At 37.5% G+C, this 72,089-nt stretch overlaps 4 protein-coding genes across 5 annotated transcripts; 1 reads left to right on the top strand and 3 right to left on the bottom strand.

The window, feature by feature from the left end:
- Window positions 1-15,469: 15,469 nt before the first annotated feature.
- Window positions 15,470-17,610, bottom strand: LOC142162611 (uncharacterized). Its single transcript, XM_075218860.1, has 2 exons — window positions 16,944-17,610; window positions 15,470-16,871 (listed from the first exon to the last, which is right to left on the bottom strand). Exons 1-2 carry the CDS (start codon window positions 17,434-17,436, stop codon window positions 16,711-16,713), a joined length of 654 nt encoding a protein of 217 aa, XP_075074961.1. The 5' UTR covers window positions 17,437-17,610; the 3' UTR covers window positions 15,470-16,710.
- A 5,764-nt stretch (window positions 17,611-23,374) lies between these two features.
- On the top strand, window positions 23,375-35,945 carry LOC107764818 (putative pectinesterase 53). Of its 2 annotated transcripts, XM_075220055.1 has the most exons (6): window positions 23,375-23,881; window positions 25,155-25,344; window positions 26,321-26,527; window positions 33,362-33,597; window positions 33,693-33,745; window positions 35,604-35,945. In XM_075220055.1, exons 1-6 carry the CDS (start codon window positions 23,520-23,522, stop codon window positions 35,681-35,683), a joined length of 1,128 nt encoding a protein of 375 aa, XP_075076156.1. In that variant the 5' UTR covers window positions 23,375-23,519; the 3' UTR covers window positions 35,684-35,945. The 2 variants fall into 2 exon arrangements, with proteins under 2 accessions (XP_075076156.1, XP_075076155.1); XM_075220054.1 differs by lacking the exon at window positions 33,693-33,745 and having other exon boundaries at window positions 23,379-23,881.
- A 13,838-nt stretch (window positions 35,946-49,783) lies between these two features.
- LOC142163496 (uncharacterized) lies at window positions 49,784-50,101 on the bottom strand. The gene has a single exon (XM_075220787.1). The coding sequence runs from the start codon at window positions 50,099-50,101 to the stop codon at window positions 49,784-49,786; it is 318 nt and encodes a 105-aa protein (XP_075076888.1).
- A 15,839-nt stretch (window positions 50,102-65,940) lies between these two features.
- LOC142163497 (uncharacterized) lies at window positions 65,941-66,258 on the bottom strand. The gene has a single exon (XM_075220788.1). The coding sequence runs from the start codon at window positions 66,256-66,258 to the stop codon at window positions 65,941-65,943; it is 318 nt and encodes a 105-aa protein (XP_075076889.1).
- Window positions 66,259-72,089: the final 5,831 nt, after the last annotated feature.

Consider the following 72,089-nt stretch of genomic DNA (forward strand, 5'->3'; position numbering starts at 1 on the left):
TAGTAATGAGTTCACTGGTAGGCCGATCTGGATATGCGTTTAGCTTGAGTTGGCTTAGTTGGCCCCAAATTGTATTGTTGAGGGATAGGTTGATTCGATCGTTATTGAGCTTGTTAGTGATATGAGGAGAGCTATGAATTGCTTTGGTTTCAGACATCAAATTGTGCGTGGCTGTCGGTTTTGAGCATAGTGACTTGAGTGGGTTTCATGTGTAACAGTGTTTGGATAGGATCGTGCATTGTGGCGAGGCCACGTGGAGATATGACCGTTCGGGGTAGATTCAGGTGTTCTATTTCTATGATGTGAGACGGGGTCTCAGCCTTTTATTGTGATGGTACAGATGAGCTTGAGGTACATCTCTTTTGTTTGAGTTATTTTTCATGATTTGAGTATGTTCAGACCGTTTCTTATTGGTGCGCGTATTATGAAAGTTGTGGCTTAGGCTCGTATTGATGTGTCATGTCACATAGATAGTGTGTTTGGCCAGAAGGGATCGTTGGGATCATCAATGAATGCAAACAGATTCGAATTCAGCATGTTTAAGGGGTTAATATCGAGGTTCGGTTCAAATTTGCTATGGTAATTACCAAAGGGGAAGTGGCCTCATGAATGGTTAACCTAAGAAATGGTTTCGGTTTATTGCGTGTTTTAGTATCGTTAGCAGTATATGAAAGTGTTGGAATGAGATTTCAGTCGATAAGAGTTTCTCTATCGGTAATTAGGTGTTGTGTGCAGCTGCTGCGAATAGAGGTTATGGTTGCGAGCATTAGAGCTAGGTGGTTTATCATGTAATGGCACCAAGGTTGCAGGTATGGGTTATTACAGCTGGTTCGGGCTTATTCTGAGTATAGATGTGAGGTTCTGATCATGTGTATGGTTTCGGAAAGTGCAATGTGGTTCTATGGTTTACGGACTAGATGGATTGTGAAATTTCAGCTATGTGGTGTTATCGGACCTATGAGAGATAGGGTGATGTGGGATCACCTCGGGTATATTCTTGGTAAGGTTATCCAGCTATTGGTTGGCTTCTAGGACAAACTTTGGGTACGCTCGAGGACGAGCGTTTGTTTAAGTTGGGGAGGATATGACGACCCGACCCGTCGTCTCGTGAGTTACCGCCCCGTTTCCCCCATTTTATGCTTCTTCATGTTTCGTTATTGGTATTCGGTGTCTTAGAGTTAAATCGGATTGGTTTTGATAGGAAATGAGACACTTAGTCTCTTTAAGGAAGGCTTGTTTTGGAAAGAGTCAACCGAATGTTGACTATTGAGTTAGAGGGATCGAATGTGATTTTCGGTGATTCGGTTAGCTTCGGGGGATGATATGTGGCTTAGGAGTGTGATCGGAATTAATTTTGGAGGTCCGGAGTAGAATTAGGCTTGAATTGGCAAAGTTAGTATTTTGGCGAATTCCGGTTGATAGGCGAGATTTTGATCCGAGGGTCGGAATGGAATTCCGAGAGTTGCTGTAGCTTCATTATGTCATTTGTGATGTGTGCACAAACTTTCAGGTCATTCGGACGTGTTTTGGTTGGAGTTTTGATCAAATGCGTGTTTTGGAAGTTTTAGAAGAACTTAGGCTTGAATTCGATGTAATTTGATGGTTTTGACGTTGTTTGAGGCGTTTTGATGGTTGGAACAAGTTTGTATGATGTTTTAGGAGGTGTTGGTATTTTTGGTTGAGGTCTCGGGGGCCTCGGGGTGATTCCGGATGGTTAACGGGGAGTTTGGAGTTGTAAAATGCAGCAGAAAAATTGCAGAGTATTTTTGTTCTATGCGACCGCAGAGGGTGCCATGTGATCGCATAGAAGGAATTCGAGGGGCTGTTTGGTTGTGCTATGCGATCGCGGTTGAAGGCATGCGATCGCACAGGGTAAAGACCTTGTGCTATGGGATCGCAGGGAGGCCTATGCGATCGCATAGGGTTAAATCTGGGGGGCAGAATATTTGTGCTATGCGATCGCATAGGCTCTAATGCGATCGCATAGAAGGAGCTACAGTGATCTGGGCAGAACGTTAAAATATTTCACCCGCGAACCCAACCCATTTTTCCACCATTTTTGGACATTGCTGACAGCTTTTGGACGGGGATCGAAGAGAGTTTTAACTGGGATCGATTGGAGGTAAGTCCTATGAACTAAAAACACGTTTTTATTGTGAAATTGATCTTGGAATCCATGAAAATTTAGCAAAAAGAGGAAGAACTAGGGCTTGAGTTTTAATATTTCAAATTTGGATTTGATGGGTCATTTGAGCTCGGATTTGAGAGTTCTTGGTATGTATGAACTCGTGAGAAGATGAGGAATCCATTGGTGTTAAATTTTCTAATTTCCGAGAAGTGGGGCCGGGGCTCGGGTTTTGCTAATTTCGAAATTTTTGATATTTTTCGATTGTTTTCGATTGTGTATTGTTCCCTTAGCATATTGTGATGTATTCGCTCTGATTTTGGTTAGATTCGACGCGCGTGGAGGCCGATTTGAGGGGCAGAGGCATCGCGAGTTAGCGATTTCACCGGTTCGAGGTGAGTAATGATTGTAAATTATATCGTGAGGGTTTGAAACCCCGAATTTGCACATCGTAGTGCTATATTGAGGTGAAACACGCATCCTATGACGAGTGCGGGGTCGTTTAATATTGGGGATTGTGACTTGGTCCGTCCCGAGAGATGTTTCTACTGTGTTTTCGACTAGACCTTACTTGATAATCATCCTACTTGGATTTATTTGTTATATTTGGGCTTCGCGCCAATTATTTGAATCCTTCAGGGATTGATATCACTGTTTTCGCATATTTTGCATATTATTTGATCTCAGTTCAAGGTTTTAAATACTGTTTTGCAACTCAACCATCTTTCTAAGATTTGAAAACTTAAATGATATTTTTAAATGATATTTTGGGGCTGAGATCTACTGTTTTACAAATGCCCAAGGGGCTTAAGATGATTTCTGGACTGAGCATGGATCGGGATGCGTGCCGCAGCAATGTTACATTGATATTGAGGCCGAGATCCTGGTTGATTACACTAATATTGAGGCAGAGAGCCTGGTTGATTACACTGATATTGAGGCCGAGAGCCTGGTTGATTACATTGATATTGAGACTGAGAGCCTGGGTGATTATATTGATTTTGACACGAGGCCGAGGGCCTAGATTTGATGCCACGAGATGGCTTGATATTGCGCTTGGGCTGTAGGAGCCACTCCGGAGTCTGTACACACCCCCAATGAGTGCCGTCGATGTTAAATGGATCGGGCTGCACGCCGCAGCGGGTACTAGAGTGTGCCGACATATGCATTGCATTACACTCATGCATTTATTCATTATCTGTTGTTGTGCTACTTCTTGAAAATCTTTACCTGCTGTCCTGGTATTATCTGATCATTGAGTGTGGGGCCCCAGGGGCGGATTTCTGTGCTTATTGCTAATGCATTCATTTGCTTAACTGTTGAAAAAGACATTTTTAAAAGAGTTTTTAAACTGAGCTAAAAGGTTTCTTTAAAGATTTCATATCTTCATTGCTTTTCTCAAAAATGATTTTTCTCTGCTTCTATACTGCATGATGATCTGCTATACGTGATTTCTTACCGCTCAGTTGTTATTTACTTTTATTACTCACTGAGTTGGAGTACTCACTTTACTCCCTGCACCTCGCGTGCAGTTGCAGGTATTTATTCACCCGGTAGCGGGTATTGGCTGTGTGGAGGCAGAGTTGTAGAGGTTTTAGCAAGGTGACTGCCAGCGTTCGCAGCACCACTGTCTTTCTATGTTATTCATTATTCTTGTTCAGTGTATTTCTAGATTGTAAAGTGAAAATTTCATTCTTATAGATGCTCGTGACTTGTGACGCCCCGGTTTGGGCTGTGTCGGGATGGTTCCTGTTGTTGTTAATGTTAAAATTTCCGCAATTTATGAGTATTATATTATATGTGTATTACTGTTATGAGGATTAATTGTTTAAAAGAGGTGTTCCATTTTGGTCTGGCTGGCGTTGTCTTCACGAGAGGCGCCATCACGACCGGAGTGGGATTATGGATCGTGACATTTGTACAAGGAGTTTTTGGAGAAAAATAGAGACATGAATTTGATTATTGAAACAGATCCAATTGTTGAGTACATACTTGGGTATTTTTTAAGATGTAATGTTCCTTGGTCTACTGGTGATGAAATCCTTTTCCCTATAAATCTGCCTGATAAGTGGCACTGGATATTGGCGAGATTGTCATTCAAAGATCTGCGCATTTATGTATATGATTCCATGAGTGGCGTGCGACAGAATAGTGCAGTTCGGAGATCAGTTGAGCCATACTCAGTGTTGCTATCATATTTCCTTCATCGTATTGGTTTTTGGGACACAAAGGAGAATCCTATGGGAATCCCCGCCAATGATCCTTTTGAGATTCATGTCGTTGATGGGTTGCCAACGCAAGATAACACGTAAATTATTATTTAATATTTCTGATTCTTGTTCATTTTTTGTATATGAATTCCTATTTGGGTATTATCATAACTCTTATTCAATGTTTATGTGCTACCTTGTATGTAGTGATTGTGGTGTTTATGTTGCTGCATTTGCTGAGTACATCATTCAAGGCAGCAGTATTCCTAAAGCTATTGATATTGACGGGATACAGAATCGATATGGTATATTGCTATGGGATTATGGAGTGAAGAAACAAAGAGGACATGCAGCTAGTGATGATGAGTCTACTGATAGATTGAAGGATCAGATAAAAAAGGATAACAAGAAAAAGAGCAAGTCACATTCCGTTGTTGATGACAAATCTTTGAAGGATAACAAGAAAAAAGGCAAGACGCATGTTGGTGATGACGAGACTTTGAAGGATATCAAGAAAAAGGGCAAGTTGAAGGGCAAGATGAAGTAGTTTGGGATAGTTTAATAGAAATTTCACATGTAGTTTTAAGATGGAAGTAGTTTGGTTCTTATATTGTCTATGATAGGATACAATTGCATACCTATATCACATTTTATGCTTTTTGTTTGGGATGTCTTTGAACAATATGTTTGAAATGCTAATGTTGAAACAGCTTTTGCATTTTCGACAGCTTTTGCAAATTGGAAAGGCATGCAAGAAATATATGTTGCTTGTAATGTAAAAGCTTTGTGTATTGCCAGGATCTCTATTTGTTTTCCCCTCTTAAGATCACTCATGGCACACACATGACCTTTTGCCTTAGAAAGAGTTCTACCCATTTCGAAGAAGTAATTGGAGTGGGTGGGGTACTGGAATGTACAGGTTTAGTGATGGCAGATGCTCAAATCTTTATATAGTTTCTTCTTGACCAGTGAATGTAATGATGTCAGTTACCATTATGACAGAGTTGAAGGTTTGAATAAATCAAAATGTAATACTAGACCTCCTGGATGTGTTATCGTCAAGTTTCATTTTCTTTGAGATATTACGGTTTTGTTGTTTTCATATTATGCCAGTGAATAGGTGATAAGAAAGTGTTTAAAAACTGTCCTGTTGCATTGGGCCAGTTAACTTTATAATCTTAAGCACCGTGGCATCATTAACTGTAGCATAAGTGTAAGATACTTTTAACTGCAGTTTTGTATATCTATCTGTATATTTTTTGGATAGTCAGAGTCTATTGTATGTAATTGTATATATATACAATTTCTATTTTGTATATTTAATTGGTAATCCCTCTTTTTTGTATAGTTTTTATATAGTGACATCTATTTAGTATATTTTTTGTATAGCTATAGTTTATTTTCTATTTTTTTGTATAGGAACAAAATATTACATATAAATTATATAGTGACAGTCTATTTTATATATTTTTGTATAGTAACCGTCTTTTTTGTATATTGTCATCTATTTTGTATATTATTTTGTATAGTGACATCCATAATAGTATTTGAAATAAAACTTCTACCAATGCTTTCATTATGACAAAAAGTAGCATCTTAATTCATACATCAGAGAGAATCTGATTGCAAATCTCATTATTTTTCCAATATTCTAATTGCAATATTCAGAAGAATTTTTTTTACAAAATACTAAATCACTGTAGCAACATCTACTAGTTGTCTTGAGCATTCCTGCATGTTCTTCTGTTATGTCCTTGTTTTCCACACAGTCCACATGTAACAGTTTCAGTATACAGATATTCATAAAGTCCCTTGCGTCGCGACTTCGTCGGTCTTCCTGGTTTGCCCTTCACTATCGGTGGTAGGACCACATTATCTAACACCTCTGTTGGAAGGTACCATGTAGTTTCATCAGGAAGTGGATTAACTGACACTTCATATGTCTTCTTGAAGTATTCCTTGGTGTAATAGGCAGAACAATATTTGGATGCGTCTATGTGTGTGTAGTCCAATACTGCCATAGCATGTGGACAAGGAATCTCATCCACTTGATATCGTTTGCACGAGCATTCTCTTTTTTGCATGTAGACTATGTTCCGCTTTGTTCAGCATCCATTACTACATATACATAATCGGTTGAAGGCTTCACCTAAATTTAAATATATATTATTAGTAAAACTATAACAGGGATATGACAAGTATTAATGCATTTTTGTCAAAGTATGTTACTCCGGCGTAAGAAGTAAGACATGATAAAAGAATATTTACCGTCATCTTCTGAGACAAATAGCTATTTTCCTTCGGTACTTCATGATATTTTTGTCCTATGCCAATAAATGTACTCATTGCAGTCATTCTATTTGTATTATTCCATTCCATAACCAAATTCATCATGTAATCTAGCAAACTCATGATTGGTATCTCTCTTGCCTCTCTGTTCCTTGCATTGAATGACTCAACAATATTTGAAGTCATTACCATGGATCTATTAACAGTGGAATGCACTATAGACTACTTTTCATAACCAACTTGGAATAGGTAACCCCTTACCCTCTTATCAATGCTGTCCATATCTTCCTTGAGGCGATTAAAATCTTCAATTTTGTATGCTCTGGCCATTGCAAAAAATACTTTCCTCAGCCGGTCATGGTTCTTCTTGAACTGCTTCTTTATGTTATTCCAAAGATGAAGGACGCATAAACAGTGAGATACCTCTGGATACACAATCGAAGCACCCCTCAATATGCTTGCATGACGATCCGATACGATGCACATCCTTTCCCTTTCCCCCAAAGCCTTCTAAACATTTCAAAAAACCATTCCCAGGAAGCATCATTTTCAGAATCTACAACAGCGTATGCTAGTGGAAAATTTTTACCTGCTTAAGCAAATAAGAAAGTATCCACATGTTATTTTTGTTATACACAAATAAGAACTATCTATACCATATATAATTATTATACGAGTCTACAACATATTCACCTGCTGCATCTTGTGCGTTAGCTGTTAACATTGTTCCTCTATGTGATGATTTGAGGAATGTCCCATCAACCACTACGATAGGGTAACAATATTTCCATCCTATGATTGATGCATTTAGTGCGATAAAAACATACATGAAGCGCTCGTCCTCTGATTTATGTAACCTTGTGACAGAACCAGGATTTGTCATATTTATCATATACAAGTGACCCGACAGTTTTCTATAAGATTCAAGTGGTATCCCTCTTAGTAGTTCAAGCGCCTTTTTCTTTTGTTCTATAAGCTTTTATGTAACTCATATTAATCCCATACTGTTGTTTCATATCGCTCATGATGTCTGTTGGAGTGTATATTGTTTTTGGATTGATATATTTGTTGCAAATTATTTTTGCAATGGCTGACAAAGTAGCATGACGTTGTGAAAACAGTCTACTCATCTCTGGGCAAGTGTGAACATCATTGAACCGTCTAACTTTGAAGACATTTGATTTGTGTAGACTTGAAGATCTAAGACTCCATTTACAACTTTCATCCACGCATGTAAGACAATACTTATTTAAAATATAGTGTTATGATAATGCATTTCTTCAAATTTTTACACTTGTGTCTCAAATAAACAAGCAGTATACATATGCAATCTCACTATACAATAATTAAACATTTTTTTTATACAAATCTGTATACAAAAAATTACAGAGAAGTGCAATCTCACTATACAATAATTATACATTTTTTATACAGATCTGTATACAAAAAATTACAGAGAAGTGCAATCTTATTATACAATAATTATACATTTTTATACAGATCTGTATACAAAAAATTACAGAGAAGTGGAATCTCATAAGTAGAAATCATACCTTGTTGTAGATGATCTATCCACTATAAATTGACATTTTTTTGCAATCTTATTATACAATAATTATACATTTTTTATATAGATCTGTATACAAAAAATTATAGAGAAGTGCAATCTCACTATACAATAATTATACATTTTTTATACAGATCTGTATATAAAAAATTACAAAGAAGTGCAATCTTATTATACAATAATTATACATTTTTATACAGATCTGTATACAAAAAATTACAGAGAAGTGCAATCTCACTATACAATAATTATACATTTTTTATACAAATTTGTATACAAAAAACTACAGAGAAGTGCAATCTCATAAGTAGAAATCATACCTTGTTGTAGATGATCTATGCACTATAAATTGACATTTTTTTCGTATTGCGTAGTGCTTCTTACACTAATTAGTGTATCTTTGTCCCAATACAACTGACCTTCCGCAATTTTTTCATGTTGTGGATTGTCTATTATACAATTTCCCTTCAATATCTCAATTTTGTCTTCCTTTACATGATTATCCATCATCTCAACAATATTAGTTCCATGTACTTCTCTACATTCTGACTTTGTAAACCAACTGAAGTTGTTGCGAGTAAGTTTCCAGCTGAAGTTGTTGCAAGTAAGTTGCCACCCAAGTATGAACTTGAATATGAGCATTCAGCACTTGAATATACAGTTTTCAATGTTATGTATAATGGATATTCAGTGATATCCGTTTTTTTTTCATCTCCATATATAAACGCACACTCATATCATTGTATATTGGAATTGCTACATAGCCATCCTTCACTGTATATTTTATCTCCATTGCACTCGTAATTGAATCTCTACCCAATTGCTTGTATATTTCATCAACAAAATAATCATAGCTACAGTCCGAATTGATCAACACGCCATTAACAAGGAAATAAACAAATTTACTCTCACTTACCCATTCACCATTGTGTTGAAGTAAAATCAGAATCAAAGTTGGAACTGTAGTTCCAATATTCACAATCTCCATAGACATTTGTTCATTTTGTCGATTTTGTATCAATTTCACAATTGAAGAACGAAATCTCCACTCTATTAAGCTGATTGTAGGCAACAATTGTGCAAAAAAAAATTGAATTTCAGTGTGAATTTTTGGGAGCTCTTCTCTGGGTTTAATCTTCAGAAACCCTAGAATTTCTTTCACAATGTGAATAATTAGGCGACTTTTATAGTGTTTGGAGGTTGAAGATTCCACACTGAATGCGTGAATTTAGGATACAAAATTGATTAGGATTGCTTTTCTTTTCGTTTGCGCTGAGCGTATAGTTTCAGCTTTTTCAGTTGCTAGCCTTTGTTATTGTTTTGAGGCTATTACCTGTAAGGGGTTATTTTGTGGCTATCAGGTGATATAAGTTTGGCCCTAGTGGCTACAAATGAAGTTTGCTCAAGATCTAACATATCCAAAGTCTGCTCTTTAATCAAAGATCGTAATCCCTTTCGGTTCTATGTTATGATTTTACCTATGGTGAAAATAATTTTAAAGATTTCTTAAAAAATGAAAATGATAGTCAATCATATATAATTTATTGATATTGAATAATAAAGGAAATGGGCAAAATTAAAATATTAGAGTAAAAGATTTGGTAATATCAATCAAATAAAAGGTAGCATAATATTAAAAAATAATAATTAAAAATATATTTAGGTTTTATAATAAATTCCTAAAATATTACATATTTATACCTTTGATGTTCTTTAAATTAAAACGTAAAATATATTTCGTTAATAAAATTAAAAATTCAAATACACACACACAATATGTATGTATGTATGTATGTATGTATGTATGTATGTATGTATGTATGTATGTATGTATGTATGTATGTATGTATGTATGTATGTATGTATGTATGTATGTATGTATGTATGTATGTATGTATGTATGTATGTGTGTGTGTGTGTATATATATATATATATATATATATATATAAAATAATAACGATAATAATAATAATAATAATAATAATAATAATAATAATAATAATAATAATAATAATAATAATAAAAGGGAAATTATGTATATATACATACACACACACTAATAAAAGGGAAAGTAAAACTTAAATATATAGTTAATATTAAAGTAACAATAAAAAGGAGTAACGATAAATATTGTTACAAATTCATAAAACTATTATTCTAGTTAAATTTTATTAAGATTTAATTATAAAATTAGTAATAAGATATTTAGCTAAGTATTTTACCAATTTAAATATAACAAAAAAATTATATGCATGGAGAAGGAATTGAAAATGCCAAGGGTGAAATAGACAATGCATATGATAAAAGGAGCAGAATATTTATTAATTAATGTTGGAGGAGGAGTTTGATTCTTGAGGCAAACTTGGGGATCAAAATGATTATCACCCAAATAAAAATAGTGTTTAAAGGAGAAACGCATTCTGGACAAAGAGAAAATGATATATAAACATTTACATACACACACATACACTAATGTTGGAGAAAATGTAAGGAAGTTGCCGCAGAAAATTTCTTCAGATTTTCTTTTGTTTCAACGAATTTGTAATGTCGAATTGTATGACCATCTTTTCAAAAAATAACTTTGTTTTATATCTACAACTAGTAAATTTATCCGCGCTTCTCGCGGTTTAAATATGAATAAATAACTATTTTTATAGTTTATATTAACAACAAAATAATATTTATTCTTTGATCAATTTTATCTTCTTCTTTTTTATATTTCCAATTATTTCTTGATATAATTGAATTCACTGTTGATTGTTCTTCTCTAATTAATCAAGCTTCTGTTTCTCTATATTTATATACATGGAAGCGTAGAACCTTCAATTTTACGACGTATACCCTTTCTCAGGAATATCAGTTATGAAGTTTTGGGTTGTCGTGCAAAATCTTTTTCCATTTATGAAAATAAATGTTAATAATTAATTAAGCTAATATATGTTTAATGAGCAACGACATATTAACAATTGGTATTGTTGTTTATGCTACTGAGAAAAAGTACTAATGTTTGGGAACACTTGTTATTGAATTAGCATATATAATTTGTTACTATTCCACTGGATGGAGACTAATAGATAATTGGGGAATTGCAAGTTCTGTTCGTGAAAATGAAATTTATTAAATTGATATTTCACCATGTTCTTGCTACATTTATAAAGTAAATAATGGTCTACTCATATTGCTCCAATTGCACATGCAATCTCCAGTCCACCTCTTTTATTCATGATCAACCATTTGGTTAATAGTTTCACCTCTATAAGGCAAATCTTTTGTAAGCAAAAATATTAAAGATATATGCTATTCATTCATATAAGACTAAACTATTACATTAAACAACCATCAGTGAAGAGAAAAAAGGAGTTATTAATTCCAATTCCTATTTGAACTCATTTTTAAATCCTTAATCAGGTCCTTTCTTTTTAAATATTCCTCTAGGGAAATATAAGAGAACAAACAATAGTAATATTAGTCAGAAAAGAACAAGAAGAAAATAAACCATTTGTCATGAAAAGAAAGAAATCAAATTCTCTAACGCAATATTTTTTTTTAATTTAAAAAAGACATCAATCATTTCCATGCTATGTACTGCTATGCTCTTAAAAGCATTGTATGCTGGGTAAGATAGAATTAAATATTAGAAGACTAGGCTTTCAAGGAAGATGGAAGCAGCAAAAATAGTGTCTAAAGTAGGAGCTACATGTCTTTAAGATTTACTATGCTACCTACACAATTATTATGATGTACTTTTCAATTCTCTATTCAGCATCTAAAACTATTACAGTTAGAGCATACAATTGTTGTTCCTCTGTACTTGTAAATAATGATTCTGGAAATTAGAACGTTAGCTTATAAACGTAAATATAAATAAAAAACAGAAATTAATTCGAGCCCACTGAATTCACAGTGTTTCCTTAAGGAATTTAATCCCCTCCTAGTACCCAAGGTTATAGATTATTTCCTCCCAGGATAGAACGAATTACACACTGGTGTAGCGGTACTTCAAACCCCAGTGTTTCAACGAACACAAAGTTCGGCAACAAATCACACTTATGGATGCTTTGTTTGTAGTTAAAAACAATGCAGAATAAGGAGGACAACTCAGAAGTCGAATGGAAATTCTGAGAGGAAGGAATGCAAAGTATAGCCAATGTTGAATTCTTACTGAAGAGAATATCAAATTGCAATTCGTTTTTCCAGTGTATACGCAGTGTATACAGAGTGTATATCCAGTATATGCAGAGTGTATATCCAGTGTATACAGAGTGTATATTAAGTGTATACAGAGTGTTTCAAGTGTTTTTTCCGATGTGTTCTTCTTTCTCTCCAACTTATGCTCTATTTATAGCAGTTATTTGAGAGAAATCTGCCCCTTCCATGGTGCAACAAGCACTAGATCATGGAGAAAGCACTTACATGGTGGTATATACACTTGCTTGGTGGGAGGAACACTTGCACCATTGTGGGAGGTGCACTAGGCTGCATTGTTGCTTAGTGTTGCAACACAATACACGGATTGGAAAATATCCGTTACAAACACGGATTATATCACGTTAATATTCACTATTAACAAATAAATTTGGTCCAAAAAATTAATCAATCGATCGATCATTTGACCAAATCCGAATCCAAATCCCATTTCCCATTCACTCTAATTTTAAGACTATTTCATTTTAAACAAAAACTCAACAATCCCCCACATGAATGGGGAATGGCTATATCATGGAAGTATGCATGAAAAACTTGTGTGATTTGCAAACAAGAATTAATTGCATCTGGATAAGTAGGTTTCCCTTTGAACTTTCCGTAGTGAACTTATGTCGGATATACTCGGTCAATCGGTAGATTTGATATCTTTGAACCGTCGAACTTTAGTGTATACCTAGACAACCATAAGTCACACAATCAATCCCTTAACCGTCTTTGGTTCTCATTGTTGTGTTCGTTTCAGCCATGAACACTGCCTGGTTTCATAAGTGCGTAGAGAATTGGCCTTGCAAAATTCTCCTTGAAGCGGCTAACACTTCACACATACATAGGTGATTCCTAAACGTGTCATCTCATAGATACACTATTTGATATACCCTGTATCAAATTTAGAAATCATTAAAAAGCCTTAATGATTTATCCTTGGTACTGAACATTGTCTCATCACGAGAATGGACTAAAACAAATTTTGTTGACAATGTTGAACCGTCATTAATGACTTTGTTTGATCTCCTTGAACCTAGATCTTGGGATCTCCAGTCTTCTAGGTAGAGTTACCGCCACAATGACTTGTTCTTGGCCATAGTCCCATTCCCCTCGATGATTTCTCAACTACCTCTCTAGTTAGGCCTTTTGTAAGTGGATCTGACACATTATCACTTGACTTTACATAGTCAATCGTGATAATTCCTCTAGAGAGAAGTTGCCTAACGGTTTTATGTCTTCGTCGTATATGACGAGATTTACCGTTATACATAACGCTCCCAGCCCTTCCAATTGCCGCTTGGCTATCACAGTGTATGCATATTGGTGCCAACGGTTTGGGCCAAAATGGAATATCTTCCAAGAAATTCCGGAGCCATTCAGCTTCTTCACCGGCTTTATCTAAGGCTATGAACTCAGCCTCCATTGTAGAGCGGGCAATACATGTTTGTTTGGACGACTTCCAAGATACCGCTCCTCCACCAATAGTGAATACATATCCACTTGTGGACTTCGAATCAGTTGAACCGGTGATCCAATTTGCATCACAATATCCTTCAATCACCGCAGGATATTTACTGTAGTGCAAATCAAAGTTTTGGGTATGTTCTAAGTATCCCAAAACTCGTTTCATTGCCATCCAGTGAGATTGGCCTGGATTGCTCGTGTATCGACTTAGTTTACTTATAGCACAAGCTATATCTGGTCGTGTACAATTCATGATGTACATTAAGCATCCCAACACACGAGCATAATCCAATTGTGATATGCTTTGGCCTTTGTTCTTTGCTAGTGCAAGATTCACGTCAATTGGAGTCTTTGCAACTTTAAAGCCCAAGTGCTTGAATTTTTCAAGTACTGTCTTAATATAATGAGATTGTGACAATGCCAGGCCTTGAGGAGTCTTTTGGATCTTAATCCCCAGAATTAAATCTGCAATTCCCAAGTCCTTCATATCAAACTTGCTAGTTAGCATACGCTTAGTAGCATTTATGTTGGCAATGTTATTACTCATTATCAGCATATCATCCACATATAGGCAAACAATGACTATGTGATTTGGAACATTTTTAATGTACACATATTTATCACATTCATTTATCTTAAAACCATTTGACAACATTGTTTGGTCAAATTTCGCATGCCATTGTTTGGGTGCTTGTTTTAGTCCGTAAAGGGACTTAACAAGTCTACATACCTTATTTTCTTTACCTGGAACCACAAACCCTTCAGGTTGTTCCATGTAAATTTCTTCCTCCAACTCTCCATTTAAGAAGGCCGTTTTAACATCCATTTGATGAATTTTAAGACCATACACTGCAGCTAATGCTACTAACATCCGTATGGACGTAATCCTTGTAACTGGGGAGTATGTATCAAAGTAGTCAAGACCTTCTCGTTGTCTATACCCTTTGACAACAAGTCTTGCCTTGAATTTATCAATAGTGCCATCATCTTTCATTTTTCTCTTAAAAATCCATTTAGAACCCAAAGGTTTATTTCCAGGAGGAAGATCAACCAATTCCCATGTATGGTTGTTCAATATGGATTCTATTTCACTATTGACTGCCTCTTTCCAGAACAATGATTCCGAAGAAGACATAACTTCTTTAAATGTTCGAGGCTCATTTTCCAATAAGAAAGTCACAAAATCTGGTCCAAACGAAGTAGACGTTCTTTGACGTTTACTACGTCTTGGATCCCCCTGATTAAATGTACTTTCTTTTGTTTCTTCCCGAGGTCGTTTAGATACTTCACCAATCGACTTGCATTCCTTTTTATACGGATATATATTTTCAAAGAACTCAGCATTATCTGATTCTATAACCGTATTATTATGAATGTCGGGATTTTCTGATTTATGAACCAGAAATCGATATGCTTTACTATTAGTTGCATATCCTATGAAAACACAATCAACTGTTTTCGGTCCTATTTTTACCCTTTTGGGTTTAGGAACTTGCACCTTTGCCAAACACCCCCACACTTTAAAATAATTCAAGTTGGGCTTCCTTCTTTTCCATTTTTCATATGGAATGGATTGTGTTTTACTATGGGGTACTCGATTTAGTATTCAGCTGGCCGTAAGAATGGCTTCCCCCCACAAGTTCTGTGGCAAACCAGAACTTATCAACAATGCGTTCATCATCTCCTTTAATGAACGATTCTTTCTTTCCGCAATCCCATTGGATTGGGGAGTGTAAGGGGCTGTTGTTTGATGAATAATTCCATATTCTAAACATATTTGTTCAAAAGGAGATTCATATTCACCACCCCTATCACTTCTTATCATTTTGATTTTCTTGTTAAGTTGCGTTTCAACTTCATTTTTGTATTGCTTGAATGCGTCTATTGCTTCATCTTTACTATTAAGTAAGTAAACATAGCAATATCGAGTACTATCGTCAATAAAAGTTATGAAATACTTCTTTCCACCGCGAGATGGTATTGACTTCATGTCACAAATATCTGTGTGAATTAAGTCTAAAGGATTTGAATTCCTTTCAACCGACTTATAAGGATGTTTAACATACTTAGATTCCACACATATTTGACATTTTGATTTTTCGCATTCAAACTTAGGCAATACTTCCAAGTTTATCATTTTTCGCAAGGTTTTATAATTGACATGACCTAAACGTACATGCCATAAATCATTTGACTCAAGTAAGTAAGAAGAAGCTGAAGTTTTATTATTAGTTTCAACAACTATTACATTCAGCTTGAAAAGGCCCTCAGTAAGGTAACCTTTTCCTACAAACATTTCATTCTTACTAATCACTACCTTGTCAGATACAAAAACGCACTTGAAACCGTGCTTTACAAGAAGTCCAGTAGAGACTAAGTTCTTCCTAATCTCGGGAACATGAAGGACGTTGTTCAAAGTCATGACCTTGCCAGAAGTCATCTTGAGAAATATCTTACCGTATCCTTCAATTTTTGCTGTAGCAGCATTTCCCATAGAGAGCGTCTCTTCGGGTCCAGCAGAAGCATATGTAGAAAATGCTTCCCTCATAGCACAAACATGGCGAGTGGCTCTAGAATCAATCCACCACTCCTTTGGGTTTCCTACCAGGTTGCATTCAGAAAGCATGGCGCACAAGTCATCAACATCATCATGCTTTTCTACCATGTTTGCTTGACCCCTTTGCTTGTCTTTCTTCCGAGCACGACACTCCGTAGATTTGTGTCCGGTTTTCCCACAGTTGTAGCAGTTTCCACTGAACCGCTTCTTGCTTGGGTTGTATTTCGGACCAGAAGCCTTCTTTCTCTTTTTGTTATCTTCAACAATATTTGCTCCCATTATTGTTGAATTTCCACGGCCTCTTCTCTAAGCAGCTTTGTTGTCCTCTTCGATTCTCAATCGAACAATGAGATCTTCAAGGGACATCTCCTTTCGTTTGTGTTTCAAATAATTTTTGAAGTCCTTCCACAATGGAGGCAACTTCTCAATTATTGCTGCTACTTGGAATGCTTCATTGATGACAAGACCTTCAATGAAAATTCCGTTAGTAAAATTACTAAAAAATTTACTTTCAATATCAGTATTTATTTGAAACATACCTTCAGCAAGTAGATCATGAATAATCACTTGCAATTCCTGGACTTGGGTAATAACAGACTTGCTATCTACCATTTTGTAGTCCAAAAATTTTGCGGCGACGAATTTCTTCATCCCGGCATCTTCAGTTTTGTACTTCTTTTCAAGTGCATTCCACAATTCTTTTGACGTCTCCACGCCACTGTATACATTATACAGATTATCCTCCAGCCCGCTAAGAATATAATTCCTGCACAAGAAGTCAGAATGCTTCCATGCCTCAATCACGAGAAAGCTATCATTCTCTGGAGTTTCATCAGGAAGATCAGGAACATCTTCCTTGATGAACTTCTGTAGACATAACGTAGTCAAGTAGAAGAACATCTTTTGCTGCCAGCGCTTGAAATCCATCCCGGAAAATTTTCCGGGTTTCTCTGCCGGTGCCAACGCCGGAGTTCGACTTGTCGATGCGTTGGCAGTCATCATCGGAACAGTTTGATTTCCGTCATTCGCCATTTTTACTGTAAAAATGACACAATCAAACGTTTAATAAACGTTTAAAACTGGAGTGAAAAATCACGTAGATTTTAATCTCCAACAAAATGCCACGAAGGTTTTAAAACTGGAGTAAAAATCACGTAGATTTTAATCTCCAACAAACCGCAACGAAGGCTTAACTCTCCAAACGGGAGTACACAAAAAACCACAAAGGTTGGAAACAAGGTTATAGTTTCCAGAATAATAAAAGTAACACAAATACAGAAATTAAATTATTAGATTATTAAATTATTAAATTATTAAATTCCTTAAGATTGTTGTTCCTCTGTACTTGTAAATAATGATTCTGGAAATTAGAACGTTAGCTTATAAACGTAAATATAAATAAAAAACAGAAATTAATTCGAGCCCACTGAATTCACAGTGTTTCCTTAAGGAATTTAATCCCCTCCTAGTACCCAAGGTTATAGATTATTTCCTCCCAGGATAGAACGAATTACACACTGGTGTAGCGGTACTTCAAACCCCAGTGTTTCAACGAACACAAAGTTCGGCAACAAATCACACTTATGGATGCTTTGTTTGTAGTTAAAAACAATGCAGAATAAGGAGGACAACTCAGAAGTCGAATGGAAATTCTGAGAGGAAGGAATGCAAAGTATAGCCAATGTTGAATTCTTACTGAAGAGAATATCAAATTGCAATTCGTTTTTCCAGTGTATACGCAGTGTATACAGAGTGTATATCCAGTATATGCAGAGTGTATATCCAGTGTATACAGAGTGTATATTAAGTGTATACAGAGTGTTTCAAGTGTTTTTTCCGATGTGTTCTTCTTTCTCTCCAACTTATGCTCTATTTATAGCAGTTATTTGAGAGAAATCTGCCCCTTCCATGGTGCAACAAGCACTAGATCATGGAGAAAGCACTTACATGGTGGTATATACACTTGCACCATTGTGGGAGGTGCACTAGGCTGCATTGTTGCTTAGTGTTGCAACACAATACACAGATTGGAAAATATCCGTTACAAACACGGATTATATCACGTTAATATTCACTATTAACAAATAAATTTGGTCCAAAAAATTAATCAATCGATCAATCATTTGACCAAATCCGAATCCAAATCCCATTTCCCATTCACTCTAATTTTAAGACTATTTCATCTTAAACAAAAACTCAACAACAATTAATTTCAATGTCAATTGTCGAATCACCTTCTCAATTCCAGTTGCTAAATGCTCATATTACCTGCAATTGTCGTACTTTGACTGCAAAAAAACAACATGCAGAATGCATAGCTAAACAAAATAGCAAGAAACTTATTTGCAACCATAGTATAACAATGATAGCTTCAAATTATAAAACTTGTCTGAACGCCTTGCTAACCGTCTGTCTCACATCTAGCAGAAGATGCTTGATCACTGGAGGGCATAATTCTGCGATTGCCACAACGAAAACTGTAAATATAATGCTACTCTTGTGTTGCAAGATGACTCCATACTATAACTCTTCATATTTCATTTGTGAAAGTTCTTCTATGTCGTCACCTCTTTATTTGTTGGGTAACGCTGCCCATGGTATGACTCTTCATTATTTTACTTGACTACAACATAGTTGATGAGAGAATTGACACATTTGATGGCCATAGAGAGTTGCCATATCACCTTGTCTATGCTCAGCTTTACTCGACATTGCAAACATATAACAAAGACATACCCGACCTCTTGTTCAGAATTTTCACATTATCCACAAGTAGATATCACCATATATACAAAGCATGTAGCTTAACCCCACTTCACGATTAACGTGGCCTGATGTAGCTTGTGAGGAATATTATTTTCATTCATTTATATTATGAGACAAATGAAAGGAAGAACTACACCGTTTTATATCAAATGAATTTAATCTTCTTTAATTATGCACCGTTTCGTCCAATGGAGTGACAACTTTTTTAATTGAGTAACGCACCGGTCCTTAATTAAGTAATGCACCGTTTCATACTTTCATACAATAAAATGGCATCGATCCCTTTTAATTGAGTAATAATGTATCGTTCCTTTAATAACTGAACCGTTTCATACAACGGAAATGTTGATGATGGCCTTTAATTGAGTAGTTTTATTCTTACAATATGAGGAAAAAATGAAAAAAAAAACACAAAAAAAGGAGAAAAAAGATAAATGGATTTCTTGGCCAAAGAGAGTTGCCAAGTCACCTCTTTCATTCCCTCTTTTATATATATAATATATATATATAGATACTCCTCGCCCGTGGACTTGACCTTTTTTTCTTCAGTCAAATACTTAAGAATTCTTTTGACAATTGCTGGAGATGAAAATTAAATTCAAAGCCTTTGTTTACTTCAATACTATATTGAATTGTGTAACCAATTTATTTAGAAGTTTTAAATGAGTTAATATCACTGATTATCATTAAGTTTACTTTTTGTAACGCTAAAGTCACAAAACTATTTTCTATGCCAGTAAAATCACTAAAATAACTATTTTTAACACTAATGTAACAAAATTATTTTTTTGTAATGATAATCACTGAACTAATCATTTGTAACACCAAAGTCATAAAACTTCTCTTTGTTATGTCTTAATTGTCCAGAAAATACAAATCACTAAAAAGTCAAATTTTCGGCACCGAAAAATAACATCTCATTGCCACATCATCACTTTGCCACGGCTTACATGCCACATGAGATTTTTCTTTTTTAAAATTCACATTGTCATAACTTATATTTTAAACATGGATAATTAACAAAATATTAAAACTAAAAAAAAAATAAAAAAAGAAAAAACGAGTTGCTGAGTAACATATTTATTTATTTCAGTAACAGTGTATATGTAATCTTTCTTTTCTGCAAGTGGGATGCGAGTATAATCCATTAACATACCTACTTATCACAAAATCCATCAAATATATTACTATATAGTACTAGTGGTATTTATTTTAACAGCTCTAATGCTGCATATGGTGGCAAATAAACAATGGTGAAAGGCTTTTTTTGTAAAAAAATAAAATAAATTAATAATTTACTTTTGCTCTTAAATTGTTTGATGAAAAACGCCAAAAAAGAAATCTTTTTTTATATCTCTGATTGATGGTTTTTCCACCCGTGAAAGCTGTTTGTAGATAATTCCAAAGAGCCAAGAGAGATCATAAAAGAAGTTGTCTACCAAAAATTCACAAAAAAGTAACCAATTCTTGGCTTTTTTCTCAATTTCATAAACTTAACAATGTATCTAATCAAAAAGTTCCTAACTTCATTTAGAATCTAAATCATTCCAATACTTTGTCTCCATTCTTCCTAAAATAGTTTTGCAATTAACATTAATTGAAGGCCAAGAAACTCTTTTTCTTAATTTCATATACACTATTGTATAATTTAGTGGCGAAATCAAGAATTTCGTGAGAGATAATTCAATATATATATATATATTTATATATATATATATATATATATATATATATATATATATATATATATATTTATAAAATATAATTTTTTTTATCATATGGTATAATTATTTGACAAAGAGTGTTCAATTGACCACCTTTATGTTCACGTGACTCCGGCTCTTAGCCATTGGTACAAGTTTAATATTTCTAAAATGAAATTCTCTAAGATTTTGTTCATTAATGGTCTTTCATGTAATTAATACCAATAATTTATCAACTAATTTTTGCTATTTGAAGTATAATAATGCTAAAACAAAAAATCATCTATAAAAGATTATACCTCTTTCGCTAAGAATTTTATTTTTCTAATCTAATACCAACATTAAAACTGGGAACTTCATCCTTTACCACCTCTTTAAATCATTTTATTATCCTACCTCCAATTTTCCAATTTTTTTTTTTTTGTTCTTTTCTGATCATCAATTAGCATTTACATTTCTCCTTTTGTGCATCATACTGAGGGATCTAACCTTTTAAATTCAGACATTGTCTTTTGAAAAGGAAAAAAATGGACAAAAGGTACCAAACATTAGATGGCTAAATTGGTTAGTGCTGAAGCTCAAAATGAAGCCAAAGTTTGGATTACTACCAGAAAATGAGTCTGACATATATGAATAATGTATTTAATTTTTATACACCTTAAATCGTGTAATAAAATTTTACACTGTTAGGTCATAAAAGTAATTAGGAAAATAGTAACCTAAAAGAGCAAACTAAAAAGTAATCTGTAACAAGTTAAATTACACTGATATGGTAAAAATTCCGTTACACTATCAAATGTATATAAGTTAACTCCATAATAATCATCTTCTCCAAAGTTCAAAACCTTAATATCTGCCTTTAACTTGCAGGCCTAATCAGTGGTGGAAGCAGGAATTGGGCTCGTTTGGCTGCAAGAAATTTTTTACTTTTTTTGAATTATTTTTTACTTTTTTGAATTTTTTCAGAATCAGTATTTGGCCATGAAAATTTCAAATTTAACTTGAAGTTGAATTTCGTAAATTTTCGAAAATTTGAAGAACTCCAAAAAACTGTTTTTCAAAATTTTTCACTTCAACTCACTCACAAAAATTAAAAAACAGCTCCAAATTGTATTCCTATCCAAACGCAACTCTAATTTTCAAATACCATTTTCACTTAAATTTTTCCCAGGAATTTCACAATTCTTATGTCCAAACACCCACTATATATACATCAGTCATTAAAAATTGACTTTATATACAATATACTTTTCCACAAAAGGTTCATCTAACCCCCCCCCCCTCCCTCTAGCTTAGCCCCGGACCTAAGAGCAATAAATGTAAAAGGTTTATACTGTTTGGACTGACTATACATCAGTCCTTAAATCTGGTATTTTAGTGCATAGTGGCTTTTAATTATGAAAGATAATCACTATTTGCTAAATAGTAAATACTAAATAAAGTACATAAAACCTAACTAATGTTAGTTACTGAATTATTTTTCTAATTCGAATATATTCACTTTCATACAGCAACAGAAAGAACATTCACGGGAGCTAACAAACAACAAAAAGACAACCTCAACAAAGTGCAAAAGCAAATACTTTTAGGAAAACAAAAAAAATTAAATAACCTAAAAAGTGCATTCCTATGAAGCTGTCTTTGTGGCCTAAATTCTTTCCTGTGAACACTCCTACCCCCCCCCCTCCACACCCCCACTCCCCACCCCTACCCCCACCCCCAAATGCCAACTTTTCTTGCATTCATTTCAGTGGAAGCACCCGTGACCTCTCAATCCTATGTCATGATTCTCCAATTTGTACCACTTTCTACCTAAAAGATGACTCATTATTCCGTGCACAATGCACACTAGAGTGTGGCCTAATAGTCAATAAAAAAAAAATTGCGGTTCTAATTTTAGTAGAAACAGAAAATATTAGGTGATTTTTCTAGCGGAAACAAGAATATGGTGGTGGATGAGTTATTCGGTACATATGTTGGTAGGAGATAGCAAGTATTTTGTAGAATTAGTCGAGGTGCGCATAAACTGGTCTGGACACCACTATTATAAACAAATATTTGGTGATTTTTTTTATCTGTTTAAATTCTAGTGGATAAAGTAACTCGATAATCATGGTTTGTAGAGATACAAAATTTAGATGATTTTTTTTCAACTGTCTAAATTTTTATGGACAAAGTAATCCATATCTACACTAGTAAAAATAACATATATGTGAAAGATCAATCGCGACGCACGCAAGCTAAACTTAACACTAGTATGATAAAGAAGGAAAAAAGAGAGAAAGAGACGAGTTAGTTAAATATTGTATTAACTTTTTTTATATATTTAAGTTTTGGTGGACATAATTACTCAATAGCTATATTAATAAAATATGACCGACATCTGAAAAGATAATCAAGATGCATGAAAGCTGAGTCGAACGCTACCGTTAAAAAAACAAAGAAGAGGAAGGAGATGACTCATTACTTAATATCGCTTGAACTTTCCAACCCAACCCCAAAACCACAGAGACATACATGTAATTATGTATATATAGCCAACTTTGCAATGCATTTCAACATCTCTCTTTATAAGTTCTTGACACTTTTTGTTTTTTCTCCTTTTTATTCTCATTTGATAGTACTATTACTACTACTCAAATAAGAATGCCAAATTTTAGACCATTTCTTCACTTTACTATTCTCATTCTTCTCATCAATTCTGGCCTAATTCTTTGCCACACCAAAGGGCTTAGACCAAAGAGAATTGCCAAAGGAAAACAACTAACAGTGAATATGACACAAGTTCAACAATCAGAACAACAATTTATGAAATGGGTTCAATTTGTTGGAAGCCTAAAACATTCCCTTTTCAAAACAGCCAAAAATAAAATCTTCCCTTCTTTTACTCTTACTGTTGATAAAAATCCTTCTCATGGAGATTTTACTTCAATTCAAGATGCCATTGATTCTCTCCCTTTTGTTAATCTTATCAGAGTTGTTATCAAGATCCATGCAGGAGTTTACACGTAAGTAGTCTCATTAATTTTTATCGATCATAATGGTGTTCCAGCCAGTTTGCGCGTACCTCATTTATTCTACAGGGACTCGTAGTTGAGATGCACGAAAACTGACTCCTTTTTTTCAATTTATAAAATTGAATATTACCCCTTTCTTTGGATGAGTGATTGTCATTTAACTGTGTTCAAGTCAGTTTACGCATATTTCAAGTGCTCTAGTGAATAGTTATAGTCGAGATGCGGGAAAGCTGACACTCCTGTTTTTTCAATTTATAAAATTGAATATTTCCCTTTTCTTTGGATGAGTGATTGTCATTGAACTTTTTCAAGATCGGTTTACATGTACTTCAACTACTCTACTGGATAGTTGTAGTCGAGAATCGAGATACACGAAAGCTGACACTACTGTTTTTTTAATTTATAAAATTGAATATTTCCCCTTCCGTCATTGAACATCTACATTCTACATTTTGTGATTTTTATTGAAATTTTGCTTTTTGAGTTGATCATTTGATGAAGACATGTGTACTAACCATCCATTTCATAAATTTATTGAATTTAAGTTTTTCTCCTTAAAAAGTGTTTGTCTTGGTGTAGTATCATGTGTGTGTAACTCTCCTTTTCTTTTGTTCATTCATCTGTCTTTTCTTAGCCTTCACATGCTGTAATGTTTTGCAGTTGTAGTCAATTGTCAATTCTTGGAATTGTGATGAAAAGAATTTCCTTTTTGTTTTCTGTCCTTTGCTTTTGTCGTTTACAGTCTTGTGATCAGATAGAAAATGTTAAAAACATATGAGTAGTTAAGAGTTATGTTCTTTTCAATTAGGACTATGAAATTGTCAAGTGGTTCATACATTATCTTTTATTTTGTTCCATATAGTTGTTCAAGATTGAAGGGATTCTCAGTGTAATTTTAAAAGTTGCTGCCGTATAATCAGAATGGTTACAGATTCAAATTGCAAAAATAGCTATTTGCAGAAATGCAAGATTAGGCTGCATACATATGAGCCAATGTGATTCGATCCTTCTCTAGACCTGCGCATAAAGGGACACCATATAATCAGAAAGGTGACGGGTTCAAATTGCAAAAAATAGCCTTTTGCAGAAATGCAAGATTAGACTGTATACATATGACCCAATCTAATTCGAACCTTCTTTAGACCTTGTGCATAATGGGAACTTAGTGCACTGAGTTGCCATTTATTTATATTTGTTCAAGATTATGTCTTCAACTCTAAAATTTTATCTCAATTTTTAACTGAAATTATGAATTATTTTGTAGGGAGAAAGTAAATATACCACCATTTAAATCATTTGTAACAATAGAAGGAGCAGGAGCAGATAAAACAATAATTCAGTGGGGAGATACAGCACAAACTCCTGGACCAAATGGAAAACCTCTTGGCACCTTTGGTTCTGCAACTTTTGCTGTGAATTCCCCTTATTTCCAGGCCAAGAATATTACTTTCAAGGTACAAACATTCTTTTTTTGCCTTTTCACTTGCTTGGCCTTTTTTTTTTTTTTTGAAAAAGAAAAAGTTGGAATCCAACAAATTAAACATTGTCTCTTTCTCATGTGCACTCTAACATCCAAATAGCCGACCACTTACTCTAAAGCCACTAAACGTATAATATATACATAATTTATGTATTATATATGTATAATTGTGTATAATCAATATATATGACTCGAAAAAATAAACAGTAAATATGATCGGCTATTTTTGTAAAAATCCCTTATTTATTTCATGCTTAGAAAAAAGTATCAATATGTATGAGTCTAATTCCTTTTGTTGAATCAGTGAATTTTAATATGTGGTAGTAGGCTAGTTACTATTTTATCAAGTTACCAATCAAAGATTATCTTAAAAATTTACATGAACTACAACAACAATAACATACCCAATATTATCCCACAGCGTGGGGTCTGGGGAAGGTAGTGCGTACACTGACCTTATCCCTACCTTGTGAGGATAGAGAGGTTGTTTCCAATAAACCCTCGACTCAAAATTTACATGAACTGACCTTACAAATAACCTGATTGTGTAACTAATATATGCATTTAGTACATAGAACTTAAACTCGTTTATTATTTTGGTGGCGGCCTCTGCTTGGATACCATGTTAGAATGGGTTAACGACCTAATTTAAAAATGTACTCCTAAACATGTCATGACATTTCAATAGCAATAAAGTCATGTCAATAAAGGTAAAATTTAAGTTTAAAGTTAAATTATTTCTTAACATGAAGCAATATATATATTGATCCTTTGTAGAACAGAATAAAAAGAAAAGTGTGTTGCATAAACCGGACAGAGGTAGTATTTAAAATCTGCAAGACTATATTATTACCTTTTCTTTTTATCCAATGTTGTGTATATTGGAAATTCTTGGGTTTCACTCTAATTTGTGAAAGCTAAAAAGAATTATGATAATAATTAAAATGCAGAATACAACACCAGTGCCAGCAGCAGGAGCAATAGGAAAACAAGCAGTAGCATTTAGAATATCAGCAGATACAGCAGCTTTTGTAGGGTGTAAATTTTTGGGAGCTCAAGATACACTCTATGATCATTTGGGTAGACATTATTACAAAGATTGCTACATTGAAGGTTCTGTGGACTTCATCTTTGGCAATGGCCTCTCTTTCTTTGAGGTAATCACTTACTTTATATTAAAACGTTGATGTTCGTTTTAATTCTACGTTGTTTTGATCATCTAAAATCTTAATCGCTTAATGCTTGAAAGGATTTAAGTTATAAACCTTTCTGATGTAGAAGATCAGACTAAGCTGCAACCACAGAGCATACTTAGACAGTACCTTGGCTCTGATACCAATTGTTGCGGAAGCCAAATGTATATAGTGTGAATAAGTCACAACTACTATACCAAAAATTATGACAGCCACCAAATAATAAATAAGACAATAAAATAACAATAAAGGAAACACCAGAATTTACGAGGTTCGGCTAATTTTGCCTACTCCTCGAACACAACCAATATTTTATTCCACTCCAAAAATACAAGTGAAATAATACTAAAGAGAGAAGATACAAATGCCTTAAACAGATGAGAAGGCAAATGAGAGGTGTGTTTAAATCCTAAACATTAAGCCTTATTTTATAGGGGAAAAGTTTCCCACCAACTCCTTAACCCACCGATGTGGGATGGAAATTTGACATAATTCAACAAATCTCCACCTTGGCAAAATTCCACATCTTCAATTTTCTCTCGGTAACAAATTTTGGTTGTGTCTTCATCTTCAATCTTCAGTGTTCAACAATGTTGATCAAATCCAAACAATGTTGAAACTTGACCGCAGTCACCACCTTTGTCAGCATATCAGCAGGATTCTCCGTAGTATGAATTTTCTTCACCGTGACTCCACCTTCTTCTATGATTTCTCGTACAAAATGATACCGAACATCAATGTGCTTCGTCCTTGCATGATAAACTTGGTTCTTCGCTAATTGAATAGCACTTTGACTATCACAAAAAATTGTGATACCTTTTTGTTCAACACCAAGCTCCTTTAGCAATCCTTGAAGCCAAATTGCCTCCTTCACAGCCTCTGTAATAGCCATGTACTCTGCCTCTGTTGTAGACAAAGCAACTGTTGACTACAAAGTAGACTTCCAACTAACTGGTGCCTTTGCAAAAGTAAACACATAACCAGTAGTTGATCTTCGTTTGTCCAGATCACCCGCAAAATCTGAGTCACAATATCCAACTACAGACTGATTGTCTTCCTGCTCAAAAACTAACCCGACATCTACAGTATTATGAATATACCGTAGAATCCACTTCACAGCTTGCCAATGCTCCTTCCCTAGATTGTGCATATATCTGCTAATAACTCCAACAGCTTGTGAAATGTCAGGCCTTGTGCAAACCATTGCATACATCAAGCTACCAACAACATTTGCGTATGGTACCTTTGACATATACTTTCGTTCAACTTCATCCATTGGCGACATAGTAGTACTTAGCTTAAAATGGGAAGCAAGTGGAGTACTAACTGGCTTAGTCTTGTCATCTATGCCAAAACGTTGAAGTACTCTCTTCAAATATTCCTTTTGAGATAAACAGAGTTTCTTTGAACGTCTATCTCTAATTATCTCCATGCCAAGAATTTTCTTTGCCTCACCCAAATCCTTCATCTCGAACTCCTTCTTCAGTTGAATCTTCAACTTATCAATTTCTTCCAAATTCTTGGAAGCTATCAACATATCATCAACATATAGGAGAAGATATACAAAGGAACCATCTTTAAGCTTGTGCAAATACACACAATGATCGTATTTGCTTCTCTTGTACCCTTGCCGCAACATAAACTCGTCATATCGCTTGTACCATTGTCTAGAAGATTGTTTCAATCCGTACAACAATTTTTCAAGTTTGCACACCATATTTTCTTTTCCAGCAACTTTGAATCCTTCTGGCTGAGTCATGTAGATTTCCTCCTCCAAGTTTCCATGTAAAAACGCAGTTTTTACATCCATCTGAACTAGTTCCAAATCCAATTGTGCTACCAAAGCCAACATAATTCTAATGGAGGAATGTTTTACAACTGGAGAAAACACTTCATTGTAATCAATTCCCTCCTTTTGAGCATATCCTTTGGCCACCAATCTTGCTTTGTAGCGAACATCTACTTGGTTAGGAAATCCTTCCTTCTTTGCAAATACTCATTTGCACCCAATTGCTTTCTTTCCCTTCGGAAGATTGGCCAATCTCCATGTATGATTCTGATGAAGGGACTGTATTTCATCATTCATGGCAATCCTCCACTTATCTTCTTCTGAAATTTGGACAGCGTCTTTATAAGTAGTAGGAACATCATCAGCTACAATTGAGGTTGCACAAGCAACCGTCTCTATGAGACGAACAGGTTTCGTTATTGTTCTTTTTGGCCTGCTGGTTGCTATTGATTCAAGTTGTTGTTGAGGTTCCTGAGTTGGAATCTCCTCTACTGGCTCTCCTTCCAGAGGGTAATCTTCATTTGTTTCCTCATCTGCTTCTTGTGTAGGAAAAATAAATTTTCCCTTAAACTCCGCCTGCTTAGAAGCACCTTTATTTTGTTTGGTGTCTTCTGTTACCTTATTTACCATAGCAGATTCATCAAAGGTAACATCTCTGCTGAATATTACTTTCTTTGTCATAGGACACCATAAGCGATATCCTTTGACTCCAGAAGTAATTCCCATAAAAATAGTCTTCTTTGCCCTTGGATCCAATTTTGACTCCGTCACATGATAATATGCAGTTGAGCCAAACACGTGCAAAGAGTTATAATCTACAGCAGGTTTTCCGTACCATTTTTCAAATGGTATCTTGCCATCAATAGCAACAGATGGTAGATGATTAATGAGGTGGCATGCATATGTAATTGCCTCAGCCCAAAATTCTTTGCCCAAGCCAGCATTGGACAACATACATCGTACCTTCTCCAGCAAGGTTCGGTTCATACGTTCTGCCACTCCATTCTGTTGTGGTGTATGTCTAACAGAGTGTCGGACGATGCCATCATTTTCACAGACCTTATTGAAATGATCATTTTTGTATTCACCTCCATTGTCTGTGCGAATACACTTGATTCTCCTGCCTGTCTGATTCTCCACCATCGTCTTCCATTTGAGAAAAATTCCCAACACTTCATCTTTGCTCTTCATTGTATACACCCATACTCTTCGGGAAAAATCATCAACAAAGGTTACAAAATAGTGCTTCCCACCCAATGAATGTGTTTTGGAAGGACCCCAAACATCAGAGTGTACATAATCCAAAATGCCTTTAGTATTATGGATCGCTGTACCAAATTTAACCCTTGTCTGTTTCCCTTTAACACAATGCTCACAAAACTCCAAGTTGCAAGCCTTGACTCCTTTTAACAATCCTTGATCTGATAGAGTTTTCAAGGATTTTCCTCCAGCATGTCCCAAGCGCATGTGCCATAGCTTGGTTGCTTCTGCCTCTTTGTCGTCACTGGATGTTACTGTCGCTGTCCCAATAACTGTACTGCCACAATAGCGGTACATATTATTATTCTTCCGATTAGCCTTCATTACCACTAGTGCACCGGAACATACTCTCATCACTCCATTTTCTGCAATGATTTTAAACCCTTTTGATTCCAGGGCTCCCACAGAGATGAGATTCTTCTTCAAATCCGGTACATATCGAACATCTGTTAATGTTCTGATCATTCCATCATGGTTCCTTAATCGTATTGAACCAATTCCATATGAGGTAAGAGGGCTGTTATCCGCTGTGTGGACGACTCCATATTCTCCTTCTTGAAATTCCACGAACCAGTCCCTGTTGGGACACATATGATAGCTACAAGCCGAGTCCATCAACCATATGTCTGATGATATTGATGACTCTGTTGTAACTAATGAGAAATCTGAATCATCACAATCAGCTACATTTGAATCCATAATGGCCTTTCCATTGTTATGTTTGGCCGTATTCTTCAACTTCGGACAGTCTTTCTTCCAGTGCCCTTTTCTCGACAAAAGGCACATTCATCTTTGCTGGGTCTAGATCTTGACTTGGATCTTCCCTTCTTTGTCCTCGTTTGACTTTGAGGACGACCCCTCACAAATAGTGCTTCTCCTTCTCCGCCCTTCTGTTTTTCTCGCTTTCTTTGTTCATAGCTGTACAAAGCCGAACAAACTTCTCTAAGAGAAACTTCGTCATTTCCATGGAGTAGAGTAGTTTCAAGGTGCTCGTACTCATCATGAAGTGACGCCAACAACATCAAGGCCAAGTCACCATCATCATAAGTTGTATCCATATTTTGCAAATCTGTGACCAACTTATTGAAACTGGTGATATGTTCATTTATCGTGGTACCAGGAACATAGGTGAAGTGAAACAGTCTCTTCTTCATGTACAATTTATTTTGACTATTTTTTCTTCAAAAATTTATCCTCCAGTGCTTTCCATAATTTACTTGCAGAAGTTTCCTTTGTGTATGGATATTTCTGCTCTCTAGCAAGGTAGGATCGAATGGTACCGCTAGCAACACGGTTGATAATTCTCCAATCTTCTTCTCCAATAACATCTGGTTTCTTTTCTTCAATGGCCAGATCTAGCCCTTGTTGAAAAAGGACATCTAGAACCTCGCCTTGCCACATCCCAAAATGTCCGGACCCGTCAAAAATTTCTTCCGCAAATTTCGCATTTGACACAATTCTTGTCATAAGCGAAGATGCCAATGATGACGTATTGTTGACACTTGATGTAGATTCTTCTTGTTTATTGTCTCCCATATTTGACACAAATATTATTTAATAGCTGACGACACAAATCAAGATTATTTCCTTTCTGATGTAGAAGATCAGACTAAGCTGCAACTACAGAGCATACTCAGACAGAACCTTGACTCAGTTACCAAGATAAATCTTTTCTGATGTGGAAGATCAGACTATGCTGCAACCACAGAGCATACTTAGACAGTACCTTGGTTCTGATACCAATTGTTGCGGAAGCCAAATGTATATAGTGTGAATAAGTCACAACTACTATACCAAAAATTATGACAGCCACCAAATAATAAATAAGACAATAAAACAACAATAAAGGAAACACCAGAATTTACGAGGCTCGGCTAATTTTGCCTACTCCTCGGACACAACCAATATTTTATTCCACTCCAAAAATACAAGTGAAATAATACTAAAGAGAGAAGATACAAATGCCTTAAACAGATGAGAAGGCAAATGAGAGGTGTGTTTAAATCCTAAACATTAAGCCTTCTTTTATAGAGGAAAAGTTTCCCACCAACTCCTTAACCCACCGATGTGGGATGGAAATTTGACATAATTCAACAAGTTTAGTGCACCGGCTTGCCCTTTAGTGATAAAAGGTGTGATTGACTTTATATAAAACATGGAAATGGAAGTGGAGGATTGCTGATTAACATTTCCACCAACAACTTGAGAATTGAGAGTTTTGATAAAGCTTTCCCTTATTGCTACTATCTTTCTATTGAATGAGATACTTGCTCTATATGGTCTCTCTTCTTTTTTGGGATGTATAGCAATTATCTGAAGGCATTTTTCATCTACATTTTTAAATTGGGAAAAGAAAAAAAAAAAAGAATCCACCTATGTGTTATGGAATATTCTATAGGCTCTATGTATCAGTATATGCTCCCTCCATTTCAATTTGTTTGGCATTGTTTGTTTATCAAGAGCATTTGATTTGAAGTTATATTGGACTAAATTAATTTTGATGTTGGAGTTAACCTTTAGATATTCATAGACTATACGAAAAATATTACGGTACAAAGAAAAAAAAATAGAAGCTGAAATAATTGTAGACATAATAATGTCAGATTCCTCATAAGAGAAATAGTTTCAGAATCAATTTCTTTATATGTTCACATCTATACTCTTATCTGTATATCTAGGGAATCAGTTGTCTCCTCTATGGTGATTTTTTCTGTAAATAGAACCATGAAAAACTTAGGAATAATAGACAACTAAAGTCTAATATAGGATAACTTGCAAAAAAAATAGAGTAATAATAATCAATTAAATTGCATTACTAATATAAAAAATAATTTACACCTAAACTCAATGTTGTCCGACAGAGGACCTACATTGAACTTAATGGGTGCTTGAGCACCCATTATATTTTACTCAAAACATTATATTTTTATGTTTGAAGCTAGAAATAATACACAAAGATATCGACTGGGCATCCAATCTCAGAATAGAAAGTCCAGTTAAAGACAGTTGAACCCCCACGACCAGGGGGAATCTATATACAAAGCTAGATAGAGGCGAGGCTAGAGTTTTAAGTTTATGAGTTCAGGATTCTAATCATTTTAAGTTACTGAATTCTAAATTGATAATTTATATATATTCAATGAATTTTTTAAGACGAATATATGGTTCGAACTAAAGCTATTAGTATCGACCGAAACCCACTCCCGATACTTTAGCTCCGCCCCTGAGGGTACTGTTGTCAGCAAAGGCGGAGCCAATATTTGAAGTTTATGGGTTCGGGGTTCTAATCCTTTTAAGTTAATGAGTTCTAAATTAATAATTTGTACATATTGAATGAATTTGGTAAGATAAATATATGGATTGGACCAAAATGATTGGGTTCGATCAAACCCGTACTCGATGGGCTAGCTCCACCCTTGGGTGCCACACCAACCGGCCGCCTTGGCTGAGTTGAAACTTTGCATATAAGCTTGATCAGTTGATGCACTGATCTATGAACGAATTTTTTTTATATAATAATTGGAATATTATTTGTGCATTTAATTTGAAAAGAATAACTCGAACCGAAGCCAAAGTTGATCAAATCGATTAGATGTAAGTCTATTTGAATAGTGTAAATAGCAACACTTGTACTTTCAAAACAGTACCCGAAACCTACAAATCCTGGATCCGTCTTGTCTCTGTCCATGACTTAAAGATCCTGAGTCTGCCAGTACCGATTTGATGGTGTGTGTTGTTAAATCATTCAGGGATGTCATTTGCACGCAATAGCACCAGTGACAGGGGCAGTAACAGCACAAGGAAGAAGCAGTATGTTGGAGGACACTGGCTTTAGCTTTGTCAACTGTAAAGTCACGGGTTCTGGTGCTTTGTACCTTGGAAGAGCTTGGGGTCCCTTCTCTAGGGTTGTCTTTGCTTACACTTATATGGACAATATTATCATCCCTAAAGGTTGGCATAATTGGGGTGACCCCCTTCGTGAAATGTAAGTTCCTTCTACTATTAGCTATTTCGTCCTCTGTTTCATTTTATATGTCGGTGTTTAACTGCGTACAAATTCTTTTTTTGATGCATATCAAGAGCTAGCACACTTAAAACTTGTAGTCCTAGACAGAGACGGACCTGCCCTTTAGGTAAGGGGTCATGGACCCTGGTAATTTCAGAAAAAATATATGTACATATGTGTATATATCTTAAATAACATGTATATATTTTGATTGGTATCCTAAGATTCAAATCTTAGTCAGCTATATTAGTCGATTTAGGGAGAGGGGCACAACTTAACTTTTAGTATATGCTACCTAAGTTCGATTCCGACTCCAGCATTTCCTCAAATACTTATTCGAAAGCGGTTTTCCTGCCACTTTCAAATCATGACTTTGCCTCTGGTCCTAGATGACATTTCTATGGCTATATCAATATGTCATTTAGGTTAAAATGCAAGTTTTAAAGCTATAAAGACCGGGCTACAGTTAGTGGGCAGAAGAGGGTTCGTCCGAACCCCCTTCGTCGCATGAACCATTTTCCGCCAGAAAATTACATTAAGGTTAATTTTTTTTATGTGTGTATATTAGATATTGAATCCGCTTGGTATCTTTGTATTTTTTACTATTTTACTTTTTAAATTCTCTTGATGAAAATTATGCTTCCGCTATTGACTAAAGAGTACTAAAATGTAGAAATATATCAATTTTTGGATATACTAAACAGGAAAAAGCGTTTTAACTTATTCCTCAATTTGCTAATCCAAATAAACTTTAAACAGGTTGACTCATGACATATTCATTGATCTAAACTTTTTTTTTTCTTCAAAAAATTGCCCTTTTAATACCACTCAATAGATGGTGCAAGTCCTACCTTATTTTAAAAAAATATATATTTAACCTTTTGATCTAAAATGTGGACGGCCTTACACTTTTTCATTAAATAATAGAGTCTAGACTCTAGATAAGTTTTTTTTTTCTTGCCAAAAAAAAAAAAAACCAAATTTAACATATCTACATGCTAATGTGTGGCTAAGCTTATAAAGCGCAAAATTAATTATAGAATTACCTTTTTGCTATAATATATACTAGTTGGCGTGGGACGGTGACTGTCCCTTTTATCTGTTCTTTCTGTTACCTATCTACACAAATGGTATTGGAAATTTGTCATATTAACCTTTTCCAGAGTAGCACTAGCTTCACTATTCCACTATCTCCATACAAATTTGTTCATCATCCTTTAATAATATACACATTGTCATCAATCATCATTTTTTAGTGGGGCCATCAGTTCGAACTGGATAAAGAAAAGTTATTGATAATGCAACTTCGGATTAATTCGACAAGTAAATTTCGAATATCAAATGATTAGGTAATAATTTGTGACATATTTTGAAGAAAAATTAAACATGAAAATACAGATGCAGATCTAAAATTTGCAGTCAGTATACATTTTAAAATATTGCCTAACATATAGTTCGAGCAGAAAGCCGTGAGAATGCTCACATCCATGGTTGAGAGTTGCATATATGATCATGTGCAGTGGCGGAGCCAGGATTTTAACGAAAAGGAGGTCAAAATTTAAAGTAGACCCAAGAAGAAGCCAAAGGGTATTAATATATAGTATATATACATATATAAAATAAAAAAAAACTATACAATATAATTTCCGACAAGTGTTGAATACACGTGGCTCCGCTACTAAATGCAAGTCTATTGTAAATTATCAACTGTAATCCACATGTAGCGCACAACATGTAAAGGGGTATGCTAAAAAGCCACTATATACCAAAAAAAAATAAAGTTGTTCTTTTAGGATATGTTTAGCTTAATTGGGAGAAATTAATGACCTTTTGCATGCAGATAATGTATCATATACATACAACTAATTGGTTATGCTTAAGTAGTAATCGTTGACTAATTCAGATCTTCATACAGATAATATTATTTTTTATTTAATTCCATTTGTCTTTTTATTATTGATAATTAATGTTACTTTTCTGGACAGGACTGTATTTTTTGGGCAATACAAATGTAGTGGACCAGGGGCAAGTTTTGCAGGAAGAGTTTCGTGGTGCAGAGAACTAACTGATCAAGAAGCTAAGCCTTTTATTTCACTTAGCTTTATTGATGGCTCTGAATGGATTAATTTTTAAAGAAATAAATTATCTGCACTACAAATTTTTCTCTTTCTTATTTGTTTATTTTGGCTTACTTTGTAAAATCCATGTATCTTGTAGTTGTTCAGAGAGGCATAGAGTAGAGAAGTTGTGAGAATAATGAAAATTCAAAGACTATATATAACACGAGTGTTGGAAAAGAAAAAGAAAAGAATTTTTCAGCCTCTATATATTCATCAAATTCAAGACCTATAAATGGAGAAACCCCTGGTACGAAGCTTTCCTATTTAATGGATTATTATATTCAACGTTAAATTTAAATTAATCGGGCTATATATAAAGGGTGATTGGATTATATATTTTAGTGGTTCTTTCTTTCTATTATATAGAAGAGAAAGAGTTTCGACATGTCTGTTTCATGTCATTTTAAAAAAGCTCCAGGGTATATTAGTCATTTCGCACCAATTCTTACCATATCATACACAAAAAGGATAAAATTGTAATTCAGCAAGCAACCGTGGGTAGTACTTCTCATTAAAGATCTTATTCAAATGCTTGTATTAAACCAAATCTTCTAAGAAAATTTTGACTAATTCATACATAAAACTGAATAACTTTCTTAAGATGTACACTTTAAAATATGTTGTGTTGGTGAACTTCTACGCAATAAGTTATGGCGATCACCAGGATTTGACCAGAAATTCGAACGATCATCATAATGTGTCGTTAAGGCTAGTGTAGAGGTTATTTTTTCAAAATATTTCTTAATGATGTCAAATTTAAATGCTGGCATCAAAAAATTCTATTTTTGCAAATCACCCTTGCTGAAGGCAGATTAGGCCATTCCAGAAATGGGCTCAGTACTTACTGAAGGCCTTTAGTCCATCTCATGGTCCACCACTTGCAGAACTAGGAAATATAGGGGAGAAATTCAAAAATAGCCAGATTTATAACTGGTCGTTCAAAAATAGCCCAATTTCAAAAGTAATCGAAATTTAGTCACTTTTCATGTAAAGATAAATCTGAGCGAAAATACTGTTCAAAACCCGGAAAATACGCCAGTATATTATACTGGAGTTCAGGATAAGTACACTAAAACTCCAGCATAATATACTGGAGTTCCAGCAAGTATAATTGTCCAATATAATATACTGGAGTTTGGAGCACCGGTGCTCCAGTCTTCAGTATATTATACTGGAAACAACAAAGTATACTGGTCCAGCATAATATGTTGGAGTTCATACACAGGTGCACCGAACTCCAGTATATTATGTTGGACCGGTCTCGTTGCAGCAAAATAGTGGCTATTTTTCATTGACTTCGTAAACGCTGGCTATTTTTGAATGACCAGTCCGAAAACTGGCTATACCGTGCTATTTTTACGAAATATGCGTAGTCCTTCAATTTCCTTTTAAGGAGAATGACATTGTATAGCTGTTTCGATAATATATATATATATATATATATATATATATATATATATATATATATATATATATATATATATATATTATTTATGTTATATATAAAAATTATACAAATTTTATGTATATTTTTTCAGCTACAAAATGTAAATAGTTTATGATGCGGGCTAAAAGTAAAAAAAAATAAAAAATCTTCCATTTACGTCTTTGCACTCAAAGTCTTTGGGCTTTATTACTGCTACATCTTTTTGTCACAATCTATTTGCTATTTGTAGCTTTCAATATGCAGACTATAGCAGAATAAAGTTACATAATATACACATTATTCATCCGGAAATAATTGATTCATAGAATTTACAGCTTAGGCCGATTATGGTTAAGGCAATAAGGCGCAGAGTATCAGTAAACTCACTACTCTAAATCAATAATGCACAAACTTTGCATATTTCTTAATATCATTTAATATTCCTATATAGCAATAGTGTGTAAAATAAGCAAATCTTTTAAAATCAATCAATTGGATAGAGTTAGAACTTTAAGGCGCTGTAGGTGCAGAAACAATACATTGTGTTCGAGTCGAAAGCAATTGTTATGTAGGAGTCGTTTGATTCATAATTGTATGGTGGTATAACTAACCCCAATTTAAATTCATGTATAAAATAATATAACAATTGTTTGGTCACAGAAGAAAAAATAACTGTCCCATTATTAATCAAGCGTTCGGTTAGCGGTATCAAATGATACTCTTATTCACTTTATGTATTACTTTATAATAGATAAATATGGAATAAGAATACGTATATTAACATTACGGGGATTATAAGACTATTTAAAGACGATAAATGACTTTACAGTAAGTAATTCTTGTATAACAATAATTATTTCATTATTAGATACCATGTAAACGATTCATGCATTATAATTCCGCGTAAGTCGTAACAAGTAAGACATTCAAACACCAGTAGACCTAATTTAACCTTCGACACGATGACAGTGTGGCATTGGGAGTTATGTGTTATTTTATGGCCGTGAATGTACGCGAAAAAGTACGTTAAAGTTATGGCCAAGAATTGTGGTGGAATGGATAAAATCCTTCCACCCTTAATTAAAAGTTTTAGATTTGAGCATGTATATGGTAAAATCGGAGGTAACGAGCAGCCTGATTTGCCGGTGGGGCGAACGAAGAGAGGACATAATTGCGTGTAGTCGAGATCGAAGCCGGGATCCGCCCGTATTAAAGCTCAAACAAAACACCGTACGTGGCGCTAAGGATAATAGTGGTAGTTTGATACAAATTTCCATAACACACTATAATTTATGCTTGTTCCTTAAGATTTTAATTTCAGATCTACCTAAGGGTGCCGAACTCTCAATCTGCTCACTTCAACGTTGATATTGAGTTTGGCCATCATGGCGAAGACAACAATATAGCACCTAGCAACGAGGTGCCTCCTGCTGATCCCAACAGAGCCCCGGTCACAGACCCAATCGATGCAACTCGCATGTGGCCATCGACGCCAACCTACCGACCGACCCTGAGAACAATGTTCGCGGGGGAGCCCGACCAACGACTCGAGCTACGCCCGAAGGTGAAGGCGACGAGATTAATCTGCGGGTGATCTTCAAAATGTTACAAGCTCAACAGGAGGTGATAACGCAGCTGCAGAACCAAAGTCGCGCCCCCAGCAGGGTTCAACCCGAACAATCCTAGAAAAACACCTAAAGGACTGAGCAAGTCATGGAGAGGCCGAGTGAAGCTGAGCCCGGGACCAACCCTTAAACCATTAAGATTTTTGAGGAACTGACGAAGCGTCTGGAATCGGGGGAAAAGAGAATCAATAGCTCCAGAGTTGATCCTACACATGTGCCATCAAGGAAAACAACTTAGAAGATGACGAAATCGAGTTGGTTTTGCTGAAAAAGTTCGGAAACCTTGTCAAAAAGAGCAACGATATGGTATCACAACTTATCTCCTAATTCTATTGATTCGTTTACTATGCTTGTAGATGCCTTTGTAAAAGCGCATGCCAGGACCATCAAGGTCGAGACCAGGAAATCAGACCTTTTCAAAGTAAAACAAAAACATAACAAAATCTCAGGGAATTCGTGTCGAGGTTTCAAATGGAACGAATAGATCTGCCTCCGGTCGCGGATGATTGGGTCGTTCAGGCGTTCATCCAAGGGCTCAACCCCCAAAACTTTTTGGCTTCACAACAGTTGAAACAAATTTTGATAGAATACCCGGCGGTAACTTGGGTTGATGTCTATAACAGGTACCAATCAAAAATCAGAGTCGAGCTACATGTAGTATACAGGATCTTGAGGTACCTCAAAGGTTATCTTGGCAAAGGTATGATCTGGGGATACGACAGATAAGAAGAGCGACCCAAAAATGGAAAGAAGAGTATGAGGGGCACGATCATCTTGGCCTCCCTTTGGGTCCGTCTATCCCATTAGAACTAACGATAAGTCTAAGAGAATCGTCGATCATGAACCGAGACCGAACAGAGACCGATATAAACCGTATAATGGGGACCAAAGGGTAACGGATCTAGGCGTAACCCTGTGAGAAACGAAAAAAGGAATGATCGAAGCCACAAAAGTCAGGGACTCATGAGCAAAACAGTTTCGATAGGCCACTCGGGTCCAGGGAGGCACAGAGGTTATCGGAATACAACTTCAGTGTCGATGCTGCTAGCATCGCATCTTCCATCGGGCGCATCAAAGATACCAAATGCCCTCGACCATTGCAGTTCGGCCCTACCTAGAGAGACCCTAACTTGATGTGTAAGTACCATGGCACTCACGGCCATAGAATCGAGGATTGTCGGCAATTGAGAGAAGAAGTGGCCCGGTTGTTCAATAACGGGCATCTCCGAGAATTTATGAGTGATCGATTCAAAAATCACTTCAGGAATAGGGACTCCAACAAACAGACCGAACATGAGGAACCTCAGCACGTCATCAACATGATTATTGGTGGAGTCAGCGTCTCTAGGGACCAATGCTAAAGCTCACCATGTGTCTATCACGAGGGAAACCGAATCCGAGATTATTTCCCAGAGGGGACCATTTCATTCATCGACGAGTGTCACGTCTCCTTTTTACCACACCCCCGTAAGGGGTATAGGGGAATTATTTTTCAATTTAAGTGACGATCGAAACGGGATTATTTATTTTAAAAAATCAGAGTCGCCACTTGGGATATTTTATGGTGTCCCAAGTCACCGGTTCGAATCCCAAATCGAGGAAAATATTGACTCTGTATTATAGTCTGCGAACACAGAAATTCGGGTAAGGAATTCTGTTAACCGAGAAGGTATTAGGCATTCCCGAGTTTCGTGGTTCTAGTACGGTCGCTCAACTATTATATTCGGCTTAACTCTCTGATTTTAAAACATTTCGAACCTATGTGTAATTTTAACTTTATAACTGCTTTTATTCATTTTTTAAAGAAAATTGCAATGTTATTAAAACACGTCTCGAACCACGTCACATAAATGCACCCGTGGTTTTTGACATATTTGAACATCGTTGAGATTTGGATTTGGGTCACATAAATGTGCACCCGAGTTTAGGAAAGTAGATTATTAAAACACGCGCTTAAAGCAACTATGCTTTTGCACTTTGCGAGGGCCATGGAATTTCGCTAAATGGCACGCCTCGATTTCTAAGGATAAACAAAATTAATTGAGTGAGGGCCGTGCATTTGAAATTTGTTTGGCTTGTCGCGCCCTAATTTATTTTAACTTAAAGGTTTCTAAAATAATTTGTGAGGGCCATTCATTATAAGTTATCTAATTATGGCTCACCTCCTAATCATTTGAAATGATCTAACTTAAATAAAGAAGAAGCCCAAAAGAACTCAAAAAAAGGTATGTTAAAACTGAAGCCTAAAACGAAATAAATAAACAATGGTCCGTTTCCCTTTGAGTCTAAACCCTATGACATACTGCAATTACAGAAACTCACGAATTGAAATAATTTGGGCCAAACTCGATAACAGGCCCAGTTTGTACACATGGGGCGGAGAAATGGAGATTCAGGATCAAGATTTAACGCCTTATTCCCATTCCAGGCCAGCTCCTTTGCGTTCACGCTTAATAGGGCCCAAATTGAAACATGGTAGCATCAACAAGAAATGAGACGCAAGTTCGAATCCATAGACTAAACAGGAGATTAACCTTTAGCATTTCACATTCCCAATCATCAAACAAATGGACAAAAATATGGATCATGACTGTTGAAGCACTAAATAAATATGCACTTTACTGTTTTATCTTTCAAAAAGGCAAACTCATTTCCCCAACTTGCCGAATAACCCCCTAGGGCTAGTTCAAACAGTTCGAGCAAAAAGCACTTGGGATTAACTGGCCATTATAAAGCCATAGTCCCAAAGATGACCCTGTCGAGCCTTGACATTACGAACAAACACTAAACACATGAAATGACCAAGTAAAACACCACTGAACCGAATTTCACAAACTATAGATACCAATCATCATCCCTTAAACACCCATTTTTTCAATAGCCTACATGTTTAACTTATCACAATCAACTTGAGATTAACCTTTAATTTGCAAAGAAGAAACAATGAGATAGCAGATGCAACAAAACTCATACCCAAAAACACAAAAAATGTATAACTGTTTGATTAACACAATCCAACTGAATGTCCTTCCCAGTCCAATTAAACTACTATAACAAACTCTAAATCCCGCAACTAATCAAGTAGTAATTGTTACATCTAACTTCCTGTTAGCAACCTATTAGTTACAACCATCATATTAACCAGTCACTATATTAAACAAATACAAAATCATGGGATATGGAAACAATAGCACTAAACTAAAGAGCCAAGACATATTGAAGCTATTTCATTTTCATTCTGCAAGTCAAAACTTCATATGGCTTTAAATTCGGAAATGTGTACCTGGAGAGCAAAAATAAGAGAAAAGATGGGGATCGGCACAACATAATAGTATCAGCAGATAACAGCAACACCAGCTAGAACACAACCCCAACCAAGGAAGTTAAACCCACAGAATCGATCCTAAGTCCAATAGAATAGTAATTTTAACCCAGCTTGGCCCAAAACTTTCCAGAAATCAACCTTAAACCATGTTAAATCTATGTGAATCAGAAAACTGCTTCAGAAATCCTAGGAGACCTCAAAGTTCAAGTTAAAACTTAATGAAACAGTAAAATCAGCCGTTGGTATTTTCTAGAATTTTTTCCATAAATCTCTCTCTATATGTCTATTTCAGTATTTTCAGAATCTCTCCTCCTATTCAGAGTATGTTTTTCAGTGTGTCCCCTAGTGTCTATAAATAATTGTTCAACTTAGTGCATTCATCACTATCAATTCAACTTTTCATTTATTAATTGTCCACTTAACCTAGTTAGTGTAATTCTAACCCTACCACTATTTGAGAAGCTTCTTAATTAGGTGAACACTTTAAACTTATACTAACCAATTCTTATCAGCATCATTAAACCAAATTATTGAACTTAATCCTAATTATTCTGACTAAGTGATTAAACGAGATACGATTTCAAAGTCTTAAAACAAACTGATATCCCTATTATACGAAACGAATCCACAAAGTCAATCTAAAGAAACAAACAGTGGACAGAAATAATTTATACTAGAGGACTGATCGAATTTCAATTGAAATTGACCAGAAAAAAGAAAAAGAGACGAGAAAGACGAACATCAGAATAATACTAAAAAATATAAACATAGAAGCAGGACAGAAAACTCACCGGTCAGTATTAATTGAAGAAAACCTTGAATCTTCAATTTTTAAACTAAATTTTGACTTTAACTGTGTGTTCTTGATTGTGTTCTTATCAAGAACACACAGATAAAGTCAAAATTAGCTTAAAGTATCAACGAATCTTGCCTCTACAGTTTTAGGTTTAAACTTAGATTCATTATTCGACAAGTTCTGGTTTGATTCGAGGGCAACGGATCGTGGATTAGGGAAGAGGGGAGTGATGTGGCTTCAGGGTGTTAATTTGGGGGTGCTTGGGTAAGTTAAGGTTCGAGGTCGGATCTTCGATCTGAAATTCGAAGGATTCTAGGGATGTTCGAGGGAAACTAGTCTAGGATTTGGAAAGAGGAGACGGAGGGGATTGTATGGTGTAATTTTGGGGTTGTTTGTTGGTTGTCCGCCGCCGTGGACGATTTCCGGCCGGCGGAAAGCGGCGGAGTAAGGCAGTGATTTGTTGGTCTCTAAAGATTGACGAGAGAGAGAGGAGGGTAGGGGGGTTCTAAGGGTAGGGTCTAATGGGTTAGGGTATATTAGGGCCGTTGGATGATGAGAATCCAACGACCATGATTGATCTTTTAACGAAACGGGGTCGTTTGGTGTAGCAACTAGGGCAGACCGGGTTGGGGAAGACGGGTCTGGGCTTGGGTCATGGGCGAGGTTAGGGACCGTTCGATCAAGTGAGATCGACGGTCCTGATCAAACTATACCAAACGACATCGTTTGATATGGCCTGAGGATGGACCGGATTTTGACACGGGTTTGGGCTGGATCGGGCAGGTTTGGCTGGGTAATTGTTTGGGCTTCTTAAATTAAATTGAGTTTGGCCCAATTCCGATTTCCTTCTCTTTAATTCTTTTTCTTTTCTTTTCTTCCCCTTTTTTCGAAAAATTAGAACTAAAATCCTAAATTAAATTGTAAAACCAAATCATCCTATCAAAAATACTAATTAATTCTAAATAATAATTATCCCAAATATTATTTACCAAATCAAAAAAAAATCACGAAATTTCGACATTAAACACTAAAAATGCAAAATACGTTATTTTTCTTTGAATATTTCATTTTTGTAAAACAACAATTCACTTAATTAATCTAAAAAATGTAAAATTAAATCCTGAATGCAGATACTATATTTTTGTATTTTTAATGCATTAAACATGTACACAAACATATGCAAACAATTAGAAAAATAGCATAATAATTCCTCAAAATAACACATAATTAAAGAAAATACCTAATTTTGGGAATTCTTTTGGAGTAATTCGTATGAGGCAAAAATCATGTGCTCACAGCTGTCCCTCTTTGCCCGGAAACACGAAGAGTTTTCGTGCAAAGATAAAGTGAGCGGATATGAGCGATTTTTGCCGATTTGAAGATTCCGTGGGAAGCATTTTTTGAAAGAATTTGACTGAACCTCTGCTTCAAAGGTTTCCTACATATCCTTGGCTATAAAGGAATCAAGTCAATGTAGTTCGGGAAGTTTCGGTAGCTGGGAGTACCATGAAGCTGTGGTTTTACTGTTACTGTTACTGTTGCTGATACTGCTTACTGACCTCCTTATTATACCATGACAAAATGAAGAAGCTAGACTGAGCTATAATCTATGCTTTACAAAGATTTATTTTCAAACTTGGTCTTGTGACTGTTGTTTCCTTGTTGACTTGTATTTTCTTCAGAAATTCCTTTGTGGCTGACTTGAATGGTATTTTTTGAAATGATTTCCCCTTTTTCTCCATACGGGTACCTGATTGCTGAACCTTTTAAATGTCTTCCTTTGACTATTGTTTCCTTTCCTCTGTTCTCCGGGCGGGCTCCTGATTATTTGAAATTTGAATTGTATTCCCTTGCTCTCCAGGTGGGCGCCTGATTGCCGAAACTTGAAGTGTATTCTCTTGCTCTCCAGGTGGGCATCTGATTGCTGAAGATTGAATTGCATTCCCTTATTCTTCAGGTAGGCTCCTAACTACTGAAACTAGAAATGTATTCCCTTGTTCTCCAGGTGTGCTCCTGATTGCCGAAACTTGAAGTATATTCCCTTGCTCGCCAGGTGGGCGCCTGATTATCGAAACTTGAAGTATATTCCCTTGCTCTCCAGGTGGGCGCCTGATTGCTGAAGCTTGAATTGCATTCCCTTGTTCTTCAGGCGGGCTCCTGACTGCTGAAACTTGAAATGTATTCCTTTGTTCTCCAGGTGGGCTCCTGATTTCAAAAAAAAAATAGACATAACAAAGAAAATTTTCTGCCCCAGTTTGGTGGCTGGGCACATATGTGAGTGTGAACTAAATCATGTTACCAAATATCAGTAAGAACTTGAAAGCTGAAACTTGAACTGTACTCCCTTGCTCTCCAGGTGGGCGCCTGATTGCTGAAACTTGAACTGTTGTTCCTTGTTCTCCAGGTGGACGCCTGACTACTGAATCTTCAACTGCTTTTCCTTGTTCTCCAGGTGGATGCCTGATTGCTGATACTTAAACTGTTGTTTCTTGTTCTCCAGGTTGTCGCCTGATTGCTGATATTTCAACTGTCTTTCCTCGTTCTCCAGGTGGATGCCTGATTACTGATATTTCAACTGTCTTTCCTTGTTCTCCAGGTGGATGCCTGATTGTAGAATCTTTAATTGCTTTTCCTTGTTCTCCAGGTGGGTGCCTGATTGCTGAATCTTTAACTGCTACTCCTTGTTCTCCAGGTGGATACCTGGTTGCTGAAACTTGGTCCATCTTCTTTTCACAACTGCCTTCCTTTGGCTTGTTCTCCCTCGTTCCTCCAGGTGGGTGCCTGATTTTCAACAAAATAGATAAAACAAAAGAAAATTTTCTGCCCCAGTTTGGTAACTGGACGCATCTGTAAGTGTTGATTGTTACCAAATATCTCTAACAATCTGTAAGCTAGATCCCATTATCCAGGAGGGTCCTGAAAATCTCTAGCAAGTTTCCAAAGCTACATTATATTTTTTAGAGGTATGATTTCCGTCGAATCTTGTTATCTAAGACAGTCTAAAAACTACCTCCCGTTATCCAGGAGGGTCTTGAAATTTCAATTTAAAGCTTATCTTACGAATGACAATTTCAACGCTAAATTGTACTCTCTTATAACAACACTTACTTATCTAATGGAATGCTTAAAGTTACGTCCCATTATTCAGGTGGGTCCTGAAGTTTCGAATTGAGTCTTGTCTTAAAAATTGAAAAATTCAAACCAACTTATATTTTCACAAACTAGGGCTTATGCTAGATATTGTACTCATGAATATTTCGAATTAAAGCTAAGTCCCATTATCCAGGAGGGTCCTGAAAATTTCCAATTAAATCGAGGAAAAGGTGGGAAAAGATGGTATTTCTTCTTGGGGGAAAAAGTTGAGGAAGCAGAAAATCATAACCACCAGGCTGGGAAAGAAGAGAAGTCAGAATCTTTGTTCTCATGGGGTAAAAAGGTGGAAAAAGATGGTGTTTCTTCTTTCTTGAGGAAGTAAAGCGAAAACGGGTTCTTTTCGATCCCTCTGTTGGCCAACCCAAGAGATAGAGGCTATGAGAGTCTCCCCAAATTACATTGAAATCCGAGGCCTTTGGGTAATGTCCAAAGTGTATCTTAAACATGCAAACTTCGAAGCTCCACTTATAATCCTCTGGGGTGTATTTATGCCAAATTCCGCTACTCATGATTATTTTGAATTTTAAACTAAGTCCCATTTTCCAGGAGGGTCCTGAGAATTCTGCGATCAAACCTGCATGGTACTTGCTTTCCTTATAGGGTGCTTCCTGAAACAAATGCCTTCTTTGCCCCTGTTTTAAATATAAGAAAATCTTGTCAGTTTAAAACGTGGTGGTTAGTTGTGGCATTCTTGCTGGGGATGATTTTCTCTTTGCCATGCTTTGCTTCGACCGACTGCCTTGAACTGGTCGAGAATTGTTTTGACCTCTTGACTGATCCTTAACTGCAGGATCCCCAACTGTTATTTTTCACTTCTGAACCTTTTATTCGTAACCATACATCTCCCATGACATTACTGAACCATTCCATCGATTTAACCTTTGCTTACACCCTATGTCCCACTTTTCATCATACTATCTCCAGCATGTTCTAATTGCATTTTGCTTTGTGCAATTTTGACTCTGGTAGTACACTTTGACATTCCTTCTTATTTGTTGAAACAAGGCTAACCTTGGGAGAGCTTTAGAGGAGTAAAAATTAACAATAATGAAATGCAACGATTTTGAGAATTAAGAATAAAGAAGAAAATCCAAATTTGGATGACTGTTGGAGATAGGAAAAGGAACTTATCTGAATGGAGTCACTGACACCAACGATCATGGTATGCATTTTGGATTAATCAGCCCAGTCTATTTAACCACTCTCTTTTCCAATTGTTTTACTTCGTGCTCCAAGATCTCCACAACCCAAATTTTACTTTCCGCCAACTTTCAGACCTTGTTTGGCTTGCAGTGTCCTGAAGGGTTTTCATCGAAAAACCTCTCTCATCTGTTCATTCCTTAATTCCTTGTTGCCTTATGGTGCCCGCGAAGGTTTTCACCAATAAGACTCTCTCATTTTTATTTTCTCTCGGCTTTCGTCGCCTTATGGTGCCCTTGAGGGTTTTCACCAATAAGACTCTCTCATTTTTTGATTTCTCTTGCTTAAACCGGAGTGTTGCCCCTGATATGAGTTCTCTTTACATTGCTTGACTTGGCATCTCTCGAAGACTGATCGGGCGGTCTTTCTTTGGACAGCAATGTGGGTTCTTGGATATGTTTGGGAAGAAAAGGGTATAAAACGGGTTCAAAACAACTTCAAATGGGTTAGAATTACAACTTTTGGAATCACATTTCTTATTACAATCACAACTTCTGCCCCAATTTCTTGCTTGGGGATCTTTTGACTTTTTATTTTACTATGACCGAGCCGTGAGACTGCCTACGTATCCTTAATAGGAATCAGGTCAAACGTAGTTCATGCCTGAATTTCTTTTTTTCTTTTCTCTTTTCGCTTTTTTTTTTCTTTTTCGTTATTGATTCCAAAAGAGGGGTATGAAATAAAATAAATAAGGATCAAAAGGGGAAACAAAGGGTAGAGTGTTTAGATAGCAGAACAAATTGCCTTCGTCATTCCAATCTTCAAAACAATGCCAAGTACAAACAATCAACAATTGAACCAAAGAAATCATACATAATATCTCTTGACTGTATCAGAATTGATAACCATGTCTATGCATTTTCCTTCGATATTTGTTAAACATAAAGCACCATTGGACAGTACTCTGGTCACAATGAATGGCTCTTGCCAATTCGGGGCGAACTTGCCTTTTGCTTCTGCCTGATGTGGAAGGATACGTTTCAGCACTTGCTGGCCCACTTCAAACTTCCGGGGACACACCTTTTTGTTGTATGCTCTTGCCATTCTCTTTTGATACAACTGGCCATGACACACAACTGCCAATCTTTTTTCATCAATCAAGCTCAATTGCTCCAAACGGGTTTTGATCTACTCATCATCATCAATCTCATCCTCAACGACAATCTGAAGGGACATGATTTCAACTTCCGCAGGTATCACTGCTTCAGTGCCATATACCAGCAAATAAGGAGTTGCACCTACCGAAGTACGGACAGTAGTGCGATAACCCAATAACGCAAATGGTAATTTTTTGTTCCATTGCCTCGAACCTTCTACCATTTTCCGAAGTATCTTCTTTATGTTTTTGTTGGCTGCCTTGACTGCTCCATTCACCTTGGGACGATATGAGGTAGAATTTCGATGTGTAATCTTAAACTATTGACATACCTCTTCTATCAAATTACTGTTAAGATTAGCACCATTATCCGTGATGATTATCTTTGGGATTCCGAATCGACAGATGATATTTGAGTGAACAAAATCGACCACTGCTTTCTTGGTCACTGATTTGAAAGTTTTGGCCTCAACCCACTTGGTGAAATAATCAATGGCTACCAGAATGAACCTGTGCCCATTGGATGTTGCTGGCTTAATTGGTCCAATGACATCCATGCCCCAAGCAACAAAGGGCCATGGTGCTGACATTGTGTGCAATTCCGATGGTGGAGAATGAATCAAATCTCCATGTACTTGGCACTGATGATATTTGCGCACAAAACTGATACAATCTCGCTCCATGGTGAGCCAATAATAACCTGCTTGGAGAATTTTCTTTGCCAGCACATATCCGCTCATATGTGGTCCGCAGACTCCCGAAAGTACTTCGGACATGACAGCCGTAGCTTGTCTAGCATCTATGCATCTTAATAATCCAAGGTTTGGTGTTCTTTTATACAAAACTCCTCCACTTAAGAAAAATCCACTTGCCAACCGTCGAATTGTTCTCTTTTGATCCCCCGTGGCTTGCACTAGATATATCCCCATTCTGATGTATTCCTTGATATCGTGGAACCATGGTTCGCCATCAAGTTTTTCTTCTATCTTGTTACAGTAAGCATGCTGATCTCAGACTTTCATCGCAGTTCGAGTTACATAGATGATGTCAAACTCTGTGAGCAAAATCTGCCACTTCGCAAGTCTTCCTGTCGGCATAGGCTTTTGAAAGATATACTTCAACGGATCCAAGCGCGAAATAAGGTAAGTAGTGCAAGATGACAAATAATGTTTCAATTTCTGAGCCACCCAAGTTAGGGCGCAACATGTCCTTTCCAGATGAGTGTACTTAACCTCATAAACCACCATGACTGACGTGGCTATTACTTTAGGAACTGGAATATTTCTCCCCTCTGGGATCTTTTCAACTGATACTGCGTCAAAAACCTGATATACCCATGGCCCTTTGTCGTCTTCAACTTCGATGAAAGGTATGATGGCATCACTTTGGGCACACATATTATCCTCACTGTGCACCACAATTTCCTATCTGTCACCTTCAAATTTAACCATCTGATGCAATTTAGACGGTACTGCCTTGGCGGCATGAATCCAGGGTCGCCCTAGCAACAAATTGTAAGAAACTGCCATGTCCAACACTTGGAATTCCATAGTGAACTCAATGGGCCCTATTGTCAATTCCAATATTATATCACCTACTGAATCTTTTCCCCCGTCGTCGAACCCCCGAACATAAATGCTATTCCTGTGAATTCTATCATTGTCCACTTTCAGCTTGTTCAACGTGGAGAGAGGGAAAATGTTCGCACTAGACCCATTGTCGACCAGAACTCTGGTAACCATAAAATCTTCGCACTTTACCGTCAGATAAAGTGCCCTATTATGCTCGGTACCCTCCACGGGCAACTCATCATCGGAGAAAGTAACTCTATTTACCTCAAATATTTTGCTTGCTATCTTCTCCAGATGGTTTACCGAGATCTTGTCGGGAACATGGGCCTTATTCAAGATTTTCATCAGTGACTGACGGTGCTCATCTAAATGGATTAGCAATGAGAGCAATGAGATCTGAGAAAGCGTTTTCCTCAACTGCCCTACAACTGAATAGTCCTGCACTTTCATTTTTTCTCAAAAACTCTTTTGCTTCCTCTTCAGTTATGGCTTTCTTTACCAGTGCTAGATTATCTTTTGCTCTTCTTAACTCCTCGGGAGTAAAATACCTTCCCGAGCGAGTTAAACCCTGTGCTTCACAGACTTCTTCTTTGACTTCCTTCCCTTTGTACATCACTACCACTCGTTCATAATTCCAAGGAACGACCTTGCTGTTGATTATTGGTAACTGGGTTACTGGCTTGATAATAACCCGATCTGCGCGGGCACCTTCCACGATTATGACAGGTTGGCTGACTGCTCCTAGTACAATCACCTTTATCCCTTCTTGTTTCGTTGCAACCTTGCTCGAAGACCCTTTCTCAACTGTCACAGCTGGCTCAACACTCTTTTTTCTCGGCTTGAGCACCAACTTCTCACCTGCTGATTGTTCATCTTTCTTGACTCCTCTAGACCGAATCATCATGATGGTCTGTGATTGCTTCTTGGGCTCTCCCTCCGCATGTACTATTTCGATCATATTTGCCTCCTGGTGGGCTGGCATTGGATTCCTGTTAATATTGGGTGCCTCAGGAGATTGAACTTCAATTCTATTGGTATCAATAAGCTCTTGTATCACACTTTTCAAGTTCCAGCACTTCTCTGTATCATGACCCGGAGTACCAGAATAATACTCACAGCTGACAATATAGTCAAGACTCTTTGGAGGAGGATTTGGCAGTTTGGACTATATCGGCCTTAGCATATCTAGCTGTTTTAGCTTGTGGAACAGACTAGTGTATGATTCTCCCAATGGAGTAAAGGTTTTCTTTTTCTGCAACCTTTCACCCTTGAATGCTTGACTAGGCCAGAAACTTGGTCCGGGAGTATTTTGGTAGGCTCGTAGGTGTGGATAAGTATTTTGTAGGACGGGAGCATGTCATTGAGTGTAGGCAGGAGGTTGGTTGTATGCTTGTGCATGGTGGACGGAAAAATGAGGTTCTGGTGGGGAATAGTAGTGTTGGGGTGGATTGTAGTGATAAGTTTGTTGGTGGGGTCGAGGTTGATTGTAGTGGTAAGGTGAACCTCTGGATTCAGACCAAGTTCCTAAATCAACCATTGCTGCTTCCTCTCTCTTCTTTTTCCCAATCCCTCCTATGCCGCCCTGAATAGCCTGAGTAGTCGCTTTGATAGCCGAATAGCTCATGATTTTATTCAACTTGAGGACCTCTTCTACCATCCCCCCCATCTTTACCACTTCGTTGAATGACTTTCCCACAACTGAGACCAAATGGACATAGTAAGTAGGTTCCAAAGCCTGTAGGAAGTAATCTACCATCTCACTTTCCTTCATTGGGGGATCTACTCTTGCTGCTTGCTTCTTCCATTGGAAACCATATTCTCTGAAGCTTTCACTGTGCTTCTTTTCCAGTTTAGTCAAGGACAGTCGATCTGGAATGATCTCAAGATTGTATTGGAAGTGACAAGCAAATGCTTGTGCCATATCATCCCATGTGTACCATCTTCCATGGTCTTGGCGGGTATACCATTCCAATGTTGATCCACTCAAACTCTGACTAAAGTAAGCCATTAACAATTCATCTTTTCCTCCCGCTCCCCTCATCTTGCTGCAAAAACCCCTCAAGTGGGCTACTGGATTACCGTGCCCGTTGTATAGATTGAACTTGGGCATCTTGAAACCTTCCGGTAATTACACATTCGGGAACAGACATAGGTCCTTGTAGGCCACACTGACTTGCCCTCCCAACCCCTGCATGTCTTGAATGATTGTTCTAAGCTTTTAACTTTCCTGAACATCTCCTCCTATTCGGTATTTTTGACTGGTTTATCAGCTTCTATCGGGAAATCAAAGTGAGGAGTATAGGAATGAGTTTCTGGAGCTTTGAAAGTGGGCTCTAAGGGGTAGTATTGGTTGTCCTGGGCCTGGAACATAGGCTCGCTAGGAGATTTATGGAGTGTAGCTGGTGGAGGTGCTATGAAAACAAGAGTTACTGATGGAGGAGGGTATAGAATTGGTTTAGGGGGTGGAGATAGTGGTGTATGAGAAGTGGTGCCCCAGTAGTGTTGGTAAATGGGAAAGCTCGGGGATAGATCGGTGGCAGGATGATCTTGAGTTTGAGCCGGTGGTGGAGTGAAGGTAGGGTTAGCCGAGTAAGTGGATGGCAGTTGTCCTTTAGCCCAGGCCTGATACATTTCGGCCATTTGGTGTTTCAATTTGTACATCTCTTCTTTCATGGCGTTAACGTCCAACTCTTCTCCTTCGATGACACTGGTGTCTACATCTGGGATAGACATGATTATTTCTCCTTTGGATCTAGTTTGGTATGGGTGGGTTGCCAGTATGCTTAGGTGAACTAACTGCTTGAATTTTGGAACAACAACCAAACTTGTTAGTGATTAGAGTTTTAACAAATAAGCAACCACACATAGGAATGCAATGCACCTAGGCAATTAGTCATTTCTATCATGTATTTGCTCGGTTGCTTGTGTCCTCCCGGCTTTTCCTGACCTTTCCCTTTTATTGTTACTCATGCCTATCTTTTATTCCCCTCCCTTGTTTTTTTTCGTTTTATTCTTTTCTTTTGGTTGTGGTCGAATTCTATGAAGATTGCCTACGTATCATGACCCGGCATGAATCAGACCGAGCGTAGTTCTGGGGTACAAGTAACAAAACCCTTCTTTTTTGGATGTTCGAATTTTCACAAAAAGCAACTATTTTGATTATAACGACTCAAACTAACGGACTTTGATGAAAGGAAAAACAAGACAACATATTACAACAGAAGAAAATACAGGTTTGAAAACAAACTGATAGACTCCAATAGAAAGAAAATACAAACTCAAGTGAAAATCACGAATACATCAGTGCCTCAACTATTCCTGGGGTCCGCGGGACATCATTTTGTCTCGCCTTGGGCCGACGTGCTAAATCCCCTTGGAGGTGGTAGAGACTTTCCATTATCCAGTGGACAAAGGTCATCACAGTGGCGAAAAACATAGATCTAGTCATATTCTCACAACTACTGCACTTCATTGTGATGTAGTCGGCGATCTTTCTGACTCTCTCTCTTATGACACCCTTTTCTTGCAACAAACGCCCAATCTGCCGTGCCCTGGCTTCCAGAGTTTGTTCGGCTGCTTGATTTTGTTCTTGAAGTTGTTGCAAATCTCTTTCCAAATGTTTTCTTTCAACCTTGAATTCTTTCGCCTGTTTGATCATTTTGTCCTCAATGGTGACAACCCTTTTCTTTAACCCCACAACCTCATTGTCGTATCTTTCTTTTAATTATTTAACCAAGCGTGCTCGTTCTTTCACAATTTTAGCCAATTGCTTTAGAGACCTGGCTAGTTCACCTTCTGCTTTGTTCAGATCAAAACTATATTCACCCACTTTTTGCCTCAGGTTATATATGAGATTTTCATCTTTGGCACTTCTGACAGGATTTTCTGCCGCTATTTTCATTTTCTGAATCTGGGATCGAAGGGCCTTATTTTCTTTAGCTAGCCTTTTCTTTTCACCCTCATCCACTGCTGCTTGTAAGCCATTCTCTAATTGAAGGTCTTTGACTTGCTTTTCCAGCTTTCCTATTGTGGCCCTGTACTCATTTTCTTTGGCCAACCAAGCCCACGGTTCTTGCGATGCCTCGACAAATCCCTGAATGTGCTGTTTTTTGGCCGGTCTTTCTAGTTCGGCCCTTGCAGTGTTCTTCTTTCTATACCAGGCAAGATAGGTAGGTGAGACCTCGCCTCTAGATAGGTCCGCACTCGAGTGTTCGCCAAAATACTGGCACTCGTTCTAAATAGAACGAACTGTTTCTTCGTGAAATTGGCCGTTGGAGCTAATCTCAACCGTGTAAATACTGAGATCTTCATCTGGATGCATCACCTGACACCTTCCCAATTGTTTCATCACTCGGTAGGGAGCATAAGGTTGAATACCTCGAAGACCCATTAGGAGGAAGTAAGGACCAGTGGCGGGTATATACACAATTTCTTCAACAGGAAGCCAACCTAGTGTCCATTCTATTTGTCCCATAGTGATGGCGCGAAGGTAGGCTACCCATTCTCCAAACCCCTCCGGTAACTTGAACCCTGAAATCCTTGTGTCGAACTCTTCAATGCAACTTTTCTCTGCAGACCCATAACTCATATATTAAGGGTGGTGACACAGGTGTTCGATCATCCACATTTGTAGTAGCAAATTGCATCTCTCGAAGAAATTTGCCCCGGCTTTACAAGCTGTAAGAGCTCGGTATATCTCAGATATTATCATAGGGGCGAGGGTGCTCTTGGCATTGGTAATTAAGACTTTGACGACTCCATCCGCCCGCAGATCGATATTCCCATATTTTCGGGGAAACACCACAAGGCCTAAGAAAGCTACCATGAAAGCGAAACGCCTATGTTCATCCCATTTTGCTTGGTTCCCTTTGCTACAAACCCCGTTTTCCAGATCGTTGAACCCTCCTCTATGCCCGTATCTCCGGTATATAAATTGTAGAGTGGAAAAACCACCCTCCAACTCGGAATATGGTACTTCCTTGCTTATTTTTAACAAATCCATGAATTTGTGAGAGTTAACGGCTCTTGGAGCGATCAGATACTTATGCCTCAGCCCTTCAGTACTTCCCATGTAACCTGCTATCTCTTCCAAGGTAGGTGTGAGTTCAAAATCTGAGAAATGCAAGACGTTGTGAGCTGGGTCCCAAAATGTGACCAACGCCTTTATGATGTCTCCCCTAGGCCTTATCTTCATCAACCCGGTGAGATCTCCCAAATGCAGATTGACCCTATCTTGCTCTGACTTGCCCAGATCTTCCCACCACATACGCAACTCCAAAGAGATTTTGTTCATAACTGTTGCCGGCAAATTCTGACTCGTGCTCATTTTGCATGTTTATTAGGGTGCTTAGGCAAAATTAAGACTTATTTGACTTAAAAATAAAATTAACACACATTTTTTTCAAAATAAGATAAAAACCCGGTTTTCAAAATACAGCCTTTCAGCATTTCGAGAACGAAGATTTTAAGGTTGTGTCGGCTAACTAGCCAAAACATTAAAAAATGACCAAAGGTGGATGTTCTTACAAAAGCAACCTTCCGGCGCCCTTTTGGGGATATTCGGCTATTTTTGACAAGAATAAAATTACTTTAATTATTTTCAAATGAAAAATAAAATTTTTGTTCTTTTTGGGAAATTTTGCAAAAAGAGCAGTTGGACCCGATGGTGTTTGCCTATGTATCCCACATCCGGTGAGAATCATACTGACATAGTTCGGGCAATTTTGACAAAACAAAAACCAACTTTGTTTTTTTGAAAACAATAAAAATTCTATTTTTGTTTTTTTTCTTTTCAAATTTTCGGGAGAGTTTCGGTATATTCTGGGATATAGGTTTTCAAAACAGGTAGTTACCTCCCTTATCCCTCGCACTGCTATTTTCTTTTCCAAACTCTTTCCTTTTATCAAAAACCGGTCAGCATGCAAATCCGAAGCAAATAAATGCACAAGTAGCAAGTAAGATGCATCAGGATGGTCTTTTTCATTTTTGGTACACCTGTCCTAGACAGACCCAGCTCCTGTGTTGAGTCTCCAAAGTCAAAATGCATGTGATGCAGACAAACGTTCCTACTAGGGATCTGGCATGAGATCTTGTTATACTAGGTTCAAAACCTAGGTTTATTTGTTCTAGACCTAGCTTACCCGAGCGGACAACTCGAGCCGAGGGAGGGCTGCGTACCAGTAACCAAAAGATCATCCGGCTTTGCAACTTGTCCGAACCTCATTCTATTTGGAATAGGACACTAACAGAAAGAAGTCACGCCAACGTGCACTCCTCAAGAGAGAGAAGAGAGGGATTTCGTAGCAGTTTATATATACAGTTAAGATAATATCAAAGCGGTAAAAAGCAACATTTAACACATTAGGCCCTAAATATGTAACAAAATCAAATAAAGCCAAATATAACAATTTATCTAAGCTCGAATTCTGAACCCTGAACCAGAGATTCTGGGTTCGTTTCCCAGTAGAGTCGCTAGAGCTGTCACACCTCTTTTTTACCACACCCCCGTAAGGGGTATAGGGGAGTATTTTTTTTTTCAATTTAAGTGACGATCGAAACAGGATTATTTATTTAAAAAAATTAGAGTCACCACTTGGGATATTTTATGGCGTCCCAAGTCACCGGTTCGAATCCCGAATCGAGGAAAAGATTGACTCTGTATTATAGTCCGCGAACACAGAAATCCGGGTAAGGAATTCTGTTAACCCGGGAGAAGGTGTTAGGCATTCCCGAGTTCCGTGGTTCTACCACGGTCGCTCAACTGTTATATTCGGCTTAACTCTCTGATTTTAAAATATTTCGAACCTATGTGCAATTTTAACTTTATAACCGCTTTTATTTATTTTTTAAAGAAAATTGCAACGTTATTAAAACACATCTCGAATCATGTCACATAAATGCATCCGTGGTTTTTGACATATTTGAACATCATTGAGATTTGAATTTGGGTCACATAAATGTGCCCGAGTTTAGGAAAGTAGATTATTAAAACACGCGCTTAAAGCAACTACGCTTTTGCACTTTGCGAGGGCCATGGAATTTCGCTAAATGGCACGCCTCGATTTCTAAGGATAAACAAAATTAATTGAGTGAGGGTCGTGCATTTGAAATTTGTTTGGCTTGGCGCGCTCTAATTTATTTTAACTTAAAGGTTTCTAAAATAATTTGTGAGGGTCATTCATTATAAGTTATCTAATTATGGCTCACCTCCTAATCATTTGAAATGATCTAACTTAAATAAAGAAGAAGCCCAAAAGAACTCAAAAAAAAAGGTATGTTAAAACTGAAGCCTAACATGAAATAAATAAAAAATGGTCTGTTTCCCTTTGAGTCTAAACCCCATGACGTACTACAATTACAGAAACTCACGAATTGAAATAATTTGGGCCAGACTCGATAACAGGCCCAGTTTGTACACATGGGGCGAAAAAGTGGAGATTCAGGATCAAGACTTAATACCTTATTCCCATACCAGACCAACTCCTTTGCGTTCAGGCTTAATAGGGCCCAAATTTAAACATGGTAGCATCGGCAAGAAATGAGACGCAAGTTCAAATCCATAGACTAAACAGGAGATTAACCTTTCGCATTTCACATTCCCAATCATCAAACAAATGGACAAAAATATGGATCATGACTGTTGAAGCACTAAATAAATATGCACTTTACTGTTTTATCTTTCAAAAAGGCAAACTCATTTCCCCAACTTGCTGAATAACCCCCTAGGGCTAGTTCAAACAGTTCGAGCAAAAAGCGTTTGGGATTAACTGGCCATTATAAAGCCATAGTCCCAAAGATGACTCTATCGAGCCTTGACATTACGAGTAGACACTAAACACATGAAATGACCAAGTAAAACACCCCTGAATTGAATTTCACAAACTGTAGCTACCAATAATCATCCCTTAAACACACATTTTTTCAATAGCCTACATGTTTAACTTATCACAATCAACTTGAGATTAACCCTTTATTTGCAAAGATGAAATAATAAGATAGCAGATGCAGCGAAACTCATACCCAAAAACACAAAAAATGTATAACTGTTTGATTAACACAATCCAACTGAATGTCCTTCCCAGTCCAATTAAACTACTATAACGAACTCTAAATCCCGCAACTAATTAAGTAGTAACTGTTACATCTAACTTCCTGTTAGCAACCTATTAGTTACAACCATCATATTAACCAGTCACTATATTAAACAAATACAAAATTATGGGATATGGAAACAATAGCACTAAACTGTTTCATACATGGCTTTAAATTCAGAAATGTGTATCTGGAGAGCAAAAATAAGAGAAAAGATGGGGATCAACACAATAGAATAGTATCAGCAAATAACAGCAACACCAGCTAGAACACAACCCCAACCAAGGAAGTTAAACCCACAAAATCGATCCTAAGTCCAATAGAACAGTAATTTTAACCCAGCTTGGCCCAAAACTTTCCAGAAATCAACCTCAAACCATGTTAAATCTATGTGAATCAAAAAACCCACTTTAGAAATTCTAGGAGACCTCAAAGTTCAAGTTAAAACTTAATGAAATAGTAAAATCAGCCGTTGGTATTTTCTGGAATTTTTTCCTTAAATCTCTCTATATATGTCTATTTCAGTATTTTCAGAATCTCTCCTCCTATTTTGAGTCTGTTTTTCAGTGTGTCCCCTAGTTTCTATAAATAATTGTTCAACTTAGTGCATTCACCACTATCAATTCAACTTTTCATTTATTAATTGTCCACTTAACCTAGTTAGTGTAATTCTAACCGTACCACTATTTGAGAAGCTTCTTAATTAGGCGAACAATTTAAACTTATACTAATAAATTCTTATCAACATAATTAAACTTGAAGTTAAACCAAATTATTGAACTTAATCCTAATTATTCTGACTAAGTGATTAAACGAGATACGATTTCAAAGTCTTAAAACAAACTGATATCCCAATTATACAAACGAATCCACAAAATCAATCTAAAGAAACAAACAGTGGACAGAAATAATTTATACTAGAGGACTGATTGAATTTCAATTGAAATTGACCAGAAAAAGAAAAAGAGACAATAAAGACGAACATCAAAATAATACTAAAAAATATAAACATAGAAGCAGGACAGAAAACTCACGAGTCAGTATTAATTGAAGAAAACCTTCGATTCTTCAATTTTTAAACCAGCTTTTGACTTTAACTGTGTGTTCTTATCAAGAACACACAGATAAAGTCAAAATTAGCTTAAAGTATCAACGAATCTTGACTCTGCAGTTTTAGGTTTAAAACTTAGATTCATTATTCGACAAGTTCTGGTTTGATTCGAGGGCAACGGATCGTGGATTAGGGAAGAGGGGAGTGATGTGGCTTCAGGGTGTTAATTTAGGGGTGCTTGGGTAAGTTAGGGTTCGAGGTCGGATCTTCGATCTGAAATTCGAAGGATTCTAGGGATGTTCGAGGGAAACTAGTCTAGGATTTGGAAAGAGGAGACGGAGGGGATTGTATGGTGTAATTTTGGGGTTGTTTGGTGGTTGTCCGCCGCCGTGGACGATTTCCGGCGGGCGAAAAGCGGCGGAGTAAGGCGGTGATTTGTTGGTCTCTGAAGATGGACGAGAGAGAGAGGAGGGTAGGGGGGTTCTAAGGGAAGGGTCTAATGGGTTAGGGTATACTAAAGGGGTAATTAAATTAGGGCCGTTGGATGATGAGAATCCAACGACCATGATTGATCTTTTAACGAAACGGGGTCGTTTGGTGTAGCAACTAGGGCAGACCGGGTTGGGGAAGACGGGTCTGGGCTTGGGTCATGGGCGAGGTTAGGGACCGTTCGATCAAGTGAGATCGACGGTCCTGATCAAACTATACCAAACGACATCGTTTGATATGGCCTGAGGATGGACCGGATTTTGACACGGGTTTGGGCTGGATCGGGCAGGTTTGGCTGGGTAATTGTTTGGGCTTCTTAAATTAAATTGAGTTTGGCCCAATTCCGATTTCCTTCTCTTTAATTCTTTTTCTTTTCTTTTCTTCCCCTTTTTTCGAAAAATTAGAACTAAAATCCTAAATTAAATTGTAAAACCAAATCATCCTATCAAAAATACTAATTAATTCTAAATAATAATTATCCCAAATATTATTTACCAAATAAAAAAAAAATCACGAAATTTCGACATTAAACACTAAAAATGCAAAATACGTTATTTTTCTTTGAATATTTCATTTTTGTAAAACAACAATTCACTTAATTAATCTAAAAAATGTAAAATTAAATCCTGAATGCAGATACTATATTTTTGTATTTTTAATGCATTAAACATGTACACAAACATATGCAAACAATTAGAAAAATAGCATAATAATTCCTCAAAATAACACATAATTAAAGAAAATACCTAATTTTGGGAATTCTTTTGGAGTAATTCGTATGAGGCAAAAATCATGTGCTCACAGCTGTCCCTCTTTGCCCGGAAACACGAAGAGTTTTCGTGCAAAGATAAAGTGAGCGGATATGAGCGATTTTTGCCGATTTGAAGATTCCGTGGGAAGCATTTTTTGAAAGAATTTGACTGAACCTCTGCTTCAAAGGTTTCCTACATATCCTTGGCTATAAAGGAATCAGGTCAATGTAGTTCGGGAAGTTTCGGTAGCTGGGAGTACCATGAAGCTGTGGTTTTACTGTTACTGTTACTGTTGCTGATACTGCTTACTGACCTCCTTATTATACCATGACAAAATGAAGAAGCTAGACTGAGCTATAATCTATGCTTTACAAAGATTTATTTTCAAACTTGGTCTTGTGACTGTTGTTTCCTTGTTGACTTGTATTTTCTTCAGAAATTCCTTTGTGGCTGACTTGAATGGTATTTTTTGAAATGATTTCCCCTTTTTCTCCATACGGGTACCTGATTGCTGAACCTTTTAAATGTCTTCCTTTGACTATTGTTTCCTTTCCTCTGTTCTCCGGGCGGGCTCCTGATTATTTGAAATTTGAATTGTATTCCCTTGCTCTCCAGGTGGGCGCCTGATTGCCGAAACTTGAAGTGTATTCTCTTGCTCTCCAGGTGGGCATCTGATTGCTGAAGATTGAATTGCATTCCCTTATTCTTCAGGTAGGCTCCTAACTGCTGAAACTAGAAATGTATTCCCTTGTTCTCCAGGTGTGCTCCTGATTGCCGAAACTTGAAGTATATTCCCTTGCTCGCCAGGTGGGCGCCTGATTATCGAAACTTGAAGTATATTCCCTTGCTCTCCAGGTGGGCGCCTGATTGCTGAAGCTTGAATTGCATTCCCTTGTTCTTCAGGCGGGCTCCTGACTGCTGAAACTTGAAATGTATTCCTTTGTTCTCCAGGTGGGCTCCTGATTTCAAAAAAAAAATAGACATAACAAAGAAAATTTTCTGCCCCAGTTTGGTGGCTGGGCACATATGTGAGTGTGAACTAAATCATGTTACCAAATATCAGTAAGAACTTGAAAGCTGAAACTTGAACTGTACTCCCTTGCTCTCCAGGTGGGCGCCTGATTGCTGAAACTTGAACTGTTGTTCCTTGTTCTCCAGGTGGACGCCTGACTACTGAATCTTCAACTGCTTTTCCTTGTTCTCCAGGTGGATGCCTGATTGCTGATACTTAAACTGTTGTTTCTTGTTCTCCAGGTTGTCGCCTGATTGCTGATATTTCAACTGTCTTTCCTCGTTCTCCAGGTGGATGCCTGATTACTGATATTTCAACTGTCTTTCCTTGTTCTCCAGGTGGATGCCTGATTGTAGAATCTTTAATTGCTTTTCCTTGTTCTCCAGGTGGGTGCCTGATTGCTGAATCTTTAACTGCTACTCCTTGTTCTCCAGGTGGATACCTGGTTGCTGAAACTTGGTCCATCTTCTTTTCACAACTGCCTTCCTTTGGCTTGTTCTCCCTCGTTCCTCCAGGTGGGTGCCTGATTTTCAACAAAATAGATAAAACAAAAGAAAATTTTCTGCCCCAATTTGGTAACTGGACGCATCTGTAAGTGTTGATTGTTACCAAATATCTCTAACAATCTGTAAGCTAGATCCCATTATCCAGGAGGGTCCTGAAAATCTCTAGCAAGTTTCCAAAGCTACATTATATTTTTTAGAGGTATGATTTCCGTCGAATCTTGTTATCTAAGACAGTCTAAAAACTACCTCCCGTTATCCAGGAGGGTCTTGAAATTTCAATTTAAAGCTTATCTTACGAATGACAATTTCAACGCTAAATTGTACTCTCTTATAACAACACTTACTTATCTAATGGAATGCTTAAAGTTACGTCCCATTATTCAGGTGGGTCCTGAAGTTTCGAATTGAGTCTTGTCTTAAAAATTGAAAAATTCAAACCAACTTATATTTTCACAAACTAGGGCTTATGCTAGATATTGTACTCATGAATATTTCGAATTAAAGCTAAGTCCCATTATCCAGGAGGGTCCTGAAAATTTCCAATTAAATCGAGGAAAAGGTGGGAAAAGATGGTATTTCTTCTTGGGGGGAAAAGTTGAGGAAGCAGAAAATCATAACCACCAGGCTGGGAAAGAAGAGAAGTCAGAATCTTTGTTCTCATGGGGTAAAAAGGTGGAAAAAGATGGTGTTTCTTCTTTCTTGAGGAAGTAAAGCGAAAACGGGTTCTTTTCGATCCCTCTGTTGGCCAACCCAAGAGATAGAGGCTATGAGAGTCTCCCCAAATTACATTGAAATCCGAGGCCTTTGGGTAATGTCCAAAGTGTATCTTAAACATGCAAACTTCGAAGCTCCACTTATAATCCTCTGGGGTGTATTTATGCCAAATTCCGCTACTCATGATTATTTTGAATTTTAAACTAAGTCCCATTTTCCAGGAGGGTCCTGAGAATTCTGCGATCAAACCTGCATGGTACTTGCTTTCCTTATAGGGTGCTTCCTGAAACAAATGCCTTCTTTGCCCCTGTTTTAAATATAAGAAAATCTTGTCAGTTTAAAACGTGGTGGTTAGTTGTGGCATTCTTGCTGGGGATGATTTTCTCTTTGCCATGCTTTGCTTCGACCGACTGCCTTGAACTGGTCGAGAATTGTTTTGACCTCTTGACTGATCCTTAACTGCAGGATCCCCAACTGTTATTTTTCACTTCTGAACCTTTTATTCGTAACCATACATCTCCCATGACATTACTGAACCATTCCATCGATTTAACCTTTGCTTACACCCTATGTCCCACTTTTCATCATACTATCTCCAGCATGTTCTAATTGCATTTTGCTTTGTGCAATTTTGACTCTGGTAGTACACTTTGACATTCCTTCTTATTTGTTGAAACAAGGCTAACCTTGGGAGAGCTTTAGAGGAGTAAAAATTAACAATAATGAAATGCAACGATTTTGAGAATTAAGAATAAAGAAGAAAATCCAAATTTGGATGACTGTTGGAGATAGGAAAAGGAACTTATCTGAATGGAGTCACTGACACCAACGATCATGGTATGCATTTTGGATTAATCAGCCCAGTCTATTTAACCACTCTCTTTTCCAATTGTTTTACTTCGTGCTCCAAGATCTCCACAACCCAAATTTTACTTTCCGCCAACTTTCAGACCTTGTTTGGCTTGCAGTGTCCTGAAGGGTTTTCATCGAAAAACCTCTCTCATCTGTTCATTCCTTAATTCCTTGTTGCCTTATGGTGCCCGCGAAGGTTTTCACCAATAAGACTCTCTTATTTTTATTTTCTCTCGGCTTTCGTCGCCTTATGGTGCCCTTGAGGGTTTTCACCAATAAGACTCTCTCATTTTTTGATTTCTCTTGCTTAAACCGGAGTGTTGCCCCTGATATGAGTTCTCTTTACATTGCTTGACTTGGCATCTCTCGAAGACTGATCGGGCGGTCTTTCTTTGGACAGCAATGTGGGTTCTTGGATATGTTTGGGAAGAAAAGGGTATAAAACGGGTTCAAAACAACTTCAAATGGGTTAGAATTACAACTTTTGGAATCACATTTCTTATTACAATCACAACTTCTGCCCCAATTTCTTGCTTGGGGATCTTTTGACTTTTTATTTTACTATGACCGAGCCGTGAGACTGCCTACGTATCCTTAATAGGAATCAGGTCAAACGTAGTTCATGCCTGAATTTCTTTTTTTCTTTTCTCTTTTCGCTTTTTTTTTTCTTTTTCGTTATTGATTCCAAAAGAGGGGTATGAAATAAAATAAATAAGGATCAAAAGGGGAAACAAAGGGTAGAGTGTTTAGATAGCAGAACAAATTGCCTTCGTCATTCCAATCTTCAAAACAATGCCAAGTACAAACAATCAACAATTGAACCAAAGAAATCATACATAATATCTCTTGACTGTATCAGAATTGATAACCATGTCTATGCATTTTCCTTCGATATTTGTTAAACATAAAGCACCATTGGACAGTACTCTGGTCACAATGAATGGCTCTTGCCAATTCGGGGCGAACTTGCCTTTTGCTTCTGCCTGATGTGGAAGGATACGTTTCAGCACTTGCTGGCCCACTTCAAACTTCCGGGGACACACCTTTTTGTTGTATGCTCTTGCCATTCTCTTTTGATACAACTGGCCATGACACACAACTGCCAATCTTTTTTCATCAATCAAGCTCAATTGCTCCAAACGGGTTTTGATCTACTCATCATCATCAATCTCATCCTCAACGACAATCTGAAGGGACATGATTTCAACTTCCGCAGGTATCACTGCTTCAGTGCCATATACCAGCAAATAAGGAGTTGCACCTACCGAAGTACGGACAGTAGTGCGATAACCCAATAACGCAAATGGTAATTTTTTGTTCCATTGCCTCGAACCTTCTACCATTTTCCGAAGTATCTTCTTTATGTTTTTGTTGGCTGCCTTGACTGCTCCATTCACCTTGGGACGATATGAGGTAGAATTTCGATGTGTAATCTTAAACTATTGACATACCTCTTCTATCAAATTACTGTTAAGATTAGCACCATTATCCGTGATGATTATCTTTGGGATTCCGAATCGACAGATGATATTTGAGTGAACAAAATCGACCACTGCTTTCTTGGTCACTGATTTGAAAGTTTTGGCCTCAACCCACTTGGTGAAATAATCAATGGCTACCAGAATGAACCTGTGCCCATTGGATGTTGCTGGCTTAATTGGTCCAATGACATCCATGCCCCAAGCAACAAAGGGCCATGGTGCTGACATTGTGTGCAATTCCGATGGTGGAGAATGAATCAAATCTCCATGTACTTGGCACTGATGATATTTGCGCACAAAACTGATACAATCTCGCTCCATGGTGAGCCAATAATAACCTGCTTGGAGAATTTTCTTTGCCAGCACATATCCGCTCATATGTGGTCCGCAGACTCCCGAAAGTACTTCGGACATGACAGCCGTAGCTTGTCTAGCATCTATGCATCTTAATAATCCAAGGTTTGGTGTTCTTTTATACAAAACTCCTCCACTTAAGAAAAATCCACTTGCCAACCGTCGAATTGTTCTCTTTTGATCCCCCGTGGCTTGCACTAGATATATCCCCATTCTGATGTATTCCTTGATATCGTGGAACCATGGTTCGCCATCAAGTTTTTCTTCTATCTTGTTACAGTAAGCATGCTGATCTCAGACTTTCATCGCAGTTCGAGTTACATAGATGATGTCAAACTCTGTGAGCAAAATCTGCCACTTCGCAAGTCTTCCTGTCGGCATAGGCTTTTGAAAGATATACTTCAACGGATCCAAGCGCGAAATAAGGTAAGTAGTGCAAGATGACAAATAATGTTTCAATTTCTGAGCCACCCAAGTTAGGGCGCAACATGTCCTTTCCAGATGAGTGTACTTAACCTCATAAACCACCATGACTGACGTGGCTATTACTTTAGGAACTGGAATATTTCTCCCCTCTGGGATCTTTTCAACTGATACTGCGTCAAAAACCTGATATACCCATGGCCCTTTGTCGTCTTCAACTTCGATGAAAGGTATGATGGCATCACTTTGGGCACACATATTATCCTCACTGTGCACCACAATTTCCTATCTGTCACCTTCAAATTTAACCATCTGATGCAATTTAGACGGTACTGCCTTGGCGGCATGAATCCAGGGTCGCCCTAGCAACAAATTGTAAGAAACTGCCATGTCCAACACTTGGAATTCCATAGTGAACTCAATGGGCCCTATTGTCAATTCCAATATTATATCACCTACTGAATCTTTTCCCCCGTCGTCGAACCCCCGAACATAAATGCTATTCCTGTGAATTCTATCATTGTCCACTTTCAGCTTGTTCAACGTGGAGAGAGGGAAAATGTTCGCACTAGACCCATTGTCGACCAGAACTCTGGTAACCATAAAATCTTCGCACTTTACCGTCAGATAAAGTGCCCTATTATGCTCGGTACCCTCCACGGGCAACTCATCATCGGAGAAAGTAACTCTATTTACCTCAAATATTTTGCTTGCTATCTTCTCCAGATGGTTTACCGAGATCTTGTCGGGAACATGGGCCTTATTCAAGATTTTCATCAGTGACTGACGGTGCTCATCTAAATGGATTAGCAATGAGAGCAATGAGATCTGAGAAAGCGTTTTCCTCAACTGCCCTACAACTGAATAGTCCTGCACTTTCATTTTTTCTCAAAAACTCTTTTGCTTCCTCTTCAGTTATGGCTTTCTTTACCAGTGCTAGATTATCTTTTGCTCTTCTTAACTCCTCGGGAGTAAAATACCTTCCCGAGCGAGTTAAACCCTGTGCTTCACAGACTTCTTCTTTGACTTCCTTCCCTTTGTACATCACTACCACTCGTTCATAATTCCAAGGAACGACCTTGCTGTTGATTATTGGTAACTGGGTTACTGGCTTGATAATAACCCGATCTGCGCGGGCACCTTCCACGATTATGACAGGTTGGCTGACTGCTCCTAGTACAATCACCTTTATCCCTTCTTGTTTCGTTGCAACCTTGCTCGAAGACCCTTTCTCAACTGTCACAGCTGGCTCAACACTCTTTTTTCTCGGCTTGAGCACCAACTTCTCACCTGCTGATTGTTCATCTTTCTTGACTCCTCTAGACCGAATCATCATGATGGTCTGTGATTGCTTCTTGGGCTCTCCCTCCGCATGTACTATTTCGATCATATTTGCCTCCTGGTGGGCTGGCATTGGATTCCTGTTAATATTGGGTGCCTCAGGAGATTGAACTTCAATTCTATTGGTATCAATAAGCTCTTGTATCACACTTTTCAAGTTCCAGCACTTCTCTGTATCATGACCCGGAGTACCAGAATAATACTCACAGCTGACAATATAGTCAAGACTCTTTGGAGGAGGATTTGGCAGTTTGGACTATATCGGCCTTAGCATATCTAGCTGTTTTAGCTTGTGGAACAGACTAGTGTATGATTCTCCCAATGGAGTAAAGGTTTTCTTTTTCTGCAACCTTTCACCCTTGAATGCTTGACTAGGCCAGAAACTTGGTCCGGGAGTATTTTGGTAGGCTCGTAGGTGTGGATAAGTATTTTGTAGGACGGGAGCATGTCATTGAGTGTAGGCAGGAGGTTGGTTGTATGCTTGTGCATGGTGGACGGAAAAATGAGGTTCTGGTGGGGAATAGTAGTGTTGGGGTGGATTGTAGTGATAAGTTTGTTGGTGGGGTCGAGGTTGATTGTAGTGGTAAGGTGAACCTCTGGATTCAGACCAAGTTCCTAAATCAACCATTGCTGCTTCCTCTCTCTTCTTTTTCCCAATCCCTCCTATGCCGCCCTGAATAGCCTGAGTAGTCGCTTTGATAGCCGAATAGCTCATGATTTTATTCAACTTGAGGACCTCTTCTACCATCCCCCCCATCTTTACCACTTCGTTGAATGACTTTCCCACAACTGAGACCAAATGGACATAGTAAGTAGGTTCCAAAGCCTGTAGGAAGTAATCTACCATCTCACTTTCCTTCATTGGGGGATCTACTCTTGCTGCTTGCTTCTTCCATTGGAAACCATATTCTCTGAAGCTTTCACTGTGCTTCTTTTCCAGTTTAGTCAAGGACAGTCGATCTGGAATGATCTCAAGATTGTATTGGAAGTGACAAGCAAATGCTTGTGCCATATCATCCCATGTGTACCATCTTCCATGGTCTTGGCGGGTATACCATTCCAATGTTGATCCACTCAAACTCTGACTAAAGTAAGCCATTAACAATTCATCTTTTCCTCCCGCTCCCCTCATCTTGCTGCAAAAACCCCTCAAGTGGGCTACTGGATTACCGTGCCCGTTGTATAGATTGAACTTGGGCATCTTGAAACCTTCCGGTAATTACACATTCGGGAACAGACATAGGTCCTTGTAGGCCACACTGACTTGCCCTCCCAACCCCTGCATGTCTTGAATGATTGTTCTAAGCTTTTAACTTTCCTGAACATCTCCTCCTATTCGGTATTTTTGACTGGTTTATCAGCTTCTATCGGGAAATCAAAGTGAGGAGTATAGGAATGAGTTTCTGGAGCTTTGAAAGTGGGCTCTAAGGGGTAGTATTGGTTGTCCTGGGCCTGGAACATAGGCTCGCTAGGAGATTTATGGAGTGTAGCTGGTGGAGGTGCTATGAAAACAAGAGTTACTGATGGAGGAGGGTATAGAATTGGTTTAGGGGGTGGAGATAGTGGTGTATGAGAAGTGGTGCCCCAGTAGTGTTGGTAAATGGGAAAGCTCGGGGATAGATCGGTGGCAGGATGATCTTGAGTTTGAGCCGGTGGTGGAGTGAAGGTAGGGTTAGCCGAGTAAGTGGATGGCAGTTGTCCTTTAGCCCAGGCCTGATACATTTCGGCCATTTGGTGTTTCAATTTGTACATCTCTTCTTTCATGGCGTTAACGTCCAACTCTTCTCCTTCGATGACACTGGTGTCTACATCTGGGATAGACATGATTATTTCTCCTTTGGATCTAGTTTGGTATGGGTGGGTTGCCAGTATGCTTAGGTGAACTAACTGCTTGAATTTTGGAACAACAACCAAACTTGTTAGTGATTAGAGTTTTAACAAATAAGCAACCACACATAGGAATGCAATGCACCTAGGCAATTAGTCATTTCTATCATGTATTTGCTCGGTTGCTTGTGTCCTCCCGGCTTTTCCTGACCTTTCCCTTTTATTGTTACTCATGCCTATCTTTTATTCCCCTCCCTTGTTTTTTTTCGTTTTATTCTTTTCTTTTGGTTGTGGTCGAATTCTATGAAGATTGCCTACGTATCATGACCCGGCATGAATCAGACCGAGCGTAGTTCTGGGGTACAAGTAACAAAACCCTTCTTTTTTGGATGTTCGAATTTTCACAAAAAGCAACTATTTTGATTATAACGACTCAAACTAACGGACTTTGATGAAAGGAAAAACAAGACAACATATTACAACAGAAGAAAATACAGGTTTGAAAACAAACTGATAGACTCCAATAGAAAGAAAATACAAACTCAAGTGAAAATCACGAATACATCAGTGCCTCAACTATTCCTGGGGTCCGCGGGACATCATTTTGTCTCGCCTTGGGCCGACGTGCTAAATCCCCTTGGAGGTGGTAGAGACTTTCCATTATCCAGTGGACAAAGGTCATCACAGTGGCGAAAAACATAGATCTAGTCATATTCTCACAACTACTGCACTTCATTGTGATGTAGTCGGCGATCTTTCTGACTCTCTCTCTTATGACACCCTTTTCTTGCAACAAACGCCCAATCTGCCGTGCCCTGGCTTCCAGAGTTTGTTCGGCTGCTTGATTTTGTTCTTGAAGTTGTTGCAAATCTCTTTCCAAATGTTTTCTTTCAACCTTGAATTCTTTCGCCTGTTTGATCATTTTGTCCTCAATGGTGACAACCCTTTTCTTTAACCCCACAACCTCATTGTCGTATCTTTCTTTTAATTATTTAACCAAGCGTGCTCGTTCTTTCACAATTTTAGCCAATTGCTTTAGAGACCTGGCTAGTTCACCTTCTGCTTTGTTCAGATCAAAACTATATTCACCCACTTTTTGCCTCAGGTTATATATGAGATTTTCATCTTTGGCACTTCTGACAGGATTTTCTGCCGCTATTTTCATTTTCTGAATCTGGGATCGAAGGGCCTTATTTTCTTTAGCTAGCCTTTTCTTTTCACCCTCATCCACTGCTGCTTGTAAGCCATTCTCTAATTGAAGGTCTTTGACTTGCTTTTCCAGCTTTCCTATTGTGGCCCTGTACTCATTTTCTTTGGCCAACCAAGCCCACGGTTCTTGCGATGCCTCGACAAATCCCTGAATGTGCTGTTTTTTGGCCGGTCTTTCTAGTTCGGCCCTTGCAGTGTTCTTCTTTCTATACCAGGCAAGATAGGTAGGTGAGACCTCGCCTCTAGATAGGTCCGCACTCGAGTGTTCGCCAAAATACTGGCACTCGTTCTAAATAGAACGAACTGTTTCTTCGTGAAATTGGCCGTTGGAGCTAATCTCAACCGTGTAAATACTGAGATCTTCATCTGGATGCATCACCTGACACCTTCCCAATTGTTTCATCACTCGGTAGGGAGCATAAGGTTGAATACCTCGAAGACCCATTAGGAGGAAGTAAGGACCAGTGGCGGGTATATACACAATTTCTTCAACAGGAAGCCAACCTAGTGTCCATTCTATTTGTCCCATAGTGATGGCGCGAAGGTAGGCTACCCATTCTCCAAACCCCTCCGGTAACTTGAACCCTGAAATCCTTGTGTCGAACTCTTCAATGCAACTTTTCTCTGCAGACCCATAACTCATATATTAAGGGTGGTGACACAGGTGTTCGATCATCCACATTTGTAGTTGCAAATTGCATCTCTCGAAGAAATTTGCCCCGGCTTTACAAGCTGTAAGAGCTCGGTATATCTCAGATATTATCATAGGGGCAAGGGTGCTCTTGGCATTGGTAATTAAGACTTTGACGACTCCATCCGCCCGCAGATCGATATTCCCATATTTTCGGGGAAACACCACAAGGCCTAAGAAAGCTACCATGAAAGCGAAACGCCTATGTTCATCCCATTTTGCTTGGTTCCCTTTGCTACAAACCCCGTTTTCCAGATCGTTGAACCCTCCTCTATGCCCGTATCTCCGGTATATAAATTGTAGAGTGGAAAAACCACCCTCCAACTCGGAATATGGTACTTCCTTGCTTATTTTTAACAAATCCATGAATTTGTGAGAGTTAACGGCTCTTGGAGCGATCAGATACTTATGCCTCAGCCCTTCAGTACTTCCCATGTAACCTGCTATCTCTTCCAAGGTAGGTGTGAGTTCAAAATCTGAGAAATGCAAGACGTTGTGAGCTGGGTCCCAAAATGTGACCAACGCCTTTATGATGTCTCCCCTAGGCCTTATCTTCATCAACCCGGTGAGATCTCCCAAATGCAGATTGACCCTATCTTGCTCTGACTTGCCCAGATCTTCCCACCACATACGCAACTCCAAAGAGATTTTGTTCATAACTGTTGCCGGCAAATTCTGACTCGTGCTCATTTTGCATGTTTATTAGGGTGCTTAGGCAAAATTAAGACTTATTTGACTTAAAAATAAAATTAACACACATTTTTTTCAAAATAAGATAAAAACCCGGTTTTCAAAATACAGCCTTTCAGCATTTCGAGAACGAAGATTTTAAGGTTGTGTCGGCTAACTAGCCAAAACATTAAAAAATGACCAAAGGTGGATGTTCTTACAAAAGCAACCTTCCGGCGCCCTTTTGGGGATATTCGGCTATTTTTGACAAGAATAAAATTACTTTAATTATTTTCAAATGAAAAATAAAATTTTTGTTCTTTTTGGGAAATTTTACAAAAAGAGCAGTTGGACCCGATGGTGTTTGCCTATGTATCCCACATCCGGTGAGAATCATACTGACATAGTTCGGGCAATTTTGACAAAACAAAAACCAACTTTGTTTTTTTGAAAACAATAAAAATTCTCTTTTTGTTTTTTTTCTTTTCAAATTTTCGGGAGAGTTTCGGTATATTCTGGGATATAGGTTTTCAAAACAGGTAGTTACCTCCCTTATCCCTCGCACTGCTATTTTCTTTTCCAAACTCTTTCCTTTTATCAAAAACCGGTCAGCATGCAAATCCGAAGCAAATAAATGCACAAGTAGCAAGTAAGATGCATCAGGATGGTCTTTTTCATTTTTGGTACACCTGTCCTA

Source organism: Nicotiana tabacum, chromosome 8 (genome assembly GCF_000715075.1).
Source record: "Nicotiana tabacum cultivar K326 chromosome 8, ASM71507v2, whole genome shotgun sequence".
In the NCBI taxonomy this organism is placed as follows: Eukaryota; Viridiplantae; Streptophyta; class Magnoliopsida; order Solanales; family Solanaceae; genus Nicotiana; species Nicotiana tabacum.

What these genes read in the sequence shown, in the direction of transcription:
- LOC142162611 (XM_075218860.1), bottom strand. Translation starts at nt 17,436, where the DNA reads ATGGCGAATGACGGAAATCAAACTGTTCCGATGATGACTGCCAACGCA. An exon ending in TCATGATCTACTTGCTGAAG is followed by an intron (nt 16,872 to 16,943) that starts GTATGTTTCAAA and finishes TTTTCATTGAAG; the next exon opens with GTCTTGTCATCAATGAAGCA.
- LOC107764818 (XM_075220054.1), top strand. Translation starts at nt 23,520, where the DNA reads ATGCCAAATTTTAGACCATTTCTTCACTTTACTATTCTCATTCTTCTC. An exon ending in CCAAGAATATTACTTTCAAG is followed by an intron (nt 25,345 to 26,320) that starts GTACAAACATTC and finishes ATTAAAATGCAG; the next exon opens with AATACAACACCAGTGCCAGC. An exon ending in ATGGCCTCTCTTTCTTTGAG is followed by an intron (nt 26,528 to 33,361) that starts GTAATCACTTAC and finishes TAAATCATTCAG; the next exon opens with GGATGTCATTTGCACGCAAT.
- LOC142163496 (XM_075220787.1), bottom strand. Translation starts at nt 50,101, where the DNA reads ATGGTTACCAGAGTTCTGGTCGACAATGGGTCTAGTGCGAACATTTTC.
- LOC142163497 (XM_075220788.1), bottom strand. Translation starts at nt 66,258, where the DNA reads ATGGTTACCAGAGTTCTGGTCGACAATGGGTCTAGTGCGAACATTTTC.